The sequence below is a fragment of the Lactuca virosa genome, chromosome 3, assembly GCF_052849685.1.
Source record: "Lactuca virosa cultivar CGN04683 chromosome 3, Lactuca_virosa_CGN04683_v6, whole genome shotgun sequence".
Lineage (NCBI taxonomy): Eukaryota > Viridiplantae > Streptophyta > Magnoliopsida > Asterales > Asteraceae > Lactuca > Lactuca virosa.
In genome coordinates this window covers 30,626,387-30,698,475 of record NC_136428.1, presented here as the reverse complement: position 1 = coordinate 30,698,475, position 72,089 = coordinate 30,626,387, and the positions used below count along the sequence as shown (strand labels likewise).

General features: G+C 38.1%; 3 protein-coding genes across 3 annotated transcripts; 1 reads left to right on the top strand and 2 right to left on the bottom strand.

Annotated features, from left to right (window-relative positions):
• Window positions 1–19,196: 19,196 nt before the first annotated feature.
• Window positions 19,197–19,984, bottom strand: LOC145163390 (uncharacterized). Its single transcript, XM_079082233.1, has 2 exons — window positions 19,782–19,984; window positions 19,197–19,587 (listed from the first exon to the last, which is right to left on the bottom strand). Exons 1-2 carry the CDS (start codon window positions 19,982–19,984, stop codon window positions 19,197–19,199), a joined length of 594 nt encoding a protein of 197 aa, XP_078938359.1.
• Window positions 19,985–20,846: 862 nt separating this feature from the next.
• LOC145163389 (uncharacterized) lies at window positions 20,847–21,836 on the bottom strand. The gene has a single exon (XM_079082232.1). The coding sequence runs from the start codon at window positions 21,834–21,836 to the stop codon at window positions 20,847–20,849; it is 990 nt and encodes a 329-aa protein (XP_078938358.1).
• A 43,255-nt stretch (window positions 21,837–65,091) lies between these two features.
• Window positions 65,092–66,924, top strand: LOC145162250 (NAC domain-containing protein 43-like). Its single transcript, XM_079081450.1, has 3 exons — window positions 65,092–65,371; window positions 65,456–65,733; window positions 65,958–66,924. Exons 1-3 carry the CDS (start codon window positions 65,179–65,181, stop codon window positions 66,621–66,623), a joined length of 1,137 nt encoding a protein of 378 aa, XP_078937576.1. The 5' UTR covers window positions 65,092–65,178; the 3' UTR covers window positions 66,624–66,924.
• Window positions 66,925–72,089: the final 5,165 nt, after the last annotated feature.

The window sequence follows — 72,089 nt, the reverse complement described above, 5'->3', positions numbered from 1 at the left end:
TAGGATCAGGGGCGAGATCACCAGATTCGTGCAGAATAGTCGTGGATTGTTGACCAGTTGCGGTCGGGTGTGGGCTCCGATGACTGGTGGGGTTAGGCAGATCGCGTTGGAGGAGGCTCACAAGTCTTGCTTCTCTATTTACCCGTGAGCCACCAAGATGTACCGGGATCTGAGTTTGAGTTACTAGTGGTCGTGCATGAAGAGAGAGATCGCTTGGTACGTCGAGAGGTGCATGACCTGTAGGATGGTCAAGGCTGAGCAGCAGACGCCACATGGCAAGCTGCAGCCTCTAGAGATTCCCATATGGAAATGGGAACAGATCACGATGGACTTTATCACCAAGTTGCCGAGGACAGCGCAGGGATATGATGCTATATGGGTCATCGTGGATCGATTGACCAAGATTGTCCATTTCCTGGCCATTCGAGAGAGTTCATCGGCCGAGAAGTTGGCCGATGTATATATTAGCGAGATCGTTGCTCGCCATGGGGTGCCGGTCTCTATTGTCTCACACCGTGATGTTCTATTCACCTCCCATTTCTGGCAGAAGTTCCATGAGGAACTGGGCACGAAACTGCATTTTAGCACCGCTTACCATCCGCAGACAGACGGCCAGAACGAGCGAACCATTCACACCCTCGAGGATATGTTGAGGGTCTGCGTCATTGATTTTGGTGGGAGTTGAGACCCCTACCAACCCCTTGCAGAGTTCTCCTACAACAACAACTTTCACTCCAGCATTGGTGCTCCACCTTTTGAGCTGTTGTATGGGCGGAGATGTCGTACCCCAGTCTGTTGGGGCGAGGTTGGTCATAAAGTGATGGTTCGGACGATGGTGGTTCTACAGAATACCGAGATGATTAAGCAGATCAGGTAGCGGTTGCAGACTACTCAGAGTCGGCATAAGAGTTACGCCAACTGGCGCCGATCTGAGTTAGAGTTTCAGGTCGGTGACATGGTGGTGCTGAAGTTCTCACCCTGGAAGGGTGTGATCCGCTTCAGGAAGAAGGAAAGTTGGGTACCCGATACATTGGGCCATTTCGGATTATCACCAGGGTTGGCAAGGTGGCGTATAGACTGGATCTCCCGGAGGAGCTCTGTCAAATCCATAGCACATTTCACATTTCGCAGTTGCGAAAGTGCATATTGGATGAGGATGCGGTTGTGTCATTGGATGATATTCAGGTCGACGAGCGCCTGAATTACGTTGAGAAGTCGGTGGTTGTCCTAGAAAGGAAGATAAAAGCCCTGCATAACAAGGAGATACCTTTGGTAAATGAGCAGTGACAGCATCATAAGGGGTCTGAGTGGACTTGGGAGCCGGAGGCCGAGATGCGGGAGCATTATCCGGAATTGATCACCGCAGCAGGCTTCGAGGACGAAACCTAGTTCAAGTGGGGGAGAGTTGTAACATCCCAATCTTCAGGTATGAATTAAAGCTTGATATTTATATTTTCAGGGCAACTCGACGAGTTGGAAGGCTCCAAATCATCGTGTAGAATATTTAATACCCGTGTATCATTCAATGTCTACTCGACGACTTGGAAGGCCCCAACTCTACGAGTTGAAGGCTGAACATGAAAACCCTAATTTTTAGGGGTTGCACCCTATTTAAAGGCCTTAACTATCATTGTTGGCCTCCCTCACCGTCCCCTCAGTCCAGAGAAAACCCTAATCATGCCTCTTTCCCCATTTTGAGTGTGTGTGAGCTTAAAGAGTGTTCTTTGGTGCTTTTTGTGACATCCCCATTTTCACGGCCAGAAAAGACCGATTTTGTTTATGCTTTATAAAAATCAGAGTACCCTTTTTAATAAAAATGTTAGGGAATTTGTTCCCAGAAAAACATGATAAATACGTTATCAAAGCATTTCCGAAGAAATGTATTTTATTCATTTTAAAACATTGGGATGTCATCGTCAATACAGAAACATAAGCATAAACAGAACTTACATTCATTATCACTAGTGATTTATGTCTCCTTAATCTCTGAGTGTAATGTAACTTCATATTGACACCTGTGATTCAAATAAACTGAGTGGGTCAGGTTGGGAAACCTGGTGAGTACATAGGGTTTTCAACCCACAATAATATAATTATTATGTTTAAACATCAAACAATCAACCCAATTACCCATCCCCATTATCTTCTTTACTCTTAAGGATCTACCCTAAGAATCAAATATTTCTCGTTCATTCATTCCTAAGGAATCAACACGAACTCCATCGTCACCGGGGTTTAGGCACTAAGTCTGCACAGTCACCAGGATTTATACAACAGGCACTAAGTCTGCATAGTTGCCAAGGTTTTAGGCACTAAGTCTGCATAGTCGCCAGGGTTTATACAACAAGCACTAAGTCCGCATAGTCGCTAGGGTTTTGGCACCAAGTTTGCATGATCGCCAAGGTTTAGGCACCAAGTCTGCATGATCGCCATGGTTTAGAGTACACCGGGTGAACACATCGTTCACAACACCTACAGGTTGCGAGCTTGCTAGTGTTCCACTGGACTATCTAGAATAGTCTGTGGTTGTCATCCATACTCTGCTAGATAACGGGGCCAACATTTGGGAACGAGGCTTCTCACATCGTCCACCTCTCGCCCTTACCTCATGGTCTATATCACCTCTCAACTCATCATCCAACTCATATTTCATCTACCCATGTTTTACCCAACATATTATGTAGATATAAATACATATACAGTTTAAATCATATAAAACTTGTATGAAATCGTTCATCCAGCATAGATAGCAAGTATACAGATAATATGCACACATAGCACGTAGTTTATATAAAATGCTTCATATCTATGTGTAAGATGAAAGTAACTATGCACTCACTTGATAAGGTGGTGACTCGGCATTCGGACATCACTTCGTTACTCTTAACACAATTTTCCTTTAACAAAACCTAATATCATTACCACTAGAGTTTAGTCTAATATTCACCAAGACTAATTAATAGTCTTGCTATTATTATTATTATATAAGCATGAAACAATATTTCTCAACCACTATATACAGACAGGGGCCAGACATAAAACATCGGCGGGCAGGACCATTTTGGCATATAGCACTTCTGAAATCCAACAAACCTATGCGGCCCTTTAAACAAGATTCCCCGTACCGCGAGTGGTTAAAAGATATTATAACAACACTTATATAACTCATAATAATAGCCCAAATACTTATTATAAGGTCCTAATAACATTACTATATTAAAACATAAGATATACTAACGATAGGGTAGGTGTAGCTCACTTACAGTTGGTTTTTCGCAAAACCGGGCTTCGCTGGAGCAGCGTTCCCAAGCCGAAAGGCTCTTTTCTCGGGGCTTCGGGAGCCTTGGGGCTTCCTTCGGGTGCTATGGGGTTTACCTAGGCTTAGGGGGGGGGGGTTTAGGGGCTTAGAGAGAGAAAGTAGAGAGAGAAAGTGAAGTTGGGAAGGTGTGAAGAATGAGGGAACCCGGCACCTCTATTTATAGGTTGGAATCCTGCTCTACTCGTCGAGTAGGAGTTCCTACTCGTCGAGTCCATGGCCAGGTGTCACCACCTAGTGGCTTGCCTTGAGGAGAAAGCCTTGGCCCATATTCAGCCACGTCACCCGATTTCGCACAGCACCCTGCCGACTTCTAAACCCCGTAACTTTTGCATACAAGCTCCATTTTCGACGTTCTTTATATCCACGCGTAGGTAAAAGCAATATCTACAACTTTCATTTAGACTCCGTCGGCTAATTCTCGACCGATCTTAAATTTAAAAGTAGGAGGAGATTAGATTGTTAAATGACCGCAAAGAATTCGTAACTCCTTCATACGGACTCCGTTTTCGTCTGTCTTTTTATCGTTGAGTTCCTATTAATGAGATCCTCAACTCTCTTTTAGATTGCGTAGGCCAAAAACCGCTCGAACAAAATTCGAGTTTCGGGTCGTGCACTTCTATGCCAAATCTTAGAAAATTCATAACTTCCTCATACGAAGTCAGATTTGGGCGCTCTTTTTTTGTATGTTCTCGGTTTAATGTATACTACAACTTTTTTTTAGATCACTAAGGCTAAAAAGTCCTCTATCGTGAATTCACTATTTACGTCTCCCGGTGCCGTGTCGGTTTTGCCGAAAAACTTCGACGGGCCATAACTTCTTCGTTATAACTCGGATTTCGGCATTCTTTATATGTACGGAACCCTTGTAACATATACTACCACTTGGTTAAGATTATTCCTTCTAAATAATCTTCCATCAAAAACTCATTTTTGATGCTCATTGTCTCTAAGTTGACTAGCCCGGATCTATGGGCGTTACATTTTTTTTTGAAGGAGTGTGAAGTTGGTGGTACAAATTTTAAGGGAGAAGCTTTAGATCTGGGATTTTCAGTGTGGTTGAAACCATTTGGAGGTATAAAGTTGCTATCTTGATCATCCCTTTGCTAGATCTCTTCTTTTGAAAGTTTATGGCCATTATTAGCTTATTTTGGGACCATTCTTGGATTTGAGCATGTTATAAAGCCATGGTCTCAGATCTCGACATCTCATGGCCTCCATGGAATTAAAGTCGCCAACTTTATCAAGTCTTGGCCCTCCTTCATGCTCCAAGTCCCTTAATAAGCTTGATTTTAGTATTTTAGCCCCTTGATGCCACGCATGGACGTAAAGCTTGCAGCTTTACGTGGTATCTCAACCCTAGGGGACCAGATCTACAGTTTGGAGGCATTAGATTCCCTTAGAAGTGTCTGAATGCCTTAAGACTAGGAAAACTCGACGATTTGCCTATCCAACTCTGCTTGTTGAGTCGGGTTTTCCCGCTTTCTGGATGATAATGAACTCGACGAGTTACTCTGGTAACTCGGTGAGTTTTATCAAGGTTTTCACGATTTTCTGATATATGAAGGAACTCGACGAGTCACTAGATGCACTCGACGAGTCGGGTCAACATGGACTATTGACCTTGACTATTGACCTTGACTATTGACCTTGACAGTTGACTTTGACTTTGAATATGGTTAACCAAGTATGAACTTGAGGGTATTCTGGGTATTTTAGGATTTTGATGAGGTTAGTCACTTGGTGATTGTAGGCAGTTGAGTTGGAGCTGTCAGTTGGGATTGATATTACCGGTTCAACACTATTTGTGAGGTGAGTTTTCCTCACTATACTTAGGGGTCGAAGGCACCAAGGTCGGCCCATTGGATTGATATCCGAGTAGTTATTGATATGTTGAGTATGAGTTAGATATGCATGCTAGTTTGATGTGATAGTCTGGTAGATCTGTAGGACTACCTATGATACTGCCTGATTATCTGTATGTGTGTTTATTTGTTACATGTAGACATGTTGTGTGGGTTGGGTTGAGGTTGTACTGCTCCGTACGGTAGCCAACAAACCCTGGAGTATACCAGATATGAGCTGAGGGCCAGGGAGGGCATTCCAGACTCATACTGAGGACTCCTAAGCATTCCAGATACGAGCTGAGGGTCGGACGGAGCATGCCAGACTCGTAATGAGGGTTATTGATTGTATTCTAGTCCGAGGACTGAGGGAGCAAGCCAGACATAAGCTGTAGACCGAGAGCAAACCAGACTTATGATGTAGGCTCAAGAGCAAGCCAGATATGGGCTGAGGGCTCGGGAGGGCATGCCAGACTCATACTGTGGGCTCATGGGTAATCCAGTCTGTAGAGTTGTGGACCTATTACATGTTGTTATTATTATTATGCGTACTATGTGTTATGTATCAGTATTTTGGGGGAACTCACTAAGCTTCTGGCTTACAGTTGTGGATTTTGTTTCAGGTACATCAGATGATCGCAGGAAGGCGAAGGCTTGATCGTGCACCTCCTCGTTTTTCATGTTGTGATTTCTGGGAAAACTCTGATATTGGATTATTTTGAAAACAATTTGTGAATAATGGATGGTTTTGATATGTTTGAAAAGTTTAAATTTTTCATGAATTTTATGGATGTTACAGTGTTACCTTACAATCTCCCCCTATCTGATGATGTGCTCCCCCAGAGAGCAAGATTGAAACTTTAAATCCTTCATCTTTAATCAATTCTTCTTATTTTTTATTCTCAAACAGTTGAGGAAACATTAATGAATCGCAGTGGACGTACGAATAGATGATGAGATGAGAATGTTGATGTCAGCTTGACTCCCCCTTAAATTTTGCTTTTCTTTAAATTCTTCAGCTAGTAGTTTCTTCAGCTTTAACAAGATTCCCCCTTTTTGACAACAACAGCAAATACGGTCAATTACAGTAACAAAACTGCAACTTGCAGTCTAGTAAGATTGTGATGTCTCCTGATAGTGTGGGCTTTAACAACCATTCACTCACATAGTATTGTGAGATCTCATCATCGTGTGGTTTCATACGTTGGCTCATTAATCACTTTTATTAGAAGAAATAGGGAAAGAGTGGGTAGGTGCGTGTAATATATCAGGGATAATGATATACACATCGGCTTATATTTTTCAAGCTCTCATTAGTGTATGATACATTACACTGAATCATAAAGCTATAAAGAAGAATATAATGGAAAGAATGGGTTGGTGTGTGTGATAGCCTACGGCACAGAGACTAACCATCGCCACTGTAACACTCGGTTTCGGATTGCTTCATTATTCAGGGTTACGACCTAATCATCTGCTATCATTGTAAGGGTGCAAAGTCACTCTTGGATGTTATGAGGGCTTACTCCTTTGTGTGTGCATAATGAGATGTCTTTCCTTTATAAGGAAGTGAGTGACACTCATTTTATCTAATGAACATTTTGAGAGATTAGTTTAGAGAGAGAATTTGCAAAACCCATTTTGTACTCTTTCTATGAAACTAATGAGAGCTTAAAAGAATTATTTAGATCTTGTGTTCAAGTTATTGATTTTACTTGATGATTCATTAAATCATTCTTAATTCCGCACATGCCATCATAATCAATACCACTACAATTGGTATCAGAGTGGGTGTTCTTGATTGGATCAAGAATTGATCCTTGATGGCTTTCTAGATTTGGTGATTCTTCATTTTGAGTTTTTGATCTTCATGATTTAGAGAGTTTTTGGATTCTAGAAATCGAATTCATCTTTGATTCTATTCATAATTCGATTTTCTTCACTAGAATTCAAGTGATTTTTACTTTCTCTCTCTAGAAAACCCATTCAAAATCACTTTCTCTCTCTAGAAAATTTCAAGTTCTTGTAATCATGGAGAAATGGATGATACATAGTAAGGATGTTCAAGGTGAATGCACTTTTGAATATCTTCTTTATAGATTGACTGTTGGATTGAAAAGTGAATGTGATATTGTTGTAAATGGAGAAAAGAATGGAAGTTGGAGAATTAATTTGTTGTCCAATTTTTCAAACCAAATATTTGTTTGATCGTTTGGTTACAACATATCAAAAGAGACGAAGAAATAGAAGAGATGGAGAAGTCATAAAAGGAATTTCTCGTGCTGAATGCAAATATGGAAGCAATAAAGTTGAATATTATGCAGATTGTCGTGAAGCTCGGGAAGGTGTTCTTGATGATGATCTTGATGTTCAAGAAAAAGGCGTTCAAGTTGATTTTCAAGATGAAAAGGTTTTTTGCTCGATTGGAGTTCAAACCGATGATATTTTGTGTTCTTGTGATTCGTTTGAAGGAATGATTCCTTATCAGAAGCCAGTGATCCAAGAATTTCACAAATATCAAACTCCAAAAGATTTTATTTAAACTCAAGAAGTTGTGGAAAGTGGGTTTGTTCATGAAATCAATTCTTCAAGATGCAAAAAGATGAGAAAGAAAAAGAAGAAGAAGATCAATCGCAAAAACAAGCGGGTTTACTTACAAAAATCGTTAAATGTTGTGAAGCCGAAATCTGTGAAACAAATTTGGGTTCCAAAGCAAAAATCTCCAAATGTTGCATTGAATTTGAAGTCAAAACCCAAATGTGTTGGTGGTTCTTTTGAAGATGTTCTTGGATCGTTGAAGAACACGAAGAACGAGTTGTACATCACGCATAATGGGTGGTACAATGTTCAAATTGGAGATTTTCTCATTCCAACAAAAGAACCAAGATCATCTAAATTTGATTCGATCATTGCAAACGGAACTCGATTCGTCAAAAAGGTATCTCAAATTCTCAAATGGATTCCAAAACGTCCATGATTTCAATTCGTACTTTGCGTTTTTCAACTTTTGATCGATTTGCCTCATAGGATCTAATCCGTTTCAACCCCATAGTTGATCCAATTATTTTTGTTTAGATCAAAATTTCAAAAATCAAAATCATATTTTCAATTTTTTTTCTTTTCGAAATTATTGTTCATCCAAGTGTTCCCAAAAGTCTGTGATCCGATTCATAAGCCCAAAATCAATATCACGAGTATTATTCATCATTTTTTTAAGCCCAAATATCATTGAATCTGATTTTAATAATGGAGCCCATTGATTCATCGAAGTTCAGTCAAATATATTTGTGTTCATCTTCATTTGCTTTTCCAGTTTGTATAATCTGAAATCGCAGTCACTTTTTCTTGAGTTCTTGAGTCGTATTTTCTTCTCATCATTTTTATCGATCGATGAGTTTTGACTGTAGTGATGAAATTGTGAATCGGTTGTTTATCATGAGGCTTTGGGCCTTGGGGAAGAAAGGATTTGGCCCTTCTTGGGATGTGGGCGCTATAGTTTAAGTGATCCGAGTGTTCGATGGCTTTTCGGAGCACAAGGGTATAATCGTTATTTGTAGTTCGGGCCTTTATGAATTTTGGGTTCTTGTTAGGGAAGTTTTAAGGCAATGGTGAGTTGTTAGAAGCGTAGGGCTTCTCATCACCTTTCCGTGGATATAAAGTTCATTGGAAACGGACTTGGGACGAAGGAGATAGTGTCGAATGAAGTTTTGGAATTTAGAGGACCATCTAGTACGCGGGGCGTAGTGGGTAAAGTGGTCTCGGTTGAGCCTTGAGTACGTCGGGCGTACTAAGGGGTATGCGGGGCGTACTCTCTTCAGAGAAAATCCCTAATTTTGGGATTCCTACCCTATATAATCATCATTATGGCCTTCCTTTGGGTCTTTTAAGTCAACCTTCATCCCCTTTCTTCTACCTTGAAACCCTAGAGTGACTAAGTGAGTCTTGGAGGTTGGAAGAGTGTTTATGTTGGCTTGTGCAAGAGAAGGAGAAGGTTGAAGGCTTGCTATTTTGAAAGGAGCTTAGAGATCCAGAAGTTACATCATCATTTTGTGATCTTGAAGGTATAAAGTCTCTATCTTGCTCACTTTTTGGTTAGATCTTCTTTGGGGTTTGTTCTTAGTCATTTTAGTCTCTTTTGGTGGTTCTTGTGAGCAATAGTTGTTTCAGAGGTTTGATCTTATTGATCTGGACATTTTAGGTGTCCCAAAGGCATAAAAATGTGATCTTTATGGTTTATTTGGACTCATGCATGTGTTAAGACCTTTCATTAAGCTATTTTGAGCTCTAGAGTCCCATTAAGCCATGTATTTTAGTAAAGCTGCCAACTTTACGTAATAAGTCATCTATGTGAATCAGATCTGAGAGTTTGGAGCAAGGACTTAAGTGATTAAGTGCTTAATGGAGGAGATTGAGGTTCAGGGGAGTACGTTGGTCGTACACATCTGGTACGTTATGCGTACTGGCCCCAAATAGTGTACGTTGGGCGTACCAGCTGAGTATGCAGGGCGTACTTGGCCTGTTTGACCTTTCTCGTTTTGTTGACTTTTCAGGCATTTGACCTTTGACCAAAAGTGGACTAGGGTGGACAATTGGATCTTTTGGGCCTTTTTAGATATTGGGCCTTCTCGGGATAGGTCCATGATAGATTTGGGCCTAATTGGGATATTTGGGCCTTGTGGTGCCATTTCGGGTTTGGGCTATTGCTTGGGGTTTGGTTGGACCAGCAGAGAATATGTGTTTTGGATTAGGAAAAGTTAATGGGCTTTAGGGTAAGGCCCATGTAAGGGTTTGGGCCCAATTTGGAAAATTGGGCCATTATTGGGCTTTTGATGATTATTGGTTTGAGGGCATTTATGATTGTGGGTTTGGGCCTTAGTCTTCGACCAAACTAGGTGAGGGGTAAAATGGTCTTTTTACCCCATGTATGGATTATTGGATTTCGTTTGGAACCCGATTGTTAATTAGGTGTTATTTGTTTGATAGCGCGGGGATTTTAGCGGATCAGCAGTCAGAGATCTATTTGTGGGTTCATCTGTCGAGGTGAGTCTCCTCACTGGTCTATGGGTCGAAGGCACCAATGCCCGCCCATTTGGTTTATGTATTATAGGACGACCCGGGGTGACCCTTGGCATTTTGTATTCAAGACCAGGAGGCGGCTCCTGGCAATCTGTATGGAAGACCACAGTCTGAACTCTGGCAGTTATTAGTTAAGTAGTTGTAGATTGTATGTTAGTTGTCTTTGTAATGCTTGCATGGAAGACCGGGAGGTGGCTCCTGGAACTTGTCTGTAAGACCCAGGGTTTTGGCCACCAGACTGGAAATGAAGACCACGAGGCGGCTTGTGGCATAATGGCAAGACTATGGTTGGCACATAGCACTTTTATTGATTGATTGGATATGTATGACATGTATGGCTCGTTTGATATGTATGGTATGTAGTATTTGGGGAACTCACTAAGCTGTGTGCTTACAGTTTGTGGTTTATGGTTTCAGGTACTTCTGGTTCGAAAGGGAAGGGCTCGGCTTGATCGCAACGCATACACCCGTGTTTTTCCGCAATTCATGATTTTGGGATTTACTTTGATAATTGTTTTACTCTGGTATACTTTTAATTGTTTGGATTAGGATAAAGGAATGTTTGAATATATATATATATATATATATATATATATATATATATATATATATATATATTAAAAATGAAATTTTTACCCTTGAATTTTGGGATGTTACAAATTGGTATCAGAGCCTTAGTTTGAAGGATTCGAGCGTACTCTCGGGTATGCCTGGACTCAAGCTGAGGGTTTGGTGAAAATTTTCATAAAATAAATGTTTTATTAAAAAGGGTTTTTAATCAAATAAAGGGGTGTGATGCGTGGAATCAACTGAGCTCGAGTAAGTGGTTCCAATAATACCAATACATGTTTATTATGATATATGATATGATTATGTGAATTGCATGCTAGAATAAGGCTAAGGGTCTGCTCAGGATTTCATGATAGGAGAGATGCATTTATATGCCTAGTTGTATGAGCTTTAGAATTACATGCTAGTATGAATTTCTGATAAGTGGATAGAATGCCTTGATTAGTGTATGTTGGTTAGATTTTCCATAATCTAAGAGCTGATTCTGAATCCATAGGATCTGAGCACAACACCTTCCAGCGGCTACATATTCAGCTTCAGCGGTAGAACAAGCCACTGATGTATGCTTTTTGCTGCACCAGCTTACCAGTCTATATCCTAGCATTTAAGCTCCTCCTGAAGTACATTTAGGATCAATTGCACAACCGCCATGGTCGGAGTCAGTGTATCCCACCAGCTTGAACTCAGAATCACGAGGATACCATAACCCAAGATTGGGTGTATTCTTTAGGTAACAAAAGATCCTTTTCACAGCGTGGATATGAGATTCATTGGGTTTGGATTGATAACGAGCACACAATATAGTAGCAAAGAGCCTATCATTCCTAGAAACATAGTTGAATTCACGTCAGCGCCATTTGGATCAGCGCCAATAGATGCTGATGATGACATTGGAGTCTTTGCCGACTTGCAATCAGAGACACCATACTTCTTCAGCATATTTACAATATATTTAACTTGACAGAAAAAAATTCCATCAGCCAATTTTTTTAACCTACAAACCCAAAAAAAAGGTTAGTTCACCCAAAAAAAATTCCATCTCGAATTTCTTGCCAAATGACGTTCGAGATGAGCAGGTTCAACGTCATTTGGCAAGAAATCAGGAACAAGTTCTGAAGGATTGTAAGTAAGTTCATTCAAAATAGATGAGGGGTGATCAACTCAATCATGAATGAATGAGTCTTCATCGAAGGTGACATGAGTTGTTTCCTCAACAGTTTTCCTTGAAAGATTGAATACCCTGAAAGCCTTGGATACACTGAAATAACCTAGAAATACTCCTTCATTAGCTTTAGTTTCAAACTTCAAGCGCTGATCTCTTTGATTCAAGATGTAACAAACAAATCCAAACACATGAAAATAAGAGATGTTCGGTTTCCTTACCTTGAGTAGCTCATAGGAAGTTTTCCCATGACGCTTAACAATAATAGACCGATTTTGGGTATAACATGATGTGTTGACAGCTTCAGACCAAAATGACAAAGGAAGACCAGTTTCAACAACCATAGTTCTTCCAGCTTCAATGATAGTTATGTTTCTTATCTCTGCAATACCATTTTTTTGGGGAGTTCTAATAGCAGAGAAGTTCTAAGAAATTCCTAAGATTGAGTAAAAGTCTTCTAGAGAGGAGTTTTTGATTTCATTTCCATGATCACTACGTAATTGCCTTACTTTGTGATCATATAAAACTTCCCACTTCTTGATGATAGCAATGATTTCATCAGCGGCATGATTCTTCTTTCTTAAAAAGACTACCCACATAAACCTTGAAAATTCATCCACAATGACGAGAGTGTATTTCTTCCCAGCTCTTGACTTATCTGGAACTGGTCCAAAAAGATCCATGTGAAGGAGATGAAGAGGTTTAATAATGGAAGAGCGGGACTTTGGTTTAAAGGAAGACTTAGTTTTCTTTCCCTTTTCACACGTTGAGCACAACTTATCCTTGACAAACTGCATCTTAGGAATTCCTCTTACAAGCTGATCCGCTGAGATTTTCGATATATTCTTGAAGTTCAGATGCGATAGCCTCTTGTGCCACAACCAATTTAGATGAGACTAAGCACGAGAGAAAAAGCAAAGACGGAGAGAGTTGTCAGCTAGAAAACATATCCAAAACATAAATTTCATTTTGTCGGTTTGCAGTCAGAACAGTGACATTCTTTTGATCAGCAACCTTTCCTTCTCTCTTATTGAAGAGGACTTCATAGCTAGCGTCACACAGTTGGCTGATTGAGATGAGATTATGCTGAAGACCCTTTACATAAGAGACATTTTTGAATACAACAAAATTGCACATGATAGATCCATATCCCTTTGTAGCTCTCTTGCCATTATCTCCATATGTAATAGTAGGACCATTCTTCTTTATAAAATATTCCATAAGAGACTTGAATCCAGTCATATATATCTTGAGCAGCCGCTATCTAAATACCAAATATGCTATTTACCCAGAAACTAAAATATACAATAAGCCCTGAAACAAAACAAACAAAAAATACACAAAATATACACTGACTAATTTTGAAATGGGTCACTCAAGAAAAAATATTATAACAATCATCAAGGAGATAGTTCAACGAGATTCCCTTTTTGATCCACTTATCATTACGAGTCATGATGTTGTCAGCGCGAACACAATTCTTTTCAAAAGTGCACTCACTGACTTTGTGAGAAGCATCACCACATCGATAACAAACTTTGATTCCAGATTCTTTCCTTTAACATTAGATTTTGATTTCTTTTCAAATGTTGAACCTAAGGAACTTTGACAATTTGATTTAAGAGTTCTTGTTTTAGTTCTGGAACAATGAATGTCATCGATGGTATGCTCAGGTGATACCTTGTCATGAATCTAATGAGTCATTGAGTCATTCGAAGTAGAGGAATTTGATTGATCTTCAGGTTTAGAATTGCTAATGGAGCACTAAGGAAAGATGCTAAGAATTTCGTTTACCGAATGAACTTCACCATTGCATATAGGAAATTTTAGCAAACTCTTCATGGAGGGAAGAACGTACTCACGGTGAGAAGGTTGATAAGAAGGATCAAGAGCAGACAATTTAGAAACACATTTGGTGATGCCGTTAAAATCAGTGGAGCAGTGAGTATCAGTTAAAGTTTGATTTATAAAACAAGAACTCACAAATCTATTCTTAAAATATTCTTTTAAACAGTCAGCTTTATAGAAGGTTTGTTTAGTCTCAACAACTTTGATTAAGGAAACAACACCTTCTATATCGCCTCCAAGAATTTTCTCACACTGATTTGAGCATTAATAATTTTTGTGACATTAGAGTGAGAAGATGCCCAGTTTTTCAAAATAAATTGAATGCATCTAGCATGATCAACAACTTTTTATTTTTCAGTGTGAAGAAAATTATTGGTCAGCGAGATACATGTGTTTTCGCTTTTTAAAACAGAAAGAGATTTTTTGAAAAAGGAGAGTTTTTTTTAGTTTCTTTAACTTAGAGCTAAGAGAAAAATTTTCTTTATTAGAAACAAATAAATCGAAACGTAAGTGATCAATCATGTCATCCATTTTGATGTTTTCAACAGAAGAGAAGTTAACAAGATTTTTTACCTCATACGTTGATGTAGCGTCCCATTCTCTCTTAAGGTCTGCATCAGCTTGCGAAGGTTCAATGTCAAGACAAATTAAGGGAGATGGAGAGGAGGTCCCAAGTTCGAATCATACTCCCCTCATTTTCTATCATTTATATTATATTAAGACAAATTACAAATATGGTCCCTGTGGTTTACCAAATGTCACGAATTCAGTTCCTTTATACTTGAAAAGACGAAAATACCCTTACGAATTCAATACCTAACGGTTGCATCCTAACAGAGTTAGTAAAAATGGTCATCCGTGCAAGTTTTGCAAACCACAATGACCATTTACATCAAAAAAAATTAACAGGGATTGAATTTGTGACTTTTGGTAAACCACAATGACCATTTTTATAATTTTGTCTGATTAGTAAAAATAATTGTGATAAGTACTCTACTTTTAGCTTTTTAAAATAGCCTTAAGATCGTTAAAGTGAGAGAATATCATCATTATACATATTTATTTATTAATTTTTATTTATTTTATACTATTAAGGTATTATTCAAACAAACTTTAAATTTATTTAAACTTATGTCAAAACTACATAAAACACAATCATTTAACATTTGCATAATACATTTCTGATTTTATTATTTTTTAACACAAATAAGTAAAATAAATTTAAAAACTACGAGGTGGCAAAAAGATTTTTCATTAAAAAAAAAAAAATAGTTTAACTCGATATCAATTTGAAAAATATAATTGTTTTTGTCATTTTCTTATGATGCATGGATAAATAATTATTTATATTTATTTATTAAAAACAATAAAACTAGTATTATATAAAATATATTTTAAATAATTGTTTGGTTGCTAAATGTTTGTTCCCAATATATTACCTACTCAGCCATTGTCTGCTAAGTACTTCACTTTCACCTTTTTTGTACTTGAAATGTGAAACGTTATTTTTGTCGTTTCAAAGAAATCAATAATACTTTTTGGAGTTAAACATTGGATAGCCTAGACAACATGAACCTCACGAAAACCACCACTCACCACCATCACCATCACCCATCACCACCGACCACCACCACCACCTATCACCACCACCCGCCACCACTCACCAAAACCACCACCTGTCACCATCACCACCACCCGTACCACCCACCACAATCACTACCCACCCACCCGCCACCACCACCTATCACTATTACCCACCATTATGACCACCACTTGCCACTACCACCCATCACCACCACCCACCACCACCACCCGCCTCCACCACCCATCACCACCGACCACCAACACCCGTCACCATCAGCCTCACCAACCACCCACCAAAACCACTACCCACCACCATCACCACCACCCGTCACCACCACCCCCACCACCACCCCCACCAGCCACCCACCTCCACCACCCACCCACCATTATGACCACCACTCGCCACTACCCAACACCACCACCCGCCTCTACTACCCATCACCACCACCCACCCCCACCCACCCACCAAACCCACCACCACCCGCCCCACCACCTTCCACAACCACCCCCACCCACCAGCCATCAAGACCACCACCACCTACCATCATCACTACCGACCACCACCACCACCACTCACCTCTATCACCCATCACCACCACCTGCCACCACCACCTTCCACAACCACCCCCCACCCACCACCCACCTCTACCACCCATCACCACCACCCACCACCATCTACCGCATCCATCACCCACCAAAACCATCATACACCACCACCATCACTCGTCACCCCCACCACCAACCACCAGCACCCACCCGCCACCACCACCCACCACCCACTATAATTACCACCCCTACCATCACGAACCACCCCACATGTCACCCCCATCACCCTTCACCACCACCACCACCAACCACCTACCATCACCAAACATCACTACACACCACCAACACCACCCGCCATTATGTGGATATAATCGCATTTGATTATGTGTATCTAATCACATATGATTTGTATGGATAATATTATTTTTTGTCCATATAAATCATATGTATGATTTATATGGATAATATTATTTTTTGTCCATATAAATCATATGTGATTAGATACATATAATCACATATGATTAGATATATTTAATCACATATGATTAAATTTGAAAAAAAAAAAACAATAATTGAATCGAGAACATGATAATGAATATTGTCCACATAAATCATATGTGATTGGATACATATAATCACATGTGATTATATGTATTTAAATCTAATATGATTTATGTGGAGAATATTTATTTTCGAGGTTTCAATTTAATAATTGGTCTCGTGTATTTAATCACATGTGATTATATGTAATTAATCACATATGAGTTATGTGGACAAGATTTGTTTTCGTATCATCGATTTAATAGTTATTCTCGTGTATATAATCACATGTGGGTATATATATATATATATATATATATATATATATATATATATATATATATATATAGACAAGATTCTTTTTTATATAAATAATATGTTATTAGATACATATAATCGCATGTATTAAATGTATTTAACCATATATAAATAAAGTGGACAAAGAATAATTATTTAATCACATAAATCATATATGATTATAAGTATTTATTCACATAAATCACGTCTGATTAAATACACAAAAACAAAAATTGAATCAAAAATGCAAAACGAATATTATCCATAAAAATTATATGTGATTAGATAAATATAATCACATGTAAATATCTATAAAATTGCATCATAAAAGTCACGACTCTAACTATTATATCTTTTTAACAAATAGTTTTTTAAAACTACGACACTAACATGTAAATATATATAAAATTGCTCATGTTTAAAACTACGACACTAACATGTACATATTTATAAGACCAAACACATTAATGATACCTAACAAACTAATGAAAGTAATTCGAACATTACTTACAAACAAAAGTGATTTTTATTTTTCTAGATGCTCATATGATATTCTTTATTTATTCCTCTTATTTTATTAATTTTTATTAATGATATAAAATAATTATTTGTTGGTCATGTCTTTTTAGTTTAACGGTGATTAATTTTGTATATCTTAAGAAAGAAAGAAAAAAAAACCTTTTGTTGGTTTTTTGGAGTCCCCATCCACATGAGATCCCCCTTCGCCTCCAAATTTACAATTATGTCTTCGCCTTCAATTTTTCTCCATCTCTTTCTCTATACATTTTCTAATCTCGTTGAAAAAGCAAAACGTAATCCTTCAGCAGGAAGTATGATTTCGAGATGGAGAAATTAGGGTTTTGGGTGTAACTAGTGATGGAAAAGAAAGTAAGTGTAATTAGGGTTTTGGGTGTAACTAGTGATGGAAAAGAAATTGGTGTTTGAACGGTTGAGTTTAACAAGTGCATTTATATGTATATGATGACATCAACACCGATAGCGTCGGCAGATGGATTATAGCCGGAAGGAACAATGATGTCAAGTGGCTCCTTCTCCAGCGAAGTTTTCATCTCCGGAGAAGCTGGATATTTAAACCCTCTATATCACACTTATTTTGTAATAGCAAATACATACTATTCCTCATCATTTTGTTATCTCCAACAAAAGTTCAACTATCAGTCATTATCGCTGGTGGCTGTGAGCCACCAAACTAGTGGCTGTGAACACTAGATCTAGTCGTCTTGAACTTCAATCCAGATCTGTTGAAAGTAGATATGGGAGGTCGCTCAGAAGAGAAGAAGAGGTGAAGCGGATTCGTAGAGAGCGGAGAAACAGCATTTTGGCGGTGGTCCTGTCGATACGGCTGCCGGCGATGGCTCGACGGCCGGCGGCAGCTCGATGTCCGGCAATTGTTCGGTGGTATTTGGTGGAGCAACTTAATATTATAGAGTGTGATAAATTAATACAATGGTGGGTTGTGGCCATGTGGGTAGATGGGTTGAATAAATTTATTTATTTTCTAAATAATAATATTATTAAAAATTAAATAAATTAATAATAAATTTCGCTTGTGGCTGGAAATTGTTCTCAATATAAAAAATATTGTCATTTGAATATATATATATATATATATATATATATATATATATATATATATATATATATATATATATATATTGGCGAATAGTTTTTTACGTTGAAATAATTATTATATTTTATTATTAGTTATTATGTAATAGTAACTAATATAAGTATGTTTTTGTTTTGATTAAATTATATGTATCTTGCTATTTTGGGTTAAAACTACTTTTCTTGATTAAAAAAGAAAAGTTCATTGTGTTATTAGGTAAATTGTTTTCTTTATGAGAATTGTTTTCATCAATTAGTGCTATCAAATTGAGTTGTCATGTCGTGTTTTTGTCTGACACGACACGACGCGATAACTTGTTTTTTTACATTGACATGAAACGAACAAATTAAAATACGACAAACATGACATGACACGGCAAAAATAACATAAAATAACCAATTGAAATAACGTTATTAAGAGCTATGCTAACTAATACAAAATCAATAAGAATTAAGAATGAAAAGTTTGGATTCTTTACAAATGCAAATGAATACATGATTGATTGTGCATTATTGATCTTGCAATACTTCTTTATACACCACATTTACAGTACAGACTTCACTACCATTGAATTGTTCATCTGGGATCACTAATACTTTTGTATTGGCACGTGATACCCCTCTGGATAATGCCACATAAAGTTGTCTGTGCGAGAAAACCGATTCTGGAAAATAAATTCCTACATTTGGAATTGTTTGTCCCTGGGCCTTATTGATTGTCATTGTGAAACATAATCGGATTGGAAGTTGTTTTCTCTTTAGCTTGAACGGGAACATGTCATCTTCAGACGGACATAGAGGAATCCTTGGCAAAAAAAACTCTTTTTCCAACATGTTGACCAACAGCTATTTCAGCATCTATTACATTGTGTTGAAAACCTTTACATATCAATCGGATGGCGTTACACAATCCATTTGATGGGTCGCGATTCCGTAACAGTATTATCGGGCATCCAACTTTCAATCGTAGGTAATGAGGGGGTAAACCACTAACACTGAGTGTGTTCAAGAATTCCACAAGATAGAAGTTATTTATATCGTCTTTAGCTTCATCAAAACTGTAGTAAATTTTCTCTTCTCCATGGAATCGGCCGATCAATAAATCATTAATCTCATCGACACTATCATTTCTTATGGATAATATTGCACCCGAAATAATATAATCGGTTTGAGATCTATTAATTTCCAAGGATGGAAAGATTGCATCAATCAAAGCATTTAATGACTTTTCTTTTTCAGTGAAGAGAATACCATATCATCAGGGATGCGAATAAAGTTTCCATGCACTGTTTCTTCAACTCCATCACCGACACATAATAGAAAGTCTGAGAACCATGGATCGCTTAGTGCTCTCATATTTATAGTTAACCGTAACTTGATAATCGAAGACCAAAGAGGCAACATTTGTATGCTAGAATCCACAGTATGTGCTCGTGTTCCACGTCTAACGACAGGCAAAACCTGTCTGAAATTACCTCCCAAAACCATTGTCTTTCCACCAAATAGGAGCATCACCCCGGTTATATCTTTCATTGTTCGGTCCACCACCTCCAACACATGTCTTTTAGCCATCGACGCTTCATCCCATATGATTACTTTTGCAATCCGAAGCAGTTAAGCAGTACCACTTTGTCTTGAAATCTTGCAGACCGAGTTATTTTCAAGATTAATAGGAAGTTTAAAGCGAGAGTGAGTTGTTCTCCCCCCATGCATGTTATTAGCCGCAACACCCGATGAAGCGCTCGCCAGTGCAATATGACCACACGAACGAATATTAGCAAGTAAAGCTTTGTACAAAAATGTTTTTCATGTTCGACCACAACCGTCTATGAAGAAAACTCCTGGAATATTACTATGGACATGCCGCATTATCTCATTATATGCCATTTTTTGTTCAGGATTGAGAAAATCCCGGGCTTGTAAATGTTATGATTCTAAAACTATAGAGCATTCCTCTTGTACCTCACGAAAAACTCCAGATTCTAAATCGACATTTTCATTTATCTTTGGAAGATCAAAACCATCAATATTGTCACTCATAGATTGTAGGAATACCTTGATGTCGGTGAGGACCATATTTTGGACTCTCTCAACACTTCCATATTGTCGCCTATAATCTTCTAAAAGAGCATTGTAGTGGTCATCCCATAACTTACGAACATCTCCTGGCTCAAAAAAGTCAATACCGTTGCAAACAGCCTTCTAAGAGCATTGGGAACTTGAAATAAAGATGCCTCTGCAAGACATTGTGATAAACCATCATCGGACTCTATTAACCCTCTTTCAAGAGTTGCTTTCTGAAATGTTGGGTGTTTTACATTGTTGACTGTGAAGAGATCTTCAAAACACGTAGGCCCACTAATATGCTATAAAAGTAGGCGAAGTTAGTATCGCTCCCCTTCAGCGGGATTGGCAGAAACCAAACGACCTTGCATTAATCGTTGTTTTCGATGATTCTAAAGACGTGAGATTGGATCCCACGTAATATTATGTTTGATCTCCTATCTTTCTCCTTCTCAACAACGCTAGTTAGTGTATCATCCTCACTGAACCTAACCATCTGTTGATTTGGGAGATGCACCTGCAAAGCCATCACAAAAGGGTGGATCTGAGAAAAAGGGAAGCTAAAAATCCTCCACATGGCCTCTGGAGGTGAGACATATCGTGCATCCTGAAACCGTTTTATCTCATTAATAGCGACAGGTTGTCCATCCGGATCAATATTGATAACTTGTTTGTCATGACCCGTGTAAATATACTTTAACACATATTTCACAGAGGTTATACTCGAGCAGACCTCAACATTCAAATAACAATTAAACATCATTAACAACTTTGGGTTATATGGGACAACCCATCTGGTATCCATCTTATTGCCCCGTACGTCCACCTCTATGCCATTATCTCTCCTTCGGTAAACAGGATATGAGTCCTTTCCTTGTAACGTGGTTTCATTGAATTGCCGAGGGTATATAAAACGACATTTCTTTTGCTCATTATTCATACAAGGACAATCAGAGTTTAAGCTACCGCAAGGACCATGGATCATGTGTGAGACAAATAATTCGTGCATTTCAGGATTCTTTTTTGGGTCTGGAATTTCAGCACATACTGTTTTGTCGTAATGGTCAGTGTTAGTAAGCTTGTATGGAGGTTTCATTATCAGGAGGAAATGTGCATGCGGCAAACCACGTTTTTGAAATTCAATGACATAAACGTATGAACCCACCACGCCGAGGACGTGCTTTGTGAAGAGTTGTTTCTTAAGATCCTCTAACTTAGCACGAAAAACACTTGACACAAGGACCGGTCGATCTTGAGACGTTTGCCAAGGAAGTAACTCATTTTTTATTTCCGGCCAATTTGGATTGCATGTCCTTGTAAGGAATATGTCAGGCTTCCCGTCATCTTGAACTAAAGTCATGGCGTCAAGAAATCTTCACCGTATGTCACGGGGGCTTCCGATGAAACTTGCAGGCAACACAACACGCTGCCCTATCATATTTGATCAAACCTCACCGGCATTAACATAGTCCACAACACCTTGGTATAAATTTGCTCTTATTTTGGACTGGTTTTTTCTGCAAAAATCCAAACATGAAGTCTCAAGCTTGATGTAGATATCTACGACAAACTGCTGTAGTAATCTCCCTCCCATCAAAATTACATTATAATTTGACCGGATTTGAAACTTATAGCAGTAGTACTCTCGCATAGATACAGTATCCCGCCCTCTTTTTGTATTAGAGTCTACACAATGTTGATGTCGTGAATAAAAAAGAATTAATGATGTGTACAAAATGTAATGTTTGTTAGTTTAAATAAAATTTATGAAGTTATGATATGTGTACCTTCTAAATTATCCCTGATGTCATCGTCGTCATTAATAATATTATTGATGGGAATTCCATGTATTGGGATATTAGAATGCCATCCAGACTCACTGTTAGGAAAAAATAAAGGATAAGACAATGGATCATAACATCCCCATTAAGATTGAATTGTTTTTGGTTTGTCGGATCTGCCATACACGATAATACTTTGTTTATATGCGGATATGTTGTCATTACCTTCAACCCAAATACCAGCGACCTAATATTTTTTATCATAGAAACAAAATGATTAAATATGGTGTGTAATATGCACATATTTATGTCATAGATGATATATTTATTTTATAATTAGCAAACATAATATTACGGTACCTCGGATGTGGTCAGTCGTTGTATACCCTCTGGTCAAGTTCTACTGATGCATTCAACGTGACTCTGTGATTGTCAATCGGCCCTAGATCACCGAGTCTTCGAAATATTTGCACGTATGGGTTTTGTAGCAAGAATACGAATCAACTTTTCAGCAATTTGTTTATCAATATTCTTCCATTGTAGTCTATGTGACATCTCATAATCAGCATCATAAAAATACAACTGTGTGTATCGAGGTATTCCATCCCTTGGGATTAACTGATCAATTCTATGATACATTCCTCCATTCACACAAAAAGTGTATACTCCAGATGTCATGTCGATCATTGTTTTATCGACATCGACGCCCATTGATGTGAAGGACAAGTTTGAGTTGTATGCACGTATCTTTTGTCTAAATGTCTTGCCTAATTCGTTTATAGATGTGAAGAGATCGAGTAATTCATCGGGAATAGAAGAATGTGCCAATTTTGTCTTACCATCCATGCAACAAAAGGTAGGGAATTCAAATTGCAATCGTTTTGCTCCACAATGAACACATGCTTTCTGCACCTTCAACACACGATGTTTTTTAGGGACACCATCATAAACAAAGTTATATGGATCGTCCTGGAGAGTTTGAATAGATGTTTTCATTGAGTTTCGTTCCTTGCGTCTTTGATAGTTATTTTTGTTCCGAATCGACTTCCTTTGAGCATAATCCAATACACTTGTACGGGTTGCATTTGTAATATCAGTTAGGGTCCTCTGTACTACAGACACATTCGTCGTATGTGTCACATTTTGGCTACTTACTTCTCCGTTAGCTATTCGTCTCATTTTGTTCTTCTCTTTTTGTCGTTCATAATATGTCTAATTATATGCTTTCCTTTTTTCTGCAATATTTTGTTTTGGATGAATTATGCGTAAAGATAATGTAATAATCATGTTGCGCATCTGAAACATACCTTTTGTGCATTTAAATCAAGTTGAATAGATGTTCTCATTGAGTTTCGTTCCTTGCGTCTTTGATAGTCATTTGTGTTCCGAATCGACTTCCTTTGAGCATAATCCAATACACTTGTAGGGGTTGCATTTGTAATATCAGTTAGCGTCCTCTGTACTACAGACACATTCGTCGTATGTGTCACATTTTGGATACTTACTTCTCCGTTAGCTATTCGTCTCATTTTGTTCTTCTCTTTTTGTCGTTCATAATATGTCTTATTATATGCTTTCCTTTTTCCTGCAATATTTTGTTTTGGATGAATTATGCGTAAAGATAATGTAATAATCATGTTGCGCATATGAAACATACCTTTTGTGCATTTAAATCAAGTTGGATAGCATCATTAGGCTTATTTTCATTGTCTACAATCACCATGACAAATATAAAAACGTAAACAATAATAATATATAATTTTATTAGTTTCATAACACATTGTAATAAAAAACGATTTTTTAATAAAATACTTATATATTAATCAAACATTGATTGGGTTGAACTAATTATTTATATGTGAGATTGATCTTTACATTAAATTATATAGTTTTGTTTTCAAGACTTGGAAGTAATGTTTTAACCGTTTTTGGGTATTGACTTACCGTGTCAACTTATAATTTGAATTTTGAATAGTTTTTCCAGTGTATCGTTCTTTCAGGTTTCAATAAATTTTTTTTTCAATAATTGGATAAATTCATTTTGATTGATTTATATTTAGATAATATTTGTAAATTCTATTTGGTAGAATATTTATTTTGATTAATATACAACAATATCAATATCCTATAAACAGAAATAACAAAATACAATAATATAACAAAAAATCGTCAAACAAATAAACTAAAATTTATAAACTTAAAACGTACCAAAAATCCATATCACAAAATCCGTAAACAAATAAATACCAAAAGAACTACAAAAACAAATAAAAACCTTAAATCCAGCTAACAAATAACTACCACATACGACGCACACAAATAACTATGGAAAAATTAAATATTTTCCCTATCTCTCATTCGAATCCTATCAGCTTCCGGCATTCTTGGATCTAACGTGACATCGGTTAATGCAGTTAAAACCAAAATATTATCTGTATGGACATGTATTATACAATTAATAAGGTATCCTGAAATAATTTATTTATAAATAATGAAACTATATATAATGTTGCCCATAGTTAACTTACACAAATTTTGGTGGACCAACTTGACCCTAGAGACATAAATTATAGATTGATTAACAATTTCAAGATACATTTGTATTATAAGGCTCATCGGTACGTGATTGAACATTAACTTTATTGTATGCCCCCTATTCATTCAAACAAAATGTTTTTAAAACACATAATAATAATAATAATAATAATAATAATAATAATAATAATAATTGGTAAATACATTTAAATAAAATACATTATATTAGCATACTATTAATTTTTTTTATATATCTATATCTATATATAATCTTACATCTCATTGTGGAGAAATAATTCAAATGCATAGAATGGCCTCATTCGTCTTCCTCATACGATTTTTCCAACGACATCTACAATACACCAAATTTAGTATTAGTTAATTTTTCGTATGAAATATATAAAAAACAAATATATATAATCTAATATATAAATGTACCTATCAACATTCTTCGACGGCTAAAATCTTTTGTGAGGCTTGTGATAGAAGAACACAACAGATAAATTGGAAATGAATTGGCGATATCATTTCCCAAGAGAGTAAAAAATGTGTTACTCTTTATAAATATAGCCCACTCACCAAAGAAAATCCTATAATGTTGATGTAACACCCAAAAATTCAAGCCAAATTTAAACTTTCAAAACATGTCGAATTTATCAAAACATTACAACTTTGTTTTCAAAATACATTTATATCAGAGTTTTCCCAGAAACATAACATAATAGGAGGAGTTGTACGATCATGCCTTCGCCTTGCCGCGATCCCCTGATGTACCTGAAACAATAAACTGAAACTGTAAGCCCGAAAGCTTAGTGAGTTACCCCCAAAATACCGATACACATACAGTCCACATAACCATGTCACACCATGACATATCATAACAAACTGAGCAGAACAGCACATAACGGGTCCACAGCTTTACAGACTGGAATACCCCTGGGCCACAGTGTGAGTCTGGAATGCCTACCGGGCCCTCAGCTCACATCTGGATTGCCACCGAGCCCTCAGTACGAGTCTGGAATGCCTACCGGGCCCTCAGCTCGTATCTGGAATGCCACCGAGCCCTCAGTACGAGTCTGGAATGCCTACCGGACCCTCAGCTCGTATCTGGAATGCTCCCAAGTCCTCAGTATGAGTCTGGAATGCCTATCGGGCCCTCAGCTCATATCTGGAATACTCTAGGGTTTGTTGGCTACCGCACGGAGCAGTACAACCTCAACCCATCCCACATAACATATCAACATGTAACAGATAATACACATGCAGACAATCAATCAGTATCACAGGTAGTCCTACAGACCTACCCTCTAGCGTATCAAATTAGCATGCATAACTAACTCATACTCAACATAATACAACTACTAGGATATCATATCCAATGGGCCAGCCTTGGTGCCTTAGACCCCTTAGTATAGTGAGGATAACTCACCTCGCAACTGTCGTCGGAAATAAGAAGGCTCAACTCCTGGGTCCAACACGAACTCCACCACCTATAGGTACCATACAAACCTTTTTCATAAATCTCCCAATTACCAGAAACCATCAGAAGTCAACTGGTCAACCCTTGGTCCAAGTCAAAGTCCACAGTCAAAGTCAACAGTCTGTGTTGACTCGACTCGTCGAGTGTAGATCACCGACTCGTCGAGTCCTTCCTGAACTCGAGAAGTCGTGAAATCCTTGATTGGCTCGTCGAGTTCCCTTTTTAACTCGTCGAGTTCATACGTGGCCAAGATTTGGAAGAAACCCTAGCCAACTCGATGGTCTTCTAACAACTCGCCGAGTTCAAGGCAATCTTCAACGAACTCGCCGAGTTGCTCAACCAACTCGCCGAGTTCACGGCTATGTTCATAGGACTCGCCGAGTCCAGCGTTCTACTCGCCGAGTTCATTCAGTCCTTTTTCCATACAGACCTGGTTTGAGCCATGCAGCGGCTCCAAACCACAGATCTAGGCTTCTAGGGCATGCTTATCACGTAAAGTTGCAAACTTTACATGCATGCATAGCTTTAAGGGCTCCAAATGTCAAAACTAAGCTCTTAATGGGGTTCTAAGCTCAAGAGGGACCTCAATCACGAACATAACTGAGACTTTACAACTCTAGAAGGTAATGAGGGTCCAGATCTGAAGTATAGCCCAACCATAAGGTTTCTCTACCAAGGATTTGGGGTTTTAGGGCTTAAAAGCAACAATTTAGGGACAAACAAGATCTAATAGATCAATAATCAAGATGGAAACTTTATTACCAGAATGGGTGACCACAAATGAATGTGTTCTGGATCTAAGTCCCCTTCCTTGAGCTCTTCAACCCCTTCCTTCTTCCACTTGCTCCAATGTGCACCAAAAGTCCCTTCACAAGGCAACAATCACTCAAACTCACCAATGGAGACTAGGGTTTCGATAAGGAATGCTCTGAGGGTGATGGAGGCTGAGATGGGGCTATAAGGACGTTTAAATAGGGTGCAAACCCTAAGGATTAGGGTTTCCTCCTGACTGGCCTACTCGCCGAGTCCAGGCGTGGACTCGCCGAGTAGATCACTTAAAGCCCGCGTCCAATTCGACATCTACTCGGCGAGTTAGGGCTACAACTCGCCGAGTAGCTCTTACAAAAAGAACCATTTAATCAAATTAAATACGTACCAGGAACGGGGCGTTACAATTCTCCCCCACTTGTCTCAGACTTCGTCCTCGAAGTCTGCTGCTGCTGCATCTGAAAACAACTCCGGGTAATGCCCCCGCATCTCCTCTTCGGACTCCCACGTCCACTCTGAACCCTTCCGGTGCTGCTACTGCACCTTCACTAACTGAACCACCTTGTTCCTCAAGGTCTTCGCCTTTCGATCTAAGATCGCAACTGGTCTCTCGATATAATTCAGGCTGCTATCAACCTGAATATCCTCCATGGGTACTACTGCTGACTCGTCCACCAAACACTTCCTCAACTGAGAAACATGGAAAGTGTTGTGGATCTGGCTAAGCTCTGCCGGGAGATCCAATCGATAGGCGACCCGACCCACCCGGGCCAAAACCCTAAAAGGACCAATGAACCTGGGGCCCGGCTTGCCCCTCTTCCGGAATCTGACGACACCCTTCCAGGGTGATACCTTCAGGAGGACCATGTCACCCACCTGAAACTCCAACTCGGATCGGCGTTTGTCGGCATAACTCTTCTGCCGACTCTGAGCGGTCTGCAAACACTGTCTAACCTGCTGGATCTTTTCGGTAGTCTGCAAGACTACCTCCGTACTACCCATCACCCTGTGCCCAACTTCGCCCCAACAAACCGGGGTGCGACATCTCCGCCCGTACAACATCTCGAATGGCGGGGAGCCAAGGCTAGAATGATAGTTGTTGTTGTAGGCGAACTCCGCAAGCGGTAGGTGAGAATCCCAGCTCCCACCGAAATCAATGACACATGCCCGCAACATGTCCTCGAGGGTCTGAATAGTCCGCTCGCTCTGGCCGTCTGTCTGCGGGTGGAATGTTGTGCTGAAGTGCAATCGCGTGCCCAGCTCCTCGTGAAACTTTTTCCAGAAGCGGGAGGTAAACCTGACATCCAGATCAGAGACAATGGAGACAGGAACCCCATGGCGAGACACGATCTCCCGAACGTACAATTCGGCCAATTTCTCGGTCGATGAGCCTTCTCGTATAGCCAAGAAATGGGCGCTCTTGGTCAATCGATCCACGATGACCCATATAGCATCAAACCCTTTTGCCGTCTTCGGCAATTTGGTAATAAAATCCATCGTGATCTGTTCCCATTTCCACATGGGAATCTCTAGGGGCTGCAGCTTTCCATGCGGCCACTGATGCTCGGCCTTGACCATCCTACAGGTCAAGCACCTCTCAACGTACCAAGCGATTTCCCGCTTCATGCACGGCCACCAATAGCTCAAACTCAAATCCCGATACATCTTGGTAGCCCCCGGGTGAATAGAGAAATGAGACTTATGAGCCTCCTCCATAACCGTCTGCCTAACCCCACCCGTCATTGGAACCCAAACCCGACCGCATCGGGTTAATAGTCCCCGACTATCCTGCACAAACCGGGTGTTCTCGCCCTTGATCCTCTCCAGCTTCCAATTTTCCGGGCGGATGCCCTCAACCTGGGCATCTCTGATCAAACTCACCAGCGGAGAATCCACCGTTATCCTCATACATATCGCTGGGGTGGAAAACCCCGCTGACTTGCGGCTCAAAGCGTCCGCCACTATATTCGCTTTACCAGGATGGTAAAGGATCTCGCAATCGTAGTCCTTGACTACGTCCAGCCACCTGCGTTGCCTCATGTTCAGGTTCGGCTGATCCATGATATGTCTCAAGCACTTGTGATCCGTGTAAATGGTACAACGGACCCCATAGAGGTAGTGTCTCCATATCTTGAGGGCGAACACCACCGCCCCAGTTCCAAGTCATGCGTAGGGTATCTCGTCTCATGCGGCTTCAGCTGCCGCGATGCGTAGGCTATCACTCGTCCTCTCTGCATGAGGACCGCCCCTAAACTTGTGATGGATGCATCACAGAACACCACAAAATCCTCGACTCCCTCCGGGAGTGTCAATACTGGAGCCTCGCACAAATGCTGACGGAGGGTCTCAAACGCCCTCTGCTGCTCGGGACCCCATCGGAAATCCACTCCCTTCCTGGTCAGACGAGTGAGGGGCACTGCAATCTTGGAGAAGTCCCGTATGAACCTCCGGTAGTACCCTGCCAACCCCAGAAATCTCCTAATATCTGAGGGAGATTTCGGAACCTCCCACTGCATAACCGCCTCGATTTTGGCCGGATCGACCAAAATCCCCTCCTGGTTAACGAGATGTCCGAGGAACTGGACCTCCCGTAACCAAAACTCACACTTCGAGAACTTGGCGTACAACCGTTCCCGTCTTAGAACTCCCAACAGCTCTCGCAGATGTTCCTCATGCTGCTCTCGGGTCTTGGAATACACCAAGATATCATCTATAAACACTATGACCGAGCGATCAAGCATCGGTCTACAGACCCGATTCATCAGGTCCATGAACACCGCTGGCGCGTTGGTGAGCCCAAACGGCATCACCACGAACTCGTAATGTCCATAACGAGTTCGGAACGCAGTCTTCTCCACGTCCTCCTCTCTGACCCTGACCTGATGATACCCAGACCTCAAGTCTATCTTGGAAAACCAAGATGCACCCTGTAACTGGTCGAAGAGATCGTCTATCCTCGGGAGTGGATAACGGTTCTTCACCGTCAACTTATTCAACTCCCGGTAATCGATACACATCCGGTGCAAACCGTCCTTCTTCCGGAAGAAAAGTATCGGTGCTCCCCATGGAGAACTGCTAGGTCGAATGAACTGCTTGCCCAACAGTTCCTGCAGCTGCGATGACAGCTCCTACATCTCTGGCGGTGCCAATCGGTACGTCGGAAACCGAAATCTGATCCCTGGCTCGCGTATCTACCACATACGCTAGATAACCTGCACACCCGTGCTGAATGTACTGTCGTGCCCTGGCAGTTGAACAAAACCCTGATCCCACTCTTGTTCCCTCGCCATATACAATCGGTTCTCCCCCACTTGGGGTTCGAACTACTACTCGCTGCCCCTCACAGTCGATCATGGAACCGAATCGACTGAGCCAATCCATGCCTACAATCACGCATACCTCCCCCATGGGAATCGGAATCAAATCTATCGGAAATGACACCCCGAAAATCTCCAAGTCACACCCTCGATAAACTGAAGAAGCAGAAACCACGTGTTCGTTAGCGATAGACACTCGCAACGGACACTCTAACTTGCCCACTGGCGCACTGAACTCCCTACTAAATGTCTGAGATACGAAGGACCGACTCGCCCCCGAGTCAAATAAGACCAAAGCAGGCAAGGAGTTCACTAAAAACGTACCAGCAACCACATCTGGTGCTGCTCTGGCCTCCTCCGCTGTAAGCTGGAAGGCACGACCCTGAGCCTTTGGAGGCTCTGCCCTGACTGGTCTCCCATCCGTGATCCTCAAAGTAGCCGGCACTGGAGCCTGCGCCGGTTTGGCGGCGAGTAACGGGCAGTTGGCCTTCAAATGGCCAACCTGATCACAATGGTAACATAAGCTCATACTCTGAACTGGAGCGGCCTGGCGACAGTCTTTCGCGTAATGCCCCTCCTTGCCACACTTGTGGCATCCACTACCTGCTCGACACACACCAGAATGACCCTTGCCATACTTCCCACATGTGCGGCTCTGCTGACGCCCGGTCCTAGTATCAGCGGTCTTAGACCGCTTCGGCGCCGGCTGAGAATGTGCCGGGGCCTGCCGCTGTTCTCTCAACTGTTGCTCAATCTCCAACTCACGCCGTCTGGCGGCCTCCTGCAACTCTAGAAGAGTATCACATCGCTGGGTAGACACAAACTGACGGATATCCGTCTTGAGCATGCTCAGATAACGGGTCATCTGGGCCTGCTCTGAAGCAAACTCCGGGCAAAACATCGCCCTCTCAGTGAACATCCGGGTGATCTCTGTCACCGACTCCCCATCCTGTCTCAAACTCAAAAACTCCTGTGCCAATCGCTCCCGCTCAACCCGTGGAATGTAACGGGCGCGGAACATATCCCTGAACTGCTCCCAAGTAACAGCAGCTCTCTAATCATCAGAGTACGACCCAGTCGCAAGTCTCCACCAGTCCTTGGCCCCAGACCTAAGCAGGTTCAGAGCACACCTGACCTTCTAGTCAGCAGGACACGAGCAGGTGAAGAAACACCCCTCCACATCTGAAATCCACCTCATAGCCTTGATGGGATCCTGCGTCCCATCAAAAGTAGGGGGCTTCGTGTTATCGAAGTCCCTGTACTGAAAACCTCTACCAACTCCTCCTCCCGTCGCTGATACAGCTGATGCAGCTGCTGCGGCGGCTGTCGCTGCAAGGGCTGCATAACGCTCATCAAAATACTCCACCATGGCGGTCTTGATCGACCCGAACATCTCCGGTAACTGAGCCCGGAATGCAGCAGCAACCTCATCATGCAGGATCTCTCGAATCCTGGCATCCAACTCCTCTGTACCCATCTGCACCACTGGCTCAGGTGCTGTCGGCCCCTCCTGGCCTCTGTCCCCTGATCCTGATCCCGAACCGGATCCAGCCACGAAGCGCCTCGTCATCACCATTCTGAGACATATCACCAGTTATCAGATAATTCATATAAATCACTGGGAGCCAACTCCCTACTAACCCTAGGGATTGCGACTTACTTGACACGCGTATATGTCCTGTGCTTTCAGTAGCATGGGCCCCTAATACCTTCCACACCTACCCATATTTGCCCCAAGTATCACCACAACACCCTAACAATATGCACAACATGGCGAGCGCTCAATCCTCACTCCTAGAGGAATGCTAAATATCTTATAACTGACCTCCCGGTCTCACTCAATCCCTCCTATCCATGAAACTTCCACCAACCCTGCAGCACTAATGTATGCTAGCCATGCATAATGCTGGACCCTATAGACTTTAGAATATCCAATCCTACCCCAAGCCCCTAATCAAACAAGAACATAACATAAGGCCAAATCAAACATTCTCAGGCTATAAGATCTTAATTATGTACAACTGGGATGCATACATTAGACAACTACAGTAATGATGTCAATCTCACATAAAGGAAACCCTAGGCTAGCAGGCATCATGTATTCAGGCAATTCTATCATGCAATTCTATCATGCAATTCCTGAAGATCCCTAGCCTAGCACTAACATGCTGTTCTATCATATCGTATAATCAAATAACTTGTATGGTATTTTGGGGTCTACATACTGGCTCCGGCTGATCGTACGCCCTGCATCCTCCTTTATTTATTTTGAAAACCTTTTTAAAAATCATTTTGAAAATCCTTTCCTTGATTTGAGACTGGAGTCACACGAGTGTTCCTCCAATTCACTCAAACCAAGGCTCTGATACCAACTTGTAACACCCAAAAATTCAAGCCAAATTTAAACTTTCAAAACATATCGAATTTATCAAAACATTACAACTTTGTTTTCAAAATACATTTATATTAGAGTTTTCCCAGAAACATAACATAATAGGAGGAGCTGTACGATCATGCCTTCGCCTTGCCGCGATCCCCTGATGTACCTGAAACAATAAACTGAAACTGTAAGCCCGAAAGCTTAGTGAGTTACCCCCAAAATACCGATACACATACAGTCCACATAACCATGTCACACCATGACATATCATAACAAACTGAGCAGAACAGCACATAACGGGTCCACAGCTTTACAGACTGGAATACCCCTGGGCCACAGTGTGAGTCTGGAATGCCTACCGGGCCCTCAGCTCACATCTGGATTGCCACCGAGCCCTCAGTACGAGTCTGGAATGCCTACCGGGCCCTCAGCTCGTATCTGGAATGCCACCGAGCCCTCAGCTCGTATCTGGAATGCTCCCAAGTCCTCAGTATGAGTCTGGAATGCCTATCGGGCCCTCAGCTCATATCTGGAATACTCTAGGGTTTGTTGGCTACCGCACGGAGCAGTACAACCTCAACCCATCCCACATAACATATCAACATGTAACAGATAATACACATGCAGACAATCAATCAGTATCACAGGTAGTCCTACAGACCTACCCTCTAGCGTATCAAATTAGCATGCATAACTAACTCATACTCAACATAATACAACTACTAGGATATCATATCCAATGGGCCGGCCTTGGTGCCTTAGACCCCTTAGTATAGTGAGGATAACTCACCTCGCAATTGTCGTCGGAAATAAGAAGGCTCAACTCCGGGGTCCAACACGAACTCCACCACCTATAGGTACCATACAAACCTTTTTCATAAATCTCCCAATTACCAGAAACCATCAGAAGTCAATTGGTCAACCCTTGGTCCAAGTCAAAGTCCACAGTCAAAGTCAACAGTCTCTGTTAACTCGACTCGTCGAGTGTAGATCACCGACTCGTCGAGTCCTTCCTGAACTCGAGAAGTCATGAAATCCTTGATTGGCTCGTCGAGTTCCCTTTTTAACTCGTCAAGTTCATACGTGGCCAAGATTTGGAAGAAACCCTAGCCAACTCGCTGAGTCTTCTAACAACTCGCCGAGTTCAAGGCAATCTTCAACGAACTCACCGAGTTGCTCAACCAACTCGCCGAGTTCACGGCTATGTTCATAGGACTCACCGAGTCCAGCGTTCTACTCGCCGAGTTCATTCAGTCCTTTTTCCATACAGACCTGGTTTGAGCCATGCAGCGGCTCCAAACCACAGATCTAGGCTTCTAGGGCATGCTTATCACGTAAAGTTGCAAACTTTACATGCATGCATAGCTTTAAGGGCTCCAAATGTCAAAACTAAGCTCTTAATGGGGTTCTAAGCTCAAGAGGGACCTCAATCACGAACATAACTGAGACTTTACAACTCTAGAAGGTAATGAGGGTCCAGATCTGAAGTATAGCCCAACCATAAGGTTTCTCTACCAAGGATTTGGGGTTTTAGGGCTTAAAAGCAACAATTTAGGGACAAACAAGATCTAATAGATCAATAATCAAGATGGAAACTTTATTACCAGAATGCGTGACCACAAATGAATGTGTTCTGGATCTAAGTCCCCTTCCTTGAGCTCTTCAACCCCTTCCTTCTTCCACTTGCTCCAATGTGCACCAAATGTCCCTTCACAAGGAAACAATCACTCAAACTCACCAATGGAGACTAGGGTTTCGATAAGGAATGCTCTGAGGGTGATGGAGGCTGAGATGGGGCTATAAGGACGTTTAAATAGGGTGCAAACCCTAAGGATTAGGGTTTCCTCCTGACTGGCCTACTCGCCGAGTCCAGGCGTGGACTCGCCGAGTAGATCACTTAAAGCCCGCGTCCAATTCGACATCTACTCGGCGAGTTAGGGTTACAACTCGCCGAGTAGCTCTTACAAAAAGAACCATTTAATCAAATTAAATACGTACCAGGAATGGGGCGTTACAGTTGATATGTTGGGTGGTCTTCGTAAAATTGATCCATTCGGAAATGATTTAAGGAGAAAACACGTCCAACCAAATTCATGTTGAAAATTGACCTCAAAACCCGTGGGAAAATTGCGATCATTTTGTCTCACTGAGATATGTAATATAATAACAATCATGTGAATTATAAATAGAACATTAAAAAAATTATGACATATTCATTTTATTGTAGTAATACTTACGTTACGATCAATCATCCAAATAAGAAGTACTCTCTCATGTTCAACGTTGTCCCATACGAACAAAACTCAAACAGCTAGTATGTCCCACCATACGTGAACGTGTCGTAATGCAAAAAAATCTCGAACAGTGGTATGACCATCCATTACTAAAAATTGCATGTCAGTATGGAATACAAATAGGTATTGTTTTGTATAGTTTATTTTAACTATATACACATTTTTATAAATTATTCTTTTTACGTAATAATAATAAAAATCATTTTTATTTAAAAGTCTAAATTATTTTTATGTTTATGTGAAATATTTTAATATTCATTTTACATTATTATATTTAGTTTAATGTAAGAATAAAATAAAACCTCATATAATACGATAGTTAAAAGTGTTTTTCCCTTAATACATATGTTTTAATTATTTTTTATATACATATTTTAACACATATTCATTGACGCAAATTGTTAAGATGGTGTTGTTGTGTGATTTGTAAAGGCGTCATATTTACATTCCATTATTATTTCATTTTTTTAATAATAATATAGGGTATTATTATAAAAGTGAAAAAAACACTTTCTTCTCTTCTATCCAAACCCTAAATTGCAAATACATTTCTCACAGTCGAAATTTGCTCTACAAAATCCATTACCAGTTCGCAGTGGAGAAGGGAAGACCTTATTGATGTCTGATCATCTCTGTATGTTCGAATCGGTTCCGTCGCCCTCATCTATCTAAACCCTAGGCACGGTTTCTACCACAGCATACATCCACAAAACGCAACACCACAATACAACCAATACACCACCACCGCCTAACCACTTCATTCATCTTTGTCTAACCACTTCCTCCGTCTCTAACTTTCTCTAGAATACCATCGAACCACTTCGAATTAGAGTTTTTTCGTTCTGATTTGGTACCCTCAACAGCTTTGCCTTCTTCGCTACTCACAACCATGAGCATAGATCTGGTAACATCTACTTTTTTATATTCTATCTATCTTTGTAAACTTTCATTGATTTGTCAATTTTGAACAATTTTGTTCTTGATAATTGAATCACAAGTATTTGAAGTATTATGTTACTGTAACACCTAGTTTATTTATTAAATAAATAAACAAAATAATGAATGAATGGTAGCCCTAAAATAAATAATTATATATGCAGGGTGTTGGTTTCGAGGAGTTAATTGGCACAATTCAGAAGTTGGGGGCTAAAAGTATAAGTTTCGGACTCATTTTATAATTATTTATGAAGGCAGGGACTAAATGGTAACTTCTGGGACTTCATTTGAAGAGATTTTGGGGCTAAGAGGTTGTCTGGTAAATTAGGAATCGAATTTGTGAAGAATTATGGAAGCAGGGGTTAAATTGGTAAATTCTGCACCTAAGTTGTAATAGATTTTTAATGTTGGGGGCTAAAAGGTAAAATATGGATCTTCTTTGAAATGGTTTTGAAGAGGAGGGGGCCATTTGGTAATTTTCGGATTTAGATTGAAAGAAGAAGGTGATGGAGGGGCTGGAAGTGCCATTATGGCAAAGTTCTAATGGGAGCGGTATTTAAGGGTTAAGAAACCCTAACCCTAGAACCATGTGTATCAGCCGCACCCTCTCCATGTTCGGTTACCAGCCGCCACTCCCATTTCTTCATCTCCGGCGCCACTGCTCGCTGCCGTCGAAGTCGCAACACCTTGCTGAAGCTCTTGCTGCCGACGACCATGAGGGCCACCGGGAAACGAAGATAGGTGGGTTGCTGCCACCGTGTGCTTGCTAGACCGCTCCACAATCGTTGCCACCACCTCCTTTCTGCCATCTCAGCGTCGTTTCCCTAGTACTGCGCCCAAGCCACCGGTCGCCGTTGCTTCGCCGACCTCATGCCTTCTCCAGTCGCCACTGTTGCATCTCCGCCGCTGCCCTCTCGCTTCTGTTCGAGATACCGTCGCCATTTGTGTACTCAAGTGGTTGTTCCACTCGCTTCAGTCGCCGCCATACGGCTGTGCCGCAGACGATGCTGCTGGACGCTGCTGCCTCCGACGAGAACAAGGGTGCCGCCGGAATAGCCTTGACTGCCGTTCCTGTTTCATTCCGCCACCACCAGCCACCGTGGGAGGTGGTTGTGGACATATTCATGGGTGTATGTGGTGTTGCTGCGTGTTGGAAGCTAACGGAACCGCTGCCACCACCGTGAGGTGGTGGCTTCCGCCTCATGCCGCCCTGTACCACCGCGGGTGGGTGTACTTTTGTGTGTATATGTTTTGTAATTAGATTAGGGTGTGTGCGTGTTAATCGGTTGGGTATTGTAATTGTAACAAATCTGAATAGTGAAGAAAATCCATCACCACCACCGTCAGGTGGTGGCTGCCGCCTCCTGCCGCCACCAGGCGCCGTGTCGGGTGGCGGTGTGCTTTGCCTGGTTGTGTTGACTAGTTTGGGGTGCTGGAAGCCCTAATGGGCCCAATGAAAACCCTAATGGGCTTAATAATATTCTAGTGGGCTTAATAGGCCCAATAAAGCCCTAATTGATCTAAAAGTCCAACAAATTAATAAATGGGCTAGTATTTGGGTTGGAAACCCTAATTAGGGTTTGGAAAACCCTAATGCCATCAAAACCCTAATTTGGGGAATTAATCGGGACACATGGGAATTATTTAATAACTGGAGATATTAAATAATAATCATTGGCAAGAAATTAATCTAAGTAATATTGGACTTAATGGATTAAGTCCTTAATGGGTTAAGTAGGAAACTTAACCCTAATCATCATTTTATGTGAAACCCTAGTTTCACTTGGGTTTATTATTGGGCCTTTCTATTGGGCCTAAATGATTAAGATAATAATGGACCATCCAAGATCAAGCAAATGGTCTAGAATAAATTAATGGGCCTAGGGTAAGACCCATGTAAAGGGTTTGGGCCCAATTGGGAAAATTGGGCCATAGTTGGGCCACAGTTTGGGCCTTAATGATTATATGAGGATGGGCCTTAGAATAAGACCATGTATAGGCTTGGGCCCAATTTGGAAAACTAGGCCATGTGTTGGGCTTTGATTCCTAATTGACTTTGGGCCTATGGATTGGGCCTTGGGCTTAAATAAAGCCAAGCCTGGGGCAAAATAGTAATTATCCAAAGTAGGTACTTATGGTTAGGTAGTGGGACCCAATTATTAATTGGGTGATGTTTTGATGATTGACAGATCGAGAATCTGTCATCCAGCAGCTGAGGTTGAGTCTGCAGGACCTCAGCAGTGGGGGATTGAGTCTGCGGGACTTCAGCAGTGTCAGGTGAGTCTTCTCACTATACCTTACCTAGAGTGGTAATTATGTGTGACCGGAAGGTCTTATGTGCTTACACGAGTTATGTGATATTATGCATTTTGTCTATGTGATATTATGCATTTTGTTTATGTGATATATGTTCTTATCTATGTGTTATGTATATGTTGTATGATTTGGGACCGGAAGGTCGATAGAGTTATGGTCGGAAGGCAATCAGAGTTATGGCCGGAAGGTGATCAGAGTTGAGGCCGAAAGGCAAGCCATGGTAGGGCCAGAAGGTCTACCAGAGTTGTAGGACCGGAGGGTCCCACTGAGACACATTGACCGGAAGGTCTTATAGAGTTATAGCCTCGAGTGGCTAATATGTATGTGTGGTATTTTGGGAACTCACTAAGCTTCGTGCTTACGGTTTACAATTTTGGTTTCAGGTACTTTGTTTCAAAGGAAAGGAATCGGCTTGATCGCAGCGCATCACACTATGTTTTCCGCACACGAGATCCTTGGGATTATACTCTGATATGGTTTTATAATATTATATTTTGATTATTCACACTTTGATTTTATGTAATAACCTAATTAAAAATGAAATTTTTGGCCTTGAATTTTGGGATGTTAAGTTACGGTATTTTCATAGCTTTTCTCGCTTATCATTTCCGGTTCCCTGTATTTCCTACGATCTGTGATATCAATTAGATTTGTGAGATTTTTCCACACTGGTTTGTAATTTTACTTGACGTATATTGAATTGTTTGATTTTTGATCTGGAATTCGTTTGTTTGTTTCTGCAAAACTGAATCCTTCTTTAATTTTTTGTAGAAATTTGGATGCATTGTTTGTTTTCTGATTTGAGTTTTTTCATTGCACATTTCCATTTCTTTTGGTGGACAGAGTTGGCATCAAGAATGTGACCATCAATGACAACTTTTTCCCTGGCCGTTTTCCTGATTGACCAATTATGCCTGGTGTTCTTATGGTTGAGGTACATCCTTCAAAATCATGTTCACATTTAGTATTATATGTATAGTATATATTTGTTTTCTGGGTTTTCATATTAAAATCAAAGTATTTTTGAAAACTTTGTGTGAATTATTGTGCTTTTGAGCTCATAATTCAAAGTGAATCTTTTCATGTATATATGTGATAAATGTGTTGTTTGTTTTCTACTTAATGGATTTATGTTTTAAAGATTCATTGATAGCCTTTGAAGTTTCTGGTCTTAGCTTATTGAATATATCTCTTTCTCAACCATATAACTAATAGAAAAGCCCTAAACTAACCATTGTTTTTATAAATTTCAGAAATTTGAATGAGAGATTAGGAGGAAGTGTTTGTTTATTAACCATTGAATATTCCTAAAACGTGCTGATGTAATGAACAACTAGTGTTAAAATTAAGTAAGGTATGTCAAATTGAAATTGTTAATGGTGATCTATGAATAAATATCATAATTTGTTCTATTTTTCAATGTTTATAGTAACATACTTTATATTTATACTTTTATGTTATTTTGTTGATCACATGAAATTTGGTGGCTAGCAGGTTGTGAAATGGTCAGTTAAAATGAGGTACGTCATTATAAATCGATTAATTTGGTAAAACTCAATACTTTATGATGATTGTTTATGTGGATTGCATTATTAAAGATTTTAGAAAATTGTTTATTCTATATGATATTTGTTGATAAAAATTAAAAGCATACATACACAAAGTGGCTACATTGTTCAAGTAATTGGTCACATATATTTAGGCAAACATATGGCCATATAGTTTGTTATTTAGCGTCAAAATGTTTGAAGAAGTAAAATCAATGAAACATAAACATATGAACGTGATGCATCGTACTTAATTTAGCAAATTACGAACAAATGCTTAAAAACATGAAAGACATACTTGTTTGAGTTTGATTAATAAAGGAAACAAATGTTGATTACGGCTACAGAATGAAGAAATATTCATTTTTAATGTTATTAAAACTCTAAACCAAGAATTAAGAACTTAAAAACAAAAAACATAAGAAAAACATACCTTTTGCAGGAACAAGAGAGGAATGAGAATAAGAATAAGAGACTTCAAATTGGCGGAATATATAGTATATATAATGAAACCACGTTAATATTTTGGAGGGATAAGAATAAGTCAATGAAACACATCCAACATTTATTTAGTTAGGATAGATAATGTAGAAAGTTTAGGATATGTTTTTTAAATTTAAAATTAGGATAATGTCAAATTTTTAAAATTCATATATTTTCTTCTGTCATATCCATTTTAAAATTTTTGATTTTCAAAATTTATAATTTAATAAATAAATATTGTAAATCTAAAAAATAAAATTTTAAATTATAGTATTATACTTTAATTTTTCTTGTTAGAGCATTGTACTTTGGAAAAAGTGAAAGTACAATGTTGTAATGAAAATATTTATATATGTAATGGTTGTCCAAATAATCGAATTAAAAAAATATATGAATGATCACAAGAAAATAGAAACTTACTTTTTGTTAACCATAAGAAATAGCAACTTACATAAATTTATGAAAGTAAATATCATATTTGTCATTTTTAATCTTTTAAAATATCAGATTTGCATAAATCTATTTTATTAATATTTTATAATCCTTATTTATATTTTAAAACCGTTATTTAAAAAAATAGATATGACCATAATACCCGTACCTTCTAACTTGCAAGGACTTCATTTTCTACATTTAAGACATGATGTTAAGCTCTTAACGTGTTTATTTTCCCCCCTCGTTATGTTAATTATTTTTGTGTTGTTTTATGATTTTGGTATTGCACTTATGCAAGATAAGAAAAATGATTAAACTATGACTTTCCTCTTGGTTTTTTATTTTTTTTTTTCTTCAAAAGTAAAAAAAAATGTTTATATACATCGATTGTTCGCAAAATTTATTTTTGTGTGTGCCAACATAAAAATGAATTCTCATTCATTTTTATTATTAGGCATTACGATTAAACATATATATATATATATATATATATATATATATATATATATATATATATATATATATATATATATAATCTTTAAGCAGATGATCCACATCCTCATCACTATCTACGAATAGATGTGGCTGGCTCACACCTACACCATCTTCAACCGGATGTGGCTGAGTCACACCTACATCATCTTCAACCAGATGTGGCTGGCTCACACCTACAGGTAACTGCAACTCATCTGTGCAAATAGCAATTTCAAATCTATTAAATAGACACCTAAATGTTACAAAAGATTAAATGAAGTGATTAATAAGTACCTTGAATATAGTAGTAAAGAATACACCAAAATATTAAATAAATTGATTAGAAGTAATAAATAAAATTAAGAAACTGATTAAGTTTTTTGAAATTATAAAGAAAAAAAATTAAATACAAATGAAATAATAACTAACCCGACATAATCGTCGTCGTCTAACAAATGACCGACTCTAAAAAACCGGTTTCGGGTCTGAACAGTGAGTTGAGTTATTTTGTTTCTTTTTGTATTTGTCGAATCTGTTGTATCTGATATGTCCACAACAGAAGATGCCAACATTTGCTTCTCTGAACTTACAACATCAATCACCTGGTCTCATTTCCAGTTTTCAAGTGCTCTTTGACGTTTAGTTTGTTTTTGGAGGAGACAACCTTGTAGTTTTTCATCAATTTCATGGTCTTCCTTATTTTTATATTTGTTAAATGTCTTCATGATGGTTGTCGAATAAGATAAAGATTAGTAAATAATAATCGAGAACATAAAACAAAATCAAAAAGACAAAACAATAAATCAAAAGGTGAACATACTTTATGATTGGTGCAATATCAGACTTGAATAAGAAGTTTGGAGTTTGGCGGCAAAACTGTAGTATATATAAACATCTCTAGATTTTACTAAGAGATAATATATATCCACTATTTAAATTTTGATTTTTAAAATTTGAAATTAGTTTGTAAAGATAAATAAGATACCACAGTTAGTTGATTTTATTTTTTAGATAAGATAAGATAGAACAAATGTTGTTTATCTAATTGTTTTTATTATAAATTTTGAAACTATATTATCAATTTGTTATCTTATTATGTTTGTTATGTGGGGATAACACTTACACCATTTTCATTTGATTTTCAAATTTTTACATTTGTTATAAATATGATAAGTTTTAAAATTTTAAAAGTGGTCTAAATAGTCTGTATAGATAATTAGGATAAATTAGTTAGTTGATTCGATATATAACAATGATTCGATATATAACAATGAGAATGTGAACGACAAACTACTCAACCCACATCTTTTGCCAACCCTTTAAAGCACAACTTTTATATATATATATATATATATATATATATATATATATATATATATATATATATATATATATATATATATATATGTTATCGTTATGAAATTGCACATGCACATTGTGTACAATGGTCCGAAAGTAGACTCCCATTTCCGAATTCAATTTCGAAATTGAAAAAAAAAATGGTCATTTCAGAATTTTATAAAAAAACAAAATTGCATTTAGCATTTAAGTAGTAATCGGTTGTAACTTAACTTTTCATTAAACAAAAACCTTAGTAATCGGATATAATTTAATCTTTCATTAAAACATTTAACTATTTGATTAGTGTCTAAGTCCATAACTATTTTGGTATATACTTGGCCCGATTGTGAGCATGGTCCTTTTGGGTTGCCTTCACCATAGCAATATGTAGGATGAATTAAGGAGAGAAAGGTTTAATTATGATTTATTAATATATTATAATAATAATATATTAAATGAGAAATCATATTGTTTAATTAATATTAGTCAAGAATTAATTAAGAATTAATTCAGTGGCTAAAAGAGATTAATTAAACTTAGGGGACTGGAGTTGTAATTATAAGATAATTACAATTGGGCTATGGGTCACCTAATAATATATAGGTTGGACGAACTCTATGGGAAGCCCATAAGGAATTCGTCCAAGGGATATGTTAAAGGAGTCCATGGGCTGCTTAGGGCCTAAGCAGTCAGATTAGGGTTTCCTAGTTGCAAACCCTAATAGCCTACATGTATATAAAGGACCCCTATGCCCCAAAAACGTGGAAAAGTGTTCCTTTAGGGTTTCCAGCCGTTTTTGGTGCCTCCCCTCTCTTCTCTCCTTCATCCAATTGCTTAGTGGTGTTTGTGACTCCATTAGAGGTGCAACACTTGAGGCACTAAGCTTTCTGAAGCCAATCAAAGCAAGGAATTGATTGTTATTACTATATAACAATAAAAGGTAATTACTAAACCCTTATTTCAGTTCTTATATGATAGATCTAGGGTTTATAGCTTTGGATATTCAATTGCATTTTCATTAGACAAACTAGATCCAAAAGCTATTAGGGTTTGCATGTACACCATAGGAATGATGTATTGCTAGAAACCCATCAGTGGTATTAGAGCCTAGGGTTGTTTGTTAGTGAATTTGATGCTTATTTGATCGAATTTTGACTGAAAATCGAATTTTTTAAGGTTTTTCGACTTGACTCGCCGAGTCAACTGGGTGACTCGCCGAGTCCATAGTGAACTCGACGAGTCCAAGCCTGACTCGACGAGTCAGAGGGTCAGATGGAGGATTTTTTGGGTTTCTTGCCTATTTTTGCTGTGGGATAATTACCAAAACGTTTTTTATTGATAGAAATCGGATTTTTATGATATTGGGTGATTATCTTTGCCAAAATAAAAGATAATTTCATATTAATTGAATAATTACTTCCTTATATGATTAAAATTTAATTATTTGAATTATTTGGGGTATTATCTTGCAAGAAATTAGACTAGGTCAAAATTATATAATTGCCTTATTTGAATTGTTGATCTAGAATGTTCTTGACAAAGCTTTAATAGTTTCAAATTACTCCCTTTAAGTTTTATAGTTTAAATTTGAACTTAAAAGTTTTGTTTTTGAAATTTAAATAGTTAAACCCTAATGTTTTGAAATGTTTCAAAACTTGCCCTCAAGTTTTGGAATTTAAAAGTTGATTAAAAGTTTAATTTTGAAATGTTAAATTCTAAAAACCCTCGTATTTTTTGAAAAAGTTCAAATTACACCCTTATGGTTTTATTAATTAATTAAAGTGTATAATTAAAAGAGAGTTAATAATTCCATAAAGTTTTGGTTTACATTTAATTAAATTAAAAGTATAATTTATTAAATTAGACCACCTAGTATTTTAAAAGTGTAAAATACACCCTATACTATATATATATAACATTAAAAGTCTAATATTATATATATATGTATGTGTAAACAGTCAGTCTTATCGTTAGTAGGCCTCATTCACGAAGTTGGTCTATAAGGGGTGTTTAAGGAAATTGCCTATAAAATGGCGATTGAATGGGTATCCACTCTTACCCACCGCACTCTTGGCTGGTGGAGGGTCGTTAGCCGAACAGGTAGGATAGGACGAAACCTTCCATTATAATTATAATGAAGTACAAAGTAACTAAATGCTTTCACAAATTCCCAAATCATAGTTACTTTAGGCAAAATGTGAAATTGTATGCTAATCCATGGAATTACACTTCACACCCTTGCCAAACGTTAGTGGAGCGTGCGTGGTTAACCGGCACACTAATTTGGGGTTGACATTGGTTGTGAAGGGTGGCTCGATGTTTATCATAGATCAATGGAGCGTGTGTGGTTAACCGGCACATTGATTAGGCGATAGTATCATTGAGTGCATCACGTAGATTCGTATGGTTATTCACACCTTGTTTGTGATCCTCGGCATCCCAGTCGCAAATTTGAAGGGCATAATCGAGATTAAACATGCCATTGAAAAGTTAAATGAATCTCAAAAGATCTAGGAGTTTCAATTCATTTAAAACTTAAACTTCTTTTTCGTTTTTCATGGTGGAAATTGGTAAATCGTCATTTACCTACCTTCAAATATTCTGCAACTAGATTACGGCATCCCTCTTCTAGGTTGTAGAATATTGTGTTGGATCCTAGCCTTGATGTTCCATTTGGGTGTTACATCAAGGAATCTTATCAACTAACTTGAATTTTCTCCCGTTTTGTAGATGTCTAAATCTTACAATGGTCTTCCCAAGTCCCTTGGAACAAACTTTCCAAATGAAGATGACGTTCCACGATACGATCAAGGAAATGAGAGTCATGCTTCACTTCCTCCACCTCCTCCAATTATTCTCCCTAACCCATAAGTTCAAAGGCTTGAAAAGTTCAAGCTCACTCAAGCCCTATTGGCAAGTAAACACGAAGATGGGAAACCTGTGTGTGCACACGTCTTGGAGATAAAGTCACACATTGACAGGTTAAGGATGTTGGGTGTCGAGATTTCAGGTGAGTTGGCTGTTGACTGGGTTCTTCAGTCACTTCCTGAATCATATAGTGTGTTCGTAAGAGAGTACTATATGATGGAACACGACGTGACCCTCATTGATCTCACCTATTTGCTTATAGTTGCTGAATCAGCAATGATTTGGCGTGCTGGTCAAGCAAATTTGTGTGGTGAATCAAACTCCCAAACTTCAATGGACACTGGCAACATTGGAAGTCCAGAAAGGACTAAGCATGATATTGTCCCATGTGCTGTGCCAAAGGATTCCATTTGCTTTTATTGCCTAGAGAAGGGGCATTGGAGACGAAGATGCCCAAACTACCTGAGAGATCTAAGAGATGGGAGAGTCAAGGAATATGGATCTACTTCAGGTAAAATCCATTATTTAACTATGTAAGTTCCTATTTTTGATTCTTAATACATGATGTGATAAGATTACATTTTGATGTTTTGCAGGATCAAAGAAAAGAGAGGAAGCTTAAGGAAGAAACGTGTTGAATCTGATCATAAAGAAATGGATTTCGATCGAATGGATTCGAAGATCAGATTTTTGAGCTGCTAATCTAGAGTTAGGATAGAATGATAAGAAATATGAAATAGCATAGTTTTTCAGTTGAATTGCATTGTAAGGACAAATTTTTCCGCAATAAAATAAATTTTGATTTTGTCTTATTTATTTATCCTTGCAATGGTGTGTATGAAGAATTGATGTTTTAATTGTTTCTATTATAATGGATTTGATTCTTAATTATGTTATTTGTGGAAATGTCAAGAATTTGCCAAATAAGGGAAGATTCTCATCGCCCAAGTTTCAATTGGAAAGAAACTTGGAATCATACAACTAGGTTGCGTGATGAATGAGAAACTTCATGTTTGGAAATTAGACTATTTTGACAAAGTGTCAAGAGAAGGACTGGGAGATCAAGTACACTAGGTTGTGCTTTGATCAAGTCCACCACAAGAGTGATAAAGATATTCGTCATGATTTACTCAAGTTTAGTAAATATGGTTATACTTATAAGATTAAGTATCATTCTGAGTTGATTGAAAGAGTTTCAATCAATAGCAGAACGAATAAGAAGAATCAAGTAGGCAGAAAGATAAAAGTTTCTCTATTCTAAGAAGAAGGGAGAGTACATTTTATTGTGTTTTATGATAAGTCTTAATGATTAAGAACTATTTCTCAATTGGTCCTCCAAGTGAGTCTTAGTGCATTTGTATGTCTAAGAAGAGGAATCGAGAATTGTAGAAATGGTTAAAATCAAGAAGTCAATCATACTTCGTTCCAATATCAAGTCTTAAGAGTCATACTCCAAGATTGCGAATTGAGTGACAAGTCTTTAGTAGGTTTATAACATTCAACAAATGTGGAATTGGAAAAAGTCTTCTTATCCCTGCACATTTGAGATTGGTAAGTTGTGATGTTTTGGATAAGACAAAGACCAACTAGAACCAATTATGTGAAGTGATAGTCTTGATAAAAACTACACTAACTCTTGAATATTTGTTTTGTCAAGGAATGTTTCTTGACAAGAGAATCTTATATGTCAAGGAGACAGTGGGAGTCTTAATGCTCTTGAAAGGTTTCAGGAACAAATCAAGAATAAACCTAATTGATCATCACTAGCACACGACTTGAGGTATATAACCTATCGTGTTGACGTTATCTTGTTTCTGTGCCATTCCAGTTGAGTTAATTGTGCATGTGAGTTCTATGAGTTCTCATATGAATGCACAAAGACAAAGCACCTTGATCAATGGAAAGTACATTGATATGTAGGGGTGAGTTGCTTGGAATACATGGTGGGCACTCGTGTTACCATGAGGCAAGAAATCAAGATTGAACAAGTTCAGTCCATATGGTTTTGGATTTGTCGCAAACCTTCGTTTTGACAAATTCACATGGATAGGAACACATACATCATAAAATCTAAGTGTCATAAGGTTTCCCTCCTTCATGAAAATGATTGTGAGCAAATTCTTTCACTAAGAGAGATTTTAAGAAGATAGCAATTGTGAAAAATTGTATTCTCAAATTCGATTATGATTACGGCATCCCTTTTCATAGTTCGAATTGTGAGATTTGGCAATTGGTCTGAACATTTGGGACTTAGTAACATAAATTCTGAATTGTTTAGACACACATGTGAGCTATCTAAGGCAAAGGTGTATGAGCTTAAAAAGCTTAGATAAAGGCTTATCAAAGCATTAGGTATTAGAAATATGAACTTAAGGAATTCAATAAGCATTGTTTTCTGGAAGTTCAATTGTTTTCTGAATACATGTCAAAGCTAGTGGGAGCATAAGTGTTATGCTGGTAAGAAAATAATCATCATATTAGTGGGAGCATGATTATTATGGTAAGTATTGCAAGTTAGCAATATTAATTATAGAAAACAAGAGTTATACTTTGCAAAGTTGCAAGGGTTGAAAAGTTGTTTTGCTATAATTAAGGGAGAGAATATTATACTTCGTTTCAAAATTCTAAAGCTTAGATCGAGAAATGTTAATAAATTTAGTCAAGGATACATAGTGCATTCTCAATATTCGATTATGATTACGGCATCCCTCTTCATAGTTCGAATAGTGGGAACATGACACATAAAATATTATGGCAGAAGGATGATAAAGTATCACGTCTTTATGTGAGACATTATGCATCGTGTCCAATACGCTTCGGGTATAGGATCGATTGCATATGCTATAATATTTGACCGTTCTAAAATTTTCCAAATGCCTAGGGCATTAAGAGGGAAAAAGGGACTAGAATCGGTTTTGACTAAAATAATTAAACAACTATCAAAGGACAATCTGAGGTTCACTGAGGATTTGTCGCTTGTGAGTAGTTGGAAGTATAGTACTGGATGGATTATATTGACATTATTATGAATAGATAAGATTCTATTAAGAATGAGTTGTCATATAGCAAACATGGAAATGTTTCCATAATTGGGAGTTGGAAATTAAGAATTTATGTCTAGATTAGAAAATTTTATGCAAAAAGGATGTTCAAAGGAATGTACTTTGAGTGAGAGACATCACATCTATATAATTGTTTTGTAACAATTTCTGATAGAGTACCTTGTGATTTCATTGGCCGAGTCTTTGTGACTTTTGTGCTATGACATTACGAAAGAATCATTGCATAAAATGTTAGAATCTGACATATTCTAAAAGTGGCAAGAATTTGGTATTCTTATACTAATAATAAGGATTGGGGATTGTGAAATGAGTTTCATTGGAAAAGTTTTTCAATTGATCTATTTCACAAAGTATGGACCATAGGAAACCAAAGTGTGCATGCTTGGAGCATGGGACGATTGTGGTTATAATTCGAGAAATAAGTTGATTTTCTGAAACAGTAAGCAATGAATAATGAGTAATCAATATGGTGTTTAAATAAAAGTGTTTTTATTTACGCTCAAAAGTTTTGGGGCCATATAGGATTAATATTATTATTGCGTTTCACTTTGCATGTTTTGACTTCCAGAATAACTGGGTTATTCAAACCTCCACAGTCGGTCATACGTTGGAAGTAGGTATGAAGGAAGACTGTCATGAATCTGTCTGTAGTTTGTCTAAAGTGTTTAGACATAGCACAAGTTTGCTGCAGAGTTCATGAGTGCTTTAATAAGATTAAAGTATTGGATTAAACCCACGCTCACTTGAATCACTTCATGGATTTATCACGGGTTATTAGTGAGACGATAACATTGTATATTCTTGAAACCGAGACGTGTGAGTTGTTATTTACTGGTCGGTTGCACATTGATGATAAGTAAACGCACCAGTAACTTGGTGTTATAAAACTTATTGTTGTGTGTGATTTGACGAGTAAATGCAAGCGAGCATTTGAGTCGAAGTTTATCCATTCCTTTTACCCAAAGTGGGATAAAAGCGATATCTGTGGTCCCCTCGATGATTTAGTGATGACACCCTAAGCGCTTGGCCAAGCCGGGACTAAGTTGATGTGTTCAATTGTAGTCTGTTGTCCGTCGTCATAAATCAGATGTCGGGAAACAATACATAGACAGAGAGAATGATTTAAATCCATGTCTCATGTCTATACGATATCTTGTAGAATGGAGGAATATATGATCCCTTATCTAAAGGACACGCGTATCTGATAAGATCAGAGTTGACAGCGGCTTTTGAAAGCTACGATTGCTGAACCGGTTCTGAAGTTATGCAAAATAGTTATTAGACTTATCCAAGTGGGAGACTGTTGGATTAGTGTCTAATTCCATAACTATTTTGGTATGTACTTGACCCGATTGTGAGCATGGTCCTTTTGGGTTGCCTTCACCATAGCAATATGTAGGATGAATTAAGGAGAGAAAGGTTTAATTATGATTTATTAATATATTATAATAATAATATATTAAAGGAGAAATCATATTGTTTAATTAATATTAGTCAAGAATTAATTAAGAATTAATTCAGTGGCTAAAAGAGATTAATTAAACTTAGGGGACTGGAGTTGTAATTATAAGATAATTACAATTGGGCTATGGATCACCTAATAATATATAGGTTGGACGAACTCTATGGGAAGCCCATAAGGAATTCGTCCAAGGGATATGTTAAAGGAGTCCATGGGCTGCTTAGGGCCTAAGCAGTCAGATTAGGGTTTCCTAGTTGCAAACCCTAATAGCCTACATGTATATAAAGGACCCCTATGCCCCAAAAACGTGGAAAAGTGTTCCTTTAGGGTTTCCAGCCGTTTTTGGTGCCTCCCCTCTCTTCTCTCCTTCATCCAATTGCTTAGTGGTGTTTGTGACTCCATTAGAGGTGCAACACTTGAGGCACTAAGCTTTTTGAAGCCAATCAAAGCAAGGAATTGATTGTTATTACTATATAACAATAAAAGGTAATTACTAAACCCTTATTTCAGTTCTTATATGATAGATCTAGGGTTTATAGCTTTGGATATTCAATTGCATGTTCATTAGACAAACTAGATCCAAAAGCTATTAGGGTTTGCATGTACACCACAGGAATGATGTATTGCTAGAAACCCATCACTAACATCCACACATACAACCAACAAACCAAATTTAGTTTGTATAGATAAATAGGAAAAGATAATTAGTTGTTTTGAATTTTTATAAGAAATAGGATAGATTAAATGTTGCCTAACCCAAAGTGCATTACAATATGTGAAAGGTTGATAAAAACAAAATTAGGATGCTATAATAACCAACCAATAGAAAGTAGGATGCTACAATAAGTTAACCAAACTATGTTTCTAATTTATATTGAACTATATTAATGTAAAGGTCTTCATATAATTTCTTATGTTCACCCAAGAGAAAGCCATTGACATCAACAATCTTCCATCGGCCATAACTCGTCCACCAGTTCATATCTTCATTCACACCTTTCTCATTTGCATGCATAATTTCTTGTTGTTCCAGGGGTAATCTAGGAATTTTTGTTTGCATGCAATCTTCTTCATTCATACCTTTATCATTTACATGCATATTGATTTCCTGTTGTAGGGGTAATTTTGGAATTTCTGTTTGTTTGTCATCTTCTTCATTTGTACCTTTATCATAAACCTCACCAAATTTGCACTCTTCGCATAACCAATCATGTTTGGGTACTTCCTATATAATGTTCTTCATACAATATGTGTGTTCAGCGCCATCCATGCATCTACTACATATAGCAAGTAAATGCTCATGCCTTACATCTCCACATATATCACATACAATTACATCATATAATTGGTCATCAACAATAACCGCAACATCCATTATTGATGATACAAAACCTATCAAATATGCAAAACAAATGATTAGTTAAATCCTAAATTTGAGGGACTTGACTTGATGAAAACTTGGTAAAAAAGTTGGTAAGATGAAGTAAACTAAAAAATTAATATAAATTGATGAATATTTAGATGAATATCTGCATATCCATATGTATGTGTATAAAATGATATTAAATGATTAGTTAAATCCTGAATTTGAGGGACTTAACTTGATGAAAACTTGGTATAAAAATTGGTAAGATGAAGTAAACTAAACAATTAACATAAATTGATGAATAATTAGATGAATATCTGTATATCTATATGTATGTGTATAAAAATGATATTAAAAGCAAATATTACAGACCTTCCCTTCAAATTAATTTGGACCTGATATATGTTTGTGTTTGCAGGAACTTAAGTTGGATTGTTGATTGCTTCGAGTCCTATAAACACACACACACATACACTCCATTAAAGACAGAGTTAGAGTGGGTATATTTTGATGAGTAATTAGATGAATATTTGTATATCTATATGCATGTGTATAAAATGATTTTAAAAGCAAATATTACAGACCAGCCCTTAAAACTAATTTGGACCTGATACATGTTTGTGTTTGCAGGAACTTAAGTTGGAATGTTGGCTGCTTCGGGACCTATAGACACACACATACACTCCATTAAAGAGAGAGTGAGATTGGGTATATTGTATGTGCATGTGTGTGTATATAATGTGTTTTAATTTATATTAGAAATAAATTACAGACCTGCCCTTAAACTGATTTATTTTACTACAGGAATAGATGTTGGTGTTGGATAAGAATTGATTTCATAATCGGGACTTGTAAACACAAAAAATGTCACATAAACACACACACATACCATCAAAGATAGAGTTAGAGTGAGTTTGGTTATGTATGTTGTGTTTTTTACATATATATACCTGTATCGTTTTAATTTTTATGGAGGAATGAAAGATGAAGGTTGCAGCGGTGATGGTGTGATGGTGTATTGTTTTCTTATATGGTAGTCTAGACTGTTGCTGGCAGATTTGGTACATGTAAACACAAAAAAAACACACACACACACACAACATTAAAGAGTCTTGGGATAAGTTTTGGGTATTGTTGGTTGCTTTGGCAGATGTAAACATAAACACACACTCACGCACCATTAAATAGAATTACTTGAATATGTTTTTCCTTTATTTTTCCTCTGTGTGGATTACGGATTACTTTCCTTGACTTTTTCAAGACCAAATAAGGTTTTACTTAATATGTAATGCATAAAATTGTTGTAACTAATGCAATAAGCCTTGTACCTCTTAAAATTCAGCATTTAAGGCTAAATGCTTATTAAGGTATAAAGATATATATATATATATATATATATATATATATATATATATATATATATATATATATATATATATATATATAAGTATGTTCAAATGAGAACATTTATTATTTTGAGAACAAATCTGGACCACCTCCTTGCTACTCCCATCCACCCCCACTCTATTAAACTTCGTAATCTCATATCTCTTGAAGCAACTACCAAGACCACCGGAGTAATTCCGAAAAATACCGGAACACCACCTATTTGCCACCAGAAAACGACAAGAACACCGTCGGGACGACCAACACTCTGTCAGAACACAGCCTTTTCATATCTCCAGATCTTCTGGTCTCTTTATCTCTTCACCTCCGCTAGTTCGCTCATCGGAAACCACCTTTGTCCATATTCATCTGCCTCTCCTCTTCCTGAACTACTGCCCTGTACAACCTACTTGAATCAACGGGAAAAGCATCTAGTAAGAAATTAACTTGTCGAAAACCACATCCTTCTTTTCTTCTCTCCGATCTCGCTTCCACCTGGTTTCACCAGATCTAGATCTACACTTAAGTTTATAATTTCTTTCAGGTTAGTTCATCCGTCTGGTGCTTTTACTTTTTTGTTCCTTCAATTTTTCCTCGATATGTTGGTATCTGATTTATGGATTTCAATCAAAGGACATTTTGTTATTTAAACAATGATGCTATCGGTTGCTTAAAATTTTGTGGATATAGTATATTTCTAAAATTAATGAGAGAAACTAATTTTGTAGCACACCACCTGCTCGATAAAATGGCAACATGAAATCATCATATAACTATTTTTGAACAAACATGATGCAATAATGTTCTATCTGATTCATCGACTATTATCGTGTGCTTAAAGACTTTTTTTGAGTATATTTATGATTCTTTGAGGATATTCTTTGAACATTAATTTAAGTTATGGATTTTTAGAACTTGAATATGTTCATTTATGTAGTTGAATATGTTCATTTATATTGTTAAATGGTCATAAGAATTTAACTAGGATGTACCCATTTCTCTTATTGTTTATAACTTTTTGGCATGCTAAAAAAGATGAAACAGAGGAATTAAATTTACTTTACACTATTGAAGTACCCTTTGGTTTTAGTTTTATTATTGTTGTCTATTACTCTATTGAGGTAACCTCGCTCAGATTCTTGACTATGAAGTGTTAAATGACAAAATTAATCATATATATTTCATAAGAGGGCTCCTAAATCAATTTATTCAAAAATTTAGTTTTTTATTTTACTAGAGTAGTTATTGTAATTGTAAATGAAAAATAAACTATTAGATACACTTAAAAATGAAAAAAGGGTGTTCATGGGCAGTGGACCGACAATTCATTCTTGTAATATGTTTCTTTTTTTGGATTATTACAAGAACAATGATTTGTTTATAACAAAATCCAAGTATAATTTCAAAAAAAAATTGAGCAACGATTAAATACACGAAAAAATTATTGAATTGAAAACGGGATATCGAATTTTGTCTATATCAATCATATGTGATTATATACACGAGAAATTTATTGAATCGAGAATGAGAATCTGTTTTTGTAAATATAAATCAAATGTGATTAAATAAATATAATCACATTTAATTAAATACACTAGAAAATTATTGAATCGAGAACAAATATTGAATAAAAAATGAGAAATTGAATATTGTCCACATAAATCATACGTGATAAATACATATAATTGCATGTGATTATATATATCTAATCACATATGATTTATGTGAACAAGATTCATTTTTCATTCTTGATTTAATAGTTGTTCTTGTGTTTTTTAATCACATGTGATTATATGTATCTAATCACATATGATTTATACGCAAACAAGATTCGTTTTCGTGTTTTCGGTTCAATAGTTGTTCTTTGTCCACATTAGTCATATGTGATTAAATACATATAATCAAATATGATTAAATCCATGAAGAAAAATTATTGAATAGAAAACGCGAATATGAAACATATGTGATTAAATACATCATACATATAATCACATGTGATTATATACTCGAGAACAATTTTTGAATCAAAAACACGAAAAAAAAATCTTTTCCACATACATCATATGTGATGACATACATATAATCACATATGGTTAAATACATGAGACCAACTAATAAATCGAAAACGCAAAAATGAATATTGTTCACATAAATCATATGTGATTGAAACATATAATCAAATGTGATTATATATGTCTAATCACATATGATTTATATGGATAAGATTTATTTTTGTTATTCTCATGTATTTAATCACATGTGATATGTATAAAACATATAAGCAAAAGCTTGTCCATATAAATCATATGTAATTAGATACATATAATCACATATGATTAAATACATTAGAAAAATTATTGAATCAAGAACACCAAAATCAATCATGTCCTCACTAATCACATATGAAAGAACACCAAAATCAATCATGTCCTCACTAATCACGTATGATTTATGTCATCAAGATTCGTTTTCGCGTTCTCAATTTAATAGTTGTTCATTGTCCACATTATTCATATGTGATTAAATACAAATAATCATATGTGATTGGATACATATAATCACATGTGACTATATATATCTAATCACATATGATTTATGTCGAAAACTTTTGCTCCCGTGTTCTTAATCTCATATAAACCATATGTGATTAGATACATATAACCAAATCTAATTATATAAACGAAAACAACTATTGATATTAGAACACGGAAACAAATTTTTTTGACATAAATCATATATGACTAGATACTATAATCACATGTGATTAAATAAACGATGCCAACTATTGAATCGAATATGCAAAAGTGCATATTGTCCAAATAAATAATATGTGATTAAATACATATAATCACATGTTATTAGATGTATCTAATCACATATGATTTGTTTGGACAAGTTTCATTTTTGCATTCTAGATTCAATAGTTGTTCTTGTATTCAATCACATATGATTATACTTATCTAATCACATATGATTTATATGGACAGTATTCTTTTTGCATTTTGGATTCAAATTTTGTTTTCGTGTATTTAGTCACATCTGATTATATGTATCTCAGGAGGTATCCCAGGAAAATCCTCTGGGAATACATCCAGGTACTCGCGTACTACCGGTATAGCGTCAACTGTCGCTTTGCCCTTCTCCCGGGCATCTAAAACATAGGCGACGTACCCCGCGCAACCCTGCTGAAACTAGCGTCTCGCTCTCGCTGCTGAACACAGAATTGGTCCGCGTTGTGGCCTCTCACCCTGAATCATTAACTCTCCCCCACTAGGAGTGCGGACTCTCACTAACTGCAGTTCACAATCAATCACTGCCCCATTGGGGCTCAACCAATCCATACCCACTATGACCTTATTCCCTCGCAGGGGAATAGGAACCAGATCTACTGAAAACTGCTCATCAAATAACCGCAGCGAACACCCCCTATGTACCCTCGCGACCCTGACGGTCCTGTCATCAGCTATCTCAACCTCAAGTGGACGGTCCAGCTCCCCCGGAGCTCTGCTAAACCGCTTGCTAAGCACAAGCGAGACAAACGATCGGGTGGCCCCCGAATCAAACAATATTGTAGCTGAAATGTCGTTCACTAAGAACGACCCTGAATACAAACACATAATCATGAGAAATAATCAATATTAAATACAAAGATAAGAGGACAATACATACCCATCACCACATCAGGAGTCGCTCGCGCCTCCTCTGTTGTCATCTGGAAAGCTCTACTCTTCGCCACTGGCGCCTCAGTCCGACCCTGACGGCCGTCTGTAATCCTCAAAGTAGCAGGGGCAGGTGCTGCCACCTTCCCTGCTGCTGCTAAATTCGGGCACTGGGACTTTTTATGTCCCCTCTGATTGCAATGGAAGCAAATCAGATCAGCTGCTGTGGTGGTGGTGGTGGCTGTACAATCTCTACTCATATGCCCGGTCCGACCGCACTTGTAGCAGCCGGAGATCCCTGCCTTGCACGCCCCATCGTGCAATCTCCCACACTTGCCACACCTACTGTGGCTCTGCTGTCCTCTGGATCTGTGATCCGATACCTTGGGCTTTTTGCCCAAACTCCCTGTGCTAGATGCCGCCTCTGGCTTCCTCTTCTTCTCCATCTCCAAATCTATCTCTCTCTCACGAGCCCTCGCAATCATGTCATCCAGCGTTTTACAGCTGGACCGGCTCACAAACTGTCTGATATCACTCCTCAACATCTCATGATAACGAGCCTTCTTCATCTCCTCATCATCCGCATACTGAGGAACGAGAAGATCCCTCTCCCTGAACTTGGCGGTAATCTCCGCCACAGTCTCAGTAGTCTGAGTAAGATCCTGAAACTCCCTCGCTAACTGTTGCACCTCGATAACCGGTGCAAACTCGGCTCTGAACCTGGTAGTGAAATCGGTCCAGGTCATCGCATCGAGAGCTGCATCATCTCCCATGAGATGTCCGATCTCCTCCCACCAATATCGTGCCCTGTCCTTCAGGAGACAGGATGCTAGTCTGACCTTGTCCCCCTCGGGACATCTGCTGGTGCGGAATGCATTGGCGGCATCCACCAACCACCTAGTACTCGCAATGGGATCCCGCGCCCCATGGTAGTCAAGAGCTCCACATGCTCTGAACTCCCTGAAAGTGAGGGTGCGCGACCCCATCATGGCCGCCACCTCAGCAGAGAATGTGCTCAACTTCTCGTCCATTAGCTCCAAAATACCCTCCTTGATCGAACCGAAGATCACAGGAGTCTGCTCGAGTATGATGTGAGTAACCTCTGAGGAGAGAAACTCCCTAGTCTGCTCATCCAAATGCTCGGCCCACGAGCCTGATCCCGATCCCTCACCGGCACCTGAACTGCCGACTGCTGGTCTAGGGTGTAAAACCACCATTCTGAAAACACATAATGACAATGTCAGGAATACATATATATCTCGAGGGATCGCTACTACTACAAGTTTCCTAGTCTCATCTCAGCCTTCCTTGATTCGAGTACAGATCGTCTGCTTTCAGTAGTACGGGCCCATACTACCTTCCACATATATCCGTACTTTCCTCAAGAACTGCCTTGACTCCACCAAGTCCCTTTTACTACCACTGTTCTCTGCTACACTCATCCTAGGCTTGCCCTAGGGTAATCACCAACCCACTCTCCACTATCAGCTGCACAAGAAGTCCCGGCTACCTCCCCCTAACTAGCTCGTGAATACTATTACATATCACTAAGACTAGATAATTCTTCAAATGAGAGATCCTACCCTACAACGGTTGGACTCAGACAAGAACTGCGCCATAGAGCTAGACCTAACCTTCTGAAATTATTTAATCCTCACAATATGTAACGTAACATATTCATTTACTAACTAGTGAAAGATAACTAAGACTCCTAAAAGCATAAAGCAAGCAGCATTCGAGCAGCGAGTACACATAATCAAGCATATACTACTCTGGCTATCATACTGACAATTCTGTGCTAGCATGCAGTTTTCATAGAGCTGAAACACATATAACAGGCACATAAGGCATCCTTCCTAGATCCTTAGTCCTAATCTAGCATGTTGTTCTAATAAAGCTGATAATCATAACATAGCATAAACTTGTATGGATAATTTGGGAGTACTTACTTGAGCTCGGCTGATTGCATGCACCACACCCTTTTTCTCTTTTCAAAGTTCTTTTCTTTCTAAAAATTCTTTTTTCTTTTCTAAAACTCTTTTCTTTTGAAAACTTTATACCACTTCCTTAGTTTGAGTTCAGACACACTCGTGAGTGCGCCCGAATCCCTCAAACCAAGGCTCTGATACCAACTTGTAACATCCCAAAAATACAACCCAAAAATTTTTGTTTGAAAACTTTACTAAACCATGATATCAAATATTAAAAGATAAAACCATGAATCATGTGTCTCAAAATGTCATAATAAATTTATCAAATCGAAACTAGTGTCAAGATCCTATCAAAATATCAGACTCTAACTCCCAGGCTAAAGTTGTGGTGTGTGCCATGCCATCATCCCGAGCCCTTCCCTTTGCTAGCTGAAGTACCTGAAACCAAAACTGAAACTGTAAGCACGAAGCTTAGTGAGCTCCCCCAAACTACCACATACCATACAATAACATATAAAGCACATACTGGGCCTCGCCCACTGCATCGGACCGAAGTCCGGAACTGACTAGGGCCTTGCCCACTGCATCAGATCGAAGTCCGGAACTACTAGGGCCTTGCCCACTGCATCCGACCGAAGTCCGGAACTACTAGGGCCTTGCCCACTGCATCCGACCGAAGTCCGGAACTGCATCGAACCGAAGTCCGGAACTGACTGAACATAGCATAACATAATCATAGCATATAATATGAACACATATACTGCATATTGCATCGGACCATAGTCTGGAACACATAACACATACCATGCATGTATCACAAAGACACCAAGCATACTGAACTACTGCATCGGACTGAATTCTGGAACTACTGCTAACTAAATGGGACGGCATTGTGGCCGTAGACCCGTTCCTACTGGAAGGAAAAACTCACCTCGTAAGGCTGGCTGCTGGAATGCTGCTCGGGAACTGTCTGACTGCTGCTCCGGTAACTCCCCGGCTACAATTCCCAAAAGACACTTAATCAGACACTGATAGCTAATCTTAGGGTAAAATGACTATTTTACCCCTTGGTCAAAGTCAACAATCCGTTGACCTGACTCGCCGAGTTGGGCCGCCAACTCATCGAGTCCCTATCTTTCCTTCTACTCCCCTTCCCGACTCTACTCGTCGAATTTAAACAAAACTCGATGAGTTCTCCTTCTTTACTGATATCCTGCCAACCTTCATCCGACTCGCCGATTTGTATGAACAACTCGTCGAGTCTGTTCTTACGGGTAAGGAGATTGCCTTGGACTCGCCGAGTCAGGGCATAGACTCGTCGTGTCCCTCTACACTCAGATCCATGTCTTAACTCACTGAGTCTTTACTCCACTCACTAACGGACTCGCTACTACTGAACAGGGAATCTAAGACTCACGACTGGACTCGCCGAGTCCGAAGAACGACTCGCCGAGTCCTTTGCATGTAGTTTCTATTCAGTCGATTCTAATCAGTTTCAGTGCATCCAATTCATAGATCTGGATTTCTGGGACAATCTGAACACGTAAAGTTGCTAACTTTACGTGTATCTATGATGCAATGAAGCAATAACACTCAAACTTGGCTATAATGGGGGTTACTTGTCTAGAACAAGGCCATGGCTGCCAAAAGGTGGCCTTCTTGAGCTCCTGGAACTCAAGAGAGGCTAGATCCGAGATAGGGCTTGATTACAAGGCTTCATCACTAGGGATTTGGGGTTTTTGAGCTCAAAACCATCAATTTGGGGACAAACTAGATCTAGCAATACAATAACCAAGATGAAAGCTTTATTACCAGAAAGGATGGCCAAAGAGGAGTATAATCTGGATCTACTTCTTCTTCCTTGAGTTCTTCTACCTTCTCCTTCTTCTTCTTGCTCAACAATGCACCAAGATTCCTTCACAAGGGCAAAAATCACTCACACACACTTCAAGGAGGCTAGGGTTTCGGGAATAAGTCTCTGGGAGGTGAAGGAGGCTGGTTTGGGGCTATAAGGACGTTTAAATAGGGTACAAACCCTAAGAATTAGGGTTTCATCCAGACTGGCAGACTCGCCGAGTCGGGAATGGACTCGTCGAGTCGCCCCACTAAGTCCACGTGCATTCCCGCTTCTCCTCGACGAGTCGGGGCTACTGACTCGCCGAGTAACCCTAAGAAAGGAAATTCAATATTTAAATTACATACCAGGAATGGGGCGTTACACTTGTGTATATAAATAATATGTGATTAGATACATAAAATCACAAGTGATTATATGTATTTAATCACACGTGATTTATGTTATTAAATACATATAATAATATATTATTTATGTGATTAAATATTATCCACATAAATCATATATGGTTTATGTGATTAAATAATTATTATTTGTCCACTTTAATTATATATGATTAAATACATTTAATACATGCGATTATATGTATCTAATAACATATGATTTATATGAAGAAAAAAAAAGAATCTTGTCTATATAAATCATATATGAGTAGATATATATAATCACATGTGATTATATACACGATAACAACTATTAAATCAAGGATACGAAAACAAATCTTGTCCTAATAACTCATATGTGATTAATTACATATAATCACATGTGATTAAATACACGAGTCCAATTATTGAATTGAAACCGCGAAAATAAATATTTTCCACGTAAATCATATTTGATTAAATACATATAATCACATGTGATTATATATATCTAATCACATATAATTTATGCAAACAATATTCATTATAATGTTCTCGATTCAATTATTGTTTTTTTTCAACTTTAATCATATGTCATTAAATATATCTAATCACATGTGATTATATGTATCTAATCATATATGATTTATATGGACAAAAAAGATTATTGCCCATATAAATCATATGTGATTAGATATACATAATCACATGTGGTTATATATACATAATGACGGGTGGTGGTGGTGTGTGGTGATGTTTGGTGGTGGTAGGTGGTAGGTGGTGGTGGTGGTGGTGAAGGATGGTAGGGGTGACATGTAGGGTGGTGGGTGGTGATTATAGTGGGTGGTGAGTGGTGGTGACAGGTGGTGGTGATGGTTGGTGGAGACGGGTGGTGGTGATAGGTGGTGGTGGTGGGTGAGTGTTGGTGGGGTGGTGGTGACGGGTGGTGTTTGGTGGTTTTGGTGGGTTATGGGTGGGGTGGTGGTGGTGGGTTGTAGTGATGTGTGGTATAGGTGGGTGGTGGTGATGGGTGTTGGTAGTGGTGGTCGGTGGTAGGTGGTGGTAGTCTTGGTGGGCGGTGGGTGGGGATGGTTGTGGCGAGTGGCGGTGATGAGTGGTGGAGGCGGGTGGTGGTGGTAGGTGGTGGGGTGGATGGGTGGGGTTGGTGGTGGGTGGTAGTGATAGGTGGCGGAGGCGGGTGGTGGTGATGGGTGGTGGAGGTTGGTGGTTGTGGTGCATGGTGGTTGGTGGTAGTGGCGGGTGGTGGTGATTGTGGTGGGTGGGTGGGTGGTGGTGGTGGGTGGGTGGTGGGTCGTGGTGGTGGTAGTGGTGGGTCGTGGTTTTGGTGGGTCGTGGGTGAGGGTGATGGTGGCAGGTGGTAGTGGTCGGTGGTGATGGGTGGTGGTGTGTGATGTGTGGTGGAGGCGGGTGGTGGTAGCTGGTGGTTGTGGCGGGTGGTGGTGATTGTGGTGGGTGGTGGGCGGGGATGATGGTGACGGGTGGTGGTAGTGGGTGGTGGTGGTCGATGGTGATGGGTGGTGGTGGTGGTGGATGGTGGTCGTGGTTGGCGGTGATGGTGGTGGATGGTGGTTTTCGTGGGTGGTGGTGATGGGTGGTGGAGGTAGGTGGCAGTGATGGGTGGTGGTGGTGGGTGTTGTTTGGGTGATGAGTGGTGTTGGCTAGTGGGTTTTTTAATTTATTTTACTTATATATATATATATATATATATATATATATATATATATATATATATATATATATATATATATATATATATATATATATATATATATTTATTTATTTATATTAATATTATTTGATGATTTTAATTTAAAAAAATTGTGTAGTATAAATTGTTCTCAAATGTTCTCGCAATAAAAAATATCATCGATTGAACGTTCCTATAAATCCGTTCGTATATGGTACTTATGTTTTGGATCTATGGGAAAAAAACAATGTTCTAAAAAGCTCGTCATGGCTTCGACATGGCGCGTCATGGCTCCAAGGCTTGTACTTGCCGCCAAGCTTTGACAAAATGCCGCCTTAAGACAAATATGTATATAAAAATGAATAATAATAGAAAATATATATAAAATTATCAATTATATACAAAATTGCCGCCTTAAGTCACGCTTTACAAACGACATGACTCGCCACGGCTCAAAAATGCTTGAGGCTAGATATTGTCACCAAGTGACGCCTTACGTTATTTAGAACAATGGAAAAAAGAATCAAATATCTTTGTTTGCCTTTTCAATTGTTATCATAAAATACGTATCTTTTCAAATAATACGAAAAAATCACTTTCAATTAAAGTTAAACTGTCAATCATCGTTAATAGCTAATTAAATCCGTTCCCAACAGTATTACAATTTTTCTTTTTAGCAAATAAATTCATTAGTAGCTTTTTTTTTTTATTTTTTTTTTTAACGATTGGTTAGAACGGCTGTTGTTAAGTTGATAATAAAACGTATTAATTAAGTGACAGTTTAATTAATAATAAAATGTATTTACTTAAAAAGAAAATTGCAAATTTAGCCAAAAACGCTAATTACTTTGTAGATAATAACCAAAAAAAATTGAAGTTGCAAATATAGCCACCAAAATCGCAGATGGGAATGGTCCATCTACGATTTGCCCATCCCATCTGCGAATGTACAAGTGGCTAAAGCACAGACGTGCTTTAGCCACTTGTACATTCGCAGATGGGGTTTTTGTTTTTTTTTATTTTTTTTTGTGTATATATAAGGAAGAATCAGGCTAAAATCGCAGATGGACAGTATCCATCTGCGATTTCCTCTCCGTTTGATCTGCGATATTATGGTATTTTTTCATTTTTTTTTTTAAATTTTGACTATGAAATCAATGAGTTTGACTATGAAATAACCTTATTATATATAAACTTTTGTAGAAAATTATCAGTTTACTTGTTATTTCTTTAGGAAATTTCTTAAAAGTATATTTATTTTGAGTTTTTAATATAAAATATATGTTTTTTCAAATATTTTATTTTTCTACAAGTTTTTTATTTATTATTTTCTAATTTTTTAGTTTTTATAGTCACTCTATCGATATACATTTTTGTAGGGAATTTTTTTTCTCTACTTACGCTTATATTTCAATTTTAAACTTATATTAAAAACTATATTTTGTATAAACATATGGATCAAAACTATACGCACACAATCTACAATAAAAAATAAAACAATAAATCATTCAAATACAATTAATCATAGACAATTTTTTTTTACATTAACTTAACAAAACATATAAAAAAATGAAAAAACAAGTTTATATATAACAAGTAAACTGATAATTTTCTACAAAAGTTTATATATAATTTTCTACAAGACAAACCATATATTCATCTTTTTTAGAGAGGTTTTTAAGAAATTTCCTAAAGAAATAACAAGTAAAATGATAATTTTCTACAAAAGTTTATATATAATAAGGTTATTTCGTATTCAAACCCATTGATTTCATAATCAAACCCATTGATTTAATAGTCAAAGTTTAAAAAAAAAATGAAAAAAATACCATAAAATCGCAGATCAAACGGAGAGGAAATCGCAGATGGACTGTCCATCTGCGATTTTAGCGTGATTCTTCCTTATATGTACACAAAAAAAACAAAAAAAAACAAATACCCTATCTGCGAATGTACAAGTGGTTAAAGCACATCTGTGCTTTAGGTACTTGTACATTCGCAGATTGAATGGTAAATTCGCAGATGGACCATTCCCATTTGCGAAATCAGTGGCTATTTTTGTAATTGTTATTTTTTTGGCTAAATTTGCAAGGTAAATTAGTTTTTTAGGCTATTTTTTGTAATTTTCTCTTTACTTAAAGTAGCTAATTAATTGTTGATAAAACTTATTTACTTCGACTTTCACTAATAGTAAAAGAAAGATTGCAAATGAAACGTGAAATGTAGAAATTGCGAACGAGGCACTAAAGTTTGGTAATGACCTGCCGTCGTTCGTAGTTGGTACCGGAATGATGAAAGATGGAAAAATTTTCAACCTCCCATCAATCCATCATCATCTTCAACGTAATTATATCTTATCCTTGCACATTGATTATTTGAAATTTGTCACCATATACACACAGTTATACACACCCATATATGTAGCGCTCTCTCTCTCTCTCTCTCTCTCTCTCTCTCTCTCTCTCATACACACACACACGGTTGTTTGAGCTGTTGTTTTCTGAGAGATTTTAAGGTCGAAGGTCGTTGTCAAGATGGAAGCAAGTCTCCTGCTCACATTCCAACATACCCCACCCTACTGGGACCCGATTTTTTCCAACATAAACAACAATTATTGTTTTTAATTATGTGGTGTATTGTTGTTGTTGTGCTTAGGTGGTTTGTTGTTTTCGAACTAGAGAGCGACCCTACTGGGATCTCTTGTATTCTTGTAACTTTTTAATTCTCTCTTTCTAGCAAGTGAAACTGTACTCACAGAACCCATATATCAAAGCCAGTCGTTGTCTACGGGTATGAACGAAAATACTTGGTCTAAAAAGGTGGTTGAGATGGCCATTTTCCCATAACTTTTCATGGATTCCTTTTTGAAACCTTTTGTCCATGTATAAATCTAAGTCCTTACAACCAAACTTACGCACATATCATATGCTCCTTGAAGTTCGTCAATCACATATCTATGTCAAAAGAAGAAATGGATTTATCTGTGAACGTCAATGGTCACTCGAAAGTGCCTCCCGGGTTTCGGTTCCACCCTACAGAAGAAGAACTTCTTCATTACTACCTGAGGAAGAAAGTTGCTTATGAAAAGATTGATCTTGATGTTATTCGAGAGGTTGATCTTAATAAGCTTGAACCCTGGGACATCCAAGGTATATGTACATTTCATTTATTCATTCATCAATAGTTTTTTTTCTTTGAAAACAAAAAATTTAAGCTTTTTGTTTGTGTTGTAGACAAGTGCAGTATAGGCTCCACCCCCCAAAATGATTGGTACTTTTTTAGTCACAAAGACAAGAAATATCCGACAGGGACCCGAACAAATCGTGCCACTGCAGCTGGTTTCTGGAAAGCCACCGGACGAGATAAAGTCGTACACAGTAGCCTTAGAAGAATCGGTATGAGGAAGACACTTGTGTTTTACAAAGGGAGAGCTCCTCATGGCCAGAAATCTGATTATATTATGCATGAATACAGGCTTGACGACAATATCATTACTACGCAAGATTCCAGCGTAAGTTTTTTGACTTTAGAGCATAATACATGATGTTTGCTTTGTTCTTCTGGTCACTAGTAACTGTTAGTTGGGTAGGAGCACTGTCATTGTTTTATGAAGCATTACCAAGAGCACTATAGCATCTTTTTAGCAATAATTTGATGGTTACATACACATGTGTGTCCTTATGAATTATGATCAAGAAGCATTAATTTGTATTCGAAAATCTGGATTTGGTTCAGGCTTCAAACATGTCTGATTATGCTCACGAAGAAGGGTGGGTGGTATGCCGTGTCTTCAAGAAAAAAAATTACCATAAATCCCTCGAGAGTCCTCACAGATCGTTACCTGATTCTATGGATACCAGAGCACAGTTACAACTGTTAAACAAAGATGACGTTCTTGAGCAATTACTTGTGTACATGGACAGTAGGTCTTGCAAACAAGAAATCGAAAACTTCACCACCACCCAATTCGTGAACCCCATGTTCCTCCACCTCCCTAGGCTCGCTAGTTCCACCCAGCTAACCACATCCCCTCCTGAAAGCTCAGCCACCTTCGATCAAGGATCGAGTTTCAAGACCTATGATTCCATGAGCGACTTACTAGCGGAAGCGGAACATTCAAGGAACATTCATACTAAAATGACGGAGGATCATGAGTGTATCAGTAACTGGGCGGATCTTGACAAGTTTGTGGCTTCCCAGCTCAATGGCCAAATGGAGGAATCAAAACAGTTGTATTCTTGCTATGGATCAGAATCCAATGAGAAGTTGGGTTTTTCGGCTGATAAGGATGAACAAGATGTATCAGCTAGGCGGAACGTAGCAGCATGCAACAGCGAGCTAGATATTTGGAGCTTAACCCGACCATCGTCGCTGGATCCGCTATGCCACTTGTCAATATAACTTATATATAAAGATGCAAAATAAACGTACAATGCATATTAAGTTGTTAGAACTTAGAATTGAAGTCAAATGATAGAATAAAGTGATGGACACATAGGAATAGCATCAAGAACGCAGCATGGGAACATTACCTTGACTATAGAAGGAATGAATCATAATGGTGATACTGAGATTAGTGGTGATGGATGATTATCATGTACCCATAAACTAATTAAATACGTTTTCTATTTGTATTGCAACATTTTCATTTAGGATACATGACTGCTTCATATTCAATAGATTAAATCCAGTTATATTGAACTTGTCGATAAAAAGAAACACTTTTAAGTTGACTAAACATGTCGTGGTTTGTTGAAAATTGTCACTTTGGTCTAAAAAGGTTTGGACTATCACCACAGGTCCAAAGTTTTTATTTTGTTGCGAGTTTGGTCCAATTTACTTTATACTTTTTTGTAATGACGATTTTACCCTTGTTTTTTTGCTTTTTCACTTTATTTATTTATTTAAATATTTTTATGACTAAAAGAAAAATAAAAAATTCCTCTCTCTCTCTCTCTCTCTCTCTCTCTCTCTCTCTTACGAGACAAAATATCACCACCACCCCTATCTTCTTCCCCAAGACACACACCCATCATCTTCCTCAAAAAAACACACACACACACACACTGGAACAAAAAGGCAGCCACTTCTCTTTTGCTATCCCTCCATTCTCATATCTCTAAACAAATATCAAAATCGATTTGTGTTCTCAGATCGAAAACAAAATCAGAGGATTTAGGGTGGAAGATAGGGGCTCTTGGATGAATGATATGTGCATATTTATACACATATTTATACAATATACATTAATATTTTAATTACTTTTATGCCCTTAATAGAACAAAAGATACTTAATTTGCTATGAAATGTGTTGTAGGGACTAAAAGACTTGTTTGGAGCAAAAAGGAAGTTGGAAGCTGGATTAAGGAAGCTAGAAGATGGAAGATTGAACCAAAGCAATAAAATGAAGAAAAATACACCAACACGTCGCGGTGATCCTGCCATGACGTGACGTTTTGAAGATTCCCGATCAGATTCGGTGACTTGGAGATTACGGGATAAACACAATCACCACGACGTGGTGGTCCCACCACGACGTGGTGCCCTGCTTTTGGGAAAAGTATAAATATCTCACATAAACCTCCGAATGGGAACTTTTGGCTCTAGAGAATTCGAAGCTTTTTGAGGCAAAGGCACTGGAATTAAGCATTGGAAGCAAGGAATTTAATCACAATCATTAGAAGGAGGAGATCAAAGGCAACTAAACTCTACTTTTCGATTTTTCATTAGGAATAGCTATGTCTTTACTTTTGAATCTCGATTTTATGACTTTGTTTGCAGAAATCATGAGCTAAACACTAATGACTTTCGTTTAGCTAGGATGAGTTGACTAAACATGGTTGATTTCATAGTTAGGATTTAGTTATTTGGTTATTTGTTGACTTTTGCTTATTAAAGAACCTCAAGTACTTTTGATAACTGCTTTTTATCTGCTTATTGCTGAATTTGATTAGGTTAGAATGACTATATTTCTTAATTGAATTTGAATCTTATGATCTTGTGATTTGCAAAATCATAGGACTAGAGTTTTGATTAAAACCTAGGGTTAAGTAGAAAAGTGGGTAAAAAAGTGTTGGGTCAAAAATATGGTTTATACTTTGCTTTTCTAAGCATTTATTGTTTTTATTATTTGGGCCAAAAATAGTATAGGATTAATTGTAGCTTGGACCGAGCATTGGATTAGTTGTATTTTGGGCTTGGCCTTAGGTCTATATATATATATATATATATATATATATATATATATATATATATATATATATATATATATATATATATATATATATATATATATATATATATATATATATATATATATATAGGGTGAGGAGTGCATGTGAAGGATGAACACATAGAATAGAGGAGCTTAAGTGTGTGAAATCCAAGGTGTTCTAGAGAGAGAAAGAGAGAGAAAAGAGAGTGTGTGTAAGTGTGTGTGAATCTTGTATCCGGATCTTCATTCATATCAATACATACAAGATTCATCATATTCTTCTTCTCCTTCTCTTCTATTTGATCTGACATCATCCGTTTGATTGGGATTCCGCACCATCAAACGGATCTGATTGATACACAAGCAGATTAGGGACTTACAAGTGGTATCAGAGCTTGGATTGTATCACTCATCTTTGTCAGATCTGGAGCCGATTTGATCTTATTTTGGAAAGATTCTTGCGTTTTTGGATAGATCTCTGAAAATTAGGGGGGGTTGTTCTTCGCGTTTTTGATAAAAACGAGTTTTTGATCGAGTTTTGGAGCAAAAAGAGGTGAAAACGTAATCTGCGTAGAGTTTATGGTCTTTGAAGGGTTTACGGTCGGCGGCGGCGGCTAGGGTTTCCCGGAGTTTACGGCCGTAAACGTGTTTACGGCCGTAAACGTGTTTACGGTCGCCGGAGTTTATGGTCGGCGGCTTGCGGCTCGGAGTATACGGCTCGGCGGTTTACGGCAGCGGTGTGCGGCCTCGGCTCGGCAGACGGCTTGGTGGATTCGCGGCTCGGTGAACGGCTAGGGAAGCCGGCTAAGCAGCAGCCTTCATCTTCGCACATTAAAAAGGGTAGACGGATTTGGGGGTGCCGGGGATCGAACCCTGGACCTTTGGTTCATACACAGCGCTTTACCAACTCAGCTAGCGGACTCCTTGGTTCATCACTTCCGATTTTAATCCAAATACATTGCCATTCGCACCAACTTTCGGATTTTTGTCAATTTCAGCCCAAAATTCAATTTCTTTTCATTTTAAATTCCAATTTCAACCAAAAATTTAGATTTTAATTTTTGACTTTTAATTTTGAACTTTTTACTTAAAATTTTGACTTTGACTTTTAAAGTTTGACCTTTGACTTTAAACTTTGACTTTCTCGTTTAACTTTTAAATTTTCAAATTTAGCTTTTCGGTTTGACTTTTCAAGTTTGACTTTTGAGTTTGACTTTTTAAATTTGACTTTTGAGGTTGACTTTTGAGTCTTTTTAGTCAAAGGGCATTTTTAAATTTAAGTTTGACTTCTAGTTGTGCTTTTAATGGTTTTTGAGAACATGAAAGAGAGTCGTCAGGATATGTTAAGACAAAATTTCAACATGTTCGATTATATCCCTGGAGAAACCCTGGAAGCTCAGTTGAAACGATTTACTACACTTACTACTGAGATGAATATAGCTGGGATTTTCTTGACTAAATCTGAGATAAACAAAAAGCTGTTGAATTCACTTCCGAAATCATGGGATAAGAACGTGTCTATCATCAAGAAGACAAAAGATCTCAATCGTCTTAGTCTTGCTGATATAATTGAAGAAATTGACGCTTTAAAGTGTGGAAAAACAATGTGTTCCGCAAACCTTCCGGTCAATGAAGTTTCATGTTCTCAATCATGTGAAGCTACGATTAAACTTCTTCGTGAACATAATGATTTATTAAAAAGAGAAGTTGAGGACCTGAGATATGAAGGTTATCAACTCAGGAAAGGACAGAAACCCCTAAAGGCCCAGTTAGAAACAAAAATAAAGGACTTTATGAAGCTTCAGGAAGAATTCAGCAACAAGTGTGAAAAGTATGACTATATTAAGAGACAACTTGATGTTGTAACTGAAGAACTTGACGCTTTGAAAATTAAGTGTGGAAAAACAGATGTTAGTTTCAAAAATTATACTGCGTCAAGTAAGACAGTCGAGTCCTTATTTGAAACTCAATTAAAATTCAAAGATAATCAAAACAAGGGTCTAAGGTATGATAGTGTTCCTCCACCTTTCAATCATAACTACACATGCATCCCTACGAAACAGGAAGAAATTGACAGGGAGGCACATCTTCAATATGGCAAACCAGCTGGTTTTGTTTCAGGAGGTATTCAGGTTGAAAATTCTAATGCTTCTACTTCATGTGCAGGTAAAGTAACAGAAGATGAGAACAAGGAGAACACTACTGAACAAACCAACATCTCCTTGAGATCTGAATCTGTTGCTTCGAACTCAGTTGCTTCTGATCAACCTGCTGTTGAGAAATACAGGCCACCAATTCCATTGAAACAGAGTGCCTGTTGTAATTATGCATGTGGGAACAACCAACGACAAGGCAAAGATACGCCACCATGGGCAGGAAGAAACAACTTCACAGTGAAGAAAAAGACATGTTTTCACTGTGGAACACCTGGACACATTGCCAGAAATTGTCCTAATCGCGCATATGTTCCCTACTATGCACAAGGCTGGCAGAACGTGCCAAGAGGGAGATACTTCAAAAGAAACCCCTCAAGGTCACGTTCAGACCATGGTGACTGGAACGCGCAGAAGGCCAAGAATCAAACCTACAAGGCCAAGAATCTGAATCCCAAGAACAAAAAGGGAATGCCGGCCAAGAAGCCAAATCCAAGAGATGCTCCCGTGAAGCCAAAATCAAAGTCATCTCAACGGCCGACATCAAGTTCAAAATCAAGTACCGAGCCACCCATCAGATCGAAAAAGAAATGGGTTAAACCCAACTACAAATGGGTTCCAAAGGCTCACTCTCCCAAATCAACTAATGACTCTAATATTTCTTCATCTTTTGTTTGTGATAAACAGGATATGTCATGGGAGAGAGTACCATGCAAGGATGACAAAGGTCGACCCAGTTTCAAAATGGACCGAGTTCCAAAGACCAACTGATCCCGCTCTATGTCGGAGCAGCTATGGAGGCATATCATCAGACTTCGGTTTGTTGGTAGTGGCTGTTCCTGGCACATGATAGGAGACATCTCTCAACTGTACAACACTCAGAACATTCTTTGGGAGTATGTGTCCTTTTCGGGAAAGGAAGAAAGGAAGAGATCACAAATGGGGTTAGTGCTTAATGACATGAAGAATTTTCGGATCTGTTCTGAGATTACGCGTGTTGTTCTCAGACCTTCTGGATGCAAATTCAATCGGTGACTTACGGTTTGAGTTTTCCTCTCTATACTCCTGAGTTTTTCTTAAGCTGATTCGCTTTAAAGACTAATTTTTGTTTTAGGATAGTTTAAATATGTGCATTTACTTTCATTTCTCTCCTATGCACAAATTTAGGGGGAGAAATAATACAAAAATTAGAAAATTTAAGAAAATCCAAAAACATTAGAAAATCAGAAAATCCAAAAAAAATATGTTGGTTATGAAATGTGCTTGAGGGAGATGTTTTGGGAAGTGATATAATCATGTGATAACATGCAATCTGAATCTGTGTAAGGGACTGAATCTGAATTATCTAGGCTCTGTGTTCGATGCGCTGGTAGGCACGAAAGATTAAAATGGACTTGACTAGGCGTTAATGAACTTAAGGAATCTAGAGACTTGAAAAATCTTGACCTAGATAGATCCATTTAGCCTGACAATACGACGCTCAGATAGGTTGAGCAGGGA

What these genes read in the sequence shown, in the direction of transcription:
- LOC145163390 (XM_079082233.1), bottom strand. Translation starts at nt 19,984, where the DNA reads ATGGCTAAAAGACATGTGTTGGAGGTGGTGGACCGAACAATGAAAGAT. An exon ending in TCTTCGATTATCAAGTTACG is followed by an intron (nt 19,588 to 19,781) that starts GTTAACTATAAA and finishes GGAAATTAATAG; the next exon opens with ATCTCAAACCGATTATATTA.
- LOC145163389 (XM_079082232.1), bottom strand. Translation starts at nt 21,836, where the DNA reads ATGACTTTAGTTCAAGATGACGGGAAGCCTGACATATTCCTTACAAGG.
- LOC145162250 (XM_079081450.1), top strand. Translation starts at nt 65,179, where the DNA reads ATGTCAAAAGAAGAAATGGATTTATCTGTGAACGTCAATGGTCACTCG. An exon ending in TGAACCCTGGGACATCCAAG is followed by an intron (nt 65,372 to 65,455) that starts GTATATGTACAT and finishes TTTGTGTTGTAG; the next exon opens with ACAAGTGCAGTATAGGCTCC. An exon ending in TTACTACGCAAGATTCCAGC is followed by an intron (nt 65,734 to 65,957) that starts GTAAGTTTTTTG and finishes GATTTGGTTCAG; the next exon opens with GCTTCAAACATGTCTGATTA.